The 56977-nt window shown below is 45.5% G+C and overlaps 4 protein-coding genes and 1 non-coding gene across 17 annotated transcripts; 2 read left to right on the forward strand and 3 right to left on the reverse strand.

Annotated features, from left to right (window-relative positions):
- The first annotated feature begins 9886 nt into the window (after positions 1–9886).
- On the forward strand, positions 9887–12982 carry Klhdc9 (kelch domain containing 9). Its single transcript, XM_038349711.1, has 4 exons — positions 9887–10547; positions 10788–10947; positions 11030–11228; positions 12610–12982. The coding sequence occupies exons 1-4, from the start codon at positions 10021–10023 to the stop codon at positions 12774–12776; spliced, it is 1053 nt and encodes a 350-aa protein (XP_038205639.1). The 5' UTR covers positions 9887–10020; the 3' UTR covers positions 12777–12982.
- Pfdn2 (prefoldin subunit 2) lies at positions 12912–26904 on the reverse strand. The gene is made up of 4 exons (XM_038349710.1): positions 26769–26904; positions 15509–15597; positions 15296–15419; positions 12912–13503 (listed from the first exon to the last, which is right to left on the reverse strand). The coding sequence occupies exons 1-4, from the start codon at positions 26841–26843 to the stop codon at positions 13327–13329; spliced, it is 465 nt and encodes a 154-aa protein (XP_038205638.1). The 5' UTR covers positions 26844–26904; the 3' UTR covers positions 12912–13326.
- Positions 26889–30301, forward strand: Nit1 (nitrilase 1). 8 transcript variants are annotated; one of them, XM_038349702.1, is made up of 7 exons: positions 26889–27018; positions 27559–27654; positions 28035–28292; positions 28397–28500; positions 28695–28828; positions 28960–29085; positions 29744–30301. In XM_038349702.1, the coding sequence occupies exons 3-7, from the start codon at positions 28045–28047 to the stop codon at positions 30008–30010; spliced, it is 879 nt and encodes a 292-aa protein (XP_038205630.1). In that variant the 5' UTR covers positions 26889–27018; positions 27559–27654; positions 28035–28044; the 3' UTR covers positions 30011–30301. The 8 variants fall into 8 exon arrangements, with proteins under 8 accessions (XP_038205630.1, XP_038205623.1, XP_038205625.1 ...); XM_038349695.1 differs by having other exon boundaries at positions 26901–26986; XM_038349698.1 differs by having other exon boundaries at positions 26928–27102.
- Positions 30302–30816: 515 nt separating this feature from the next.
- Dedd (death effector domain containing) lies at positions 30817–43099 on the reverse strand. 6 transcript variants are annotated; one of them, XM_038349709.1, is made up of 6 exons: positions 42943–43085; positions 41246–41278; positions 34035–34423; positions 33752–33859; positions 32169–32276; positions 30817–31717 (listed from the first exon to the last, which is right to left on the reverse strand). In XM_038349709.1, exons 3-6 carry the CDS (start codon positions 34357–34359, stop codon positions 31341–31343), a joined length of 918 nt encoding a protein of 305 aa, XP_038205637.1. In that variant the 5' UTR covers positions 34360–34423; positions 41246–41278; positions 42943–43085; the 3' UTR covers positions 30817–31340. The 6 variants fall into 6 exon arrangements, with proteins under 6 accessions (XP_038205637.1, XP_038205631.1, XP_038205632.1 ...); XM_038349703.1 differs by having other exon boundaries at positions 32169–32315; positions 42943–43073; XM_038349704.1 differs by lacking the exon at positions 42943–43085 and adding an exon at positions 42782–42862 and having other exon boundaries at positions 32169–32315.
- Positions 43100–49292: 6193 nt separating this feature from the next.
- LOC119799604 lies at positions 49293–49416 on the reverse strand. The gene has a single exon (XR_005282886.1). It is a non-coding gene; the product is annotated as a small nucleolar RNA SNORA40 (small nucleolar RNA).
- Positions 49417–56977: the final 7561 nt, after the last annotated feature.

The following is a 56977-nucleotide window of genomic DNA, read 5'->3' on the forward strand; positions in this document are numbered from 1 at the left end:
GGGAGCCCTGAGCTCCCCCAGAGCTGCTTCCCACGCCGTGGCCAACAACGAAGGCAGAAACCTGGGAACCTGCTAAGCAGGTCAGAACAGGTGCGTCTCCGGGGGCCGGGCCTGGCACAGAGAGGAGACTCCGCAGCCACCGCCCCCACGGCCTGGGCTAGCTAATGGGCGCCAAGGAGGGAGGGAAGAAGGGACGGTTCTGGGTGCGGGCAGTGGGATCTCATCAGCAACAGGGGCTTTACCTGTGAGGGTATGGACAGCAGCATGAGGGTGGTGGTGAGCCTCTAGCAGGGGGCGTGGAACAAGGAGGCCTGGGTGTCTTAAAGACGGAAGCACCAGATGTGTCTGAAAAAGAACCCAACCCTTTCATATGACAGCTAGGCCAGCTGTTTCCTGGGGTCCCTGACAAGTTCCTCAAACTCCTGAAGGATTCAACTTTTGGTGCCACAGAATCAGAGAACTGAGGAGGTCCTTGGCCTGCTGGCCCATCTACCTCATGTTTCAGAAGGCCTAAATTGGAGGATGGACTTGCTAGAGGACAGTCAAGTTAGCCTAGTGATTTTCTGGAAGCAGAAAGTTCAGAGAACCCTCTGAGAAAGAACTTCACTGCTTTCCTTTGGCCCATCCCTGCACAGGAGAGGTGGAGGGGCTGACCAGGGGATTAGTCCTGTGAATTCCTGCTTTTCCTCTCAGAACCTTCTCTCAACAACTTAACCCATGACAGGAGTTTTAAAAGTGCATCAGCGCAACCCAAAGAGGAGGGGGGGGGGGACTTTTCTCCTTCTCTACGGTGTGCCCCACCATGGTCATGGGGAGGACAACATGTCTGGACTTTGTGAGGATTTCACTCTATCCTTGTACCCCTGTAACTCTTATGCTCATCTGATCACATATTTCCAATTTGGGTGAATAATAGTAACCACGGGACAGCTTGAGAGCTGGAAGAAGGGGTACATATCTATCCCCTGAAAGAGGGAGGTGAGATCACTGGCAGACTGGAATTTCAAAGACAGGTAAAAGCCAGGCATGCTGGTGCATCTCTGCAGTCCCAGCCCTTGGGAGGTGAAGGCAGTTTTGGCTACATAGAGTTCTGGGCTATCCTGGGCTATATGACGCTCTACTTCAAATAATAATAAAAACTTTAAAAAGACACATACATGTGGAGATAAACCCAGGGAAAGAAAATAGAGAGGTTACACAGTTCTCATGTCCAGAAACATAGAAAAGAAGAAAGAAGTATCAATAATGGGGGAGGTTATTAATGTAGATTTTTCCCCAACTCTACCTGTTCTGGTTTTCTTGTTTGTTTGGTTTTTAGGTGGAGGCCTAGGATCAGCGCTTTGTGCATACAAGCTAAGCTCTCTACCACCAAGCCACTTCCTCAGTCCCCTTACCTGTCAATCTTGCTCATCTCTCAAAACTGACCTCAAAGGCCATATCTCCCTTGAAGCTTTCTCGGCTCCTCCCACCTTTCTTCTAGTCTTCCTTGGTCCTTGCCAGTCTCTTTATTATAGCTTGTGCACTCATAATTTGTGCACATCTTATCTCCTTAACTAAATTGTAAGCTTTAATTCAAGAGCCATTGATTGAGGCCTGTTGCATGCCCAAGATTTAACAGTAAACTTGTTAAACCGAGGGAAAGGATGGCAGCTGTCCTCTGTGAAGTACTTAAAAGTTGGGCTTGTTTTATAATTTTGCCCAGTCAACCATGCTAGGGCAGTTTACAACCCCAAAGGGAACTGAGTGCATTTTTTTTTTTTTGGAAGGCCTGCATTTCTAAATCAACCAGTGTCAGTCTGGAGAAGATGGTGAGGGAAGGTGAGCAGGCAGAGATCTCAAATGATCATGTTCCCATCTTGAACTGGGGTTGTAATCCAGGCTCCAACGCTGCTCCATAGAGTAGACCCCTCACTGGACCCTACCTCTCAGCAGTGATTATGATAGTGGCCTCTTCCTCAAGGGCTATTTCCTGCCGGTCAGAGGCAGATTTAAGGGTCAGGCTGGATGCCAAATCTCCTTAATTTCTCTCCACCTCCGCCTTGGCAAACCCCTTCCCCTCTTCAGGACCCAGGTCCCCACCTATGCCAGGGGAACAGCCCCACCCCGATGCTGCTTTGAGATCCAGTGTGGCAGGGGTGGGGTAGGGCCAGGGGGATGGGAGGGGGAGCATCCTGTGTTATAATTATAATTATCACACTTTGGATCCTATCACATGCTGTCAGAGGAGCTCTTTCCTTCCCACGGATTTATCCCTCTAGGTACAGGAAATCACGGGAGAAACTGAGGCATGGGGGGTGGGAAAGCAGCTAGACCACAAAGTGAGTATCCAGCCCGCTTGGGTAGCTCTATTCACAATATACTCTTCCCTCAGAGGACTGCCAGCCAGAATATCTCTGAGCCCCTGGAGGCTGGGACCCTAACTCACTCGCCCCAACTTTAGTCATAGGGATCACTAAAGGGGAACAGGACTTCTCTGAGGCAGTATTGAGGTAACGAACACCCCCACATCTTCGTGGATATGGTCAGGCCCTAGTAAACAACCTTAAACTGGGGCTGCAGGCGCCACAGCCAGAGAGATTAAGGTGCCTTTAGCTGAGGTAGGGATTTTTCTTTCCTCATCTAACAAATATTTATCTTCAAGTCCTCTCTACTCCCTCATTCCCTTAGTCCTATAATGTTTCACATGGACCATACTCCTGAGAAATATGCTTTATATTCAGGCCTTTTCTATCCTCTTCTGAGATAAATCCCAGGGAAGCCATATTTCAGGTCAGGTATACTAAAATAATGGTTATGAAAACCTTTCAGGACCAGCGCCTACGTTCAGAGCCCAATTCTTTCAACACTGACTCCCCATTCCCCTCATGCCTCACTACCTACCCTCCTCCCACCTACATTCTGAGCTCGAAGAATGGGGACAATTCAAGCCATGATAGACGGCATCTTTAGCCCATGCATTCATCTGAGCAGCATCACTGTGCATGGCTGCAAGTGCACATTCAATCAACAGATAGATGCTTAAGTGTCAGGCTCAAGGGAGGGGACAAAGACATAAGACACACAATCCCTGCCCTCAAGGGCCCCTCAGTCGGGAGAGGACAGACACATATATCTCTGTGACACATGACATCTCACCATCACGTTTCCCTTGCGTGTCTCTGTGTGTTGTGAATATACACAGGCCTGCCTCTGTCCATATCCATGTGTCCAAGAAGCTACTTCAACTGGTCTCAGTCCCCATGGAAGGCTGCACACCTAAGCCAAACCGGTTGGAGAGGCTTATGCTGAAATTTTTGTTTGTGACAATGGGACCTGAGGTGAGTGAGTCAGGGAGGGACAAGGCTGGGTGGAGGGGTGTGGGGGAAGAAGAGTGAGAGTGAGGGTCGGATGGAGTGATCAAGGGAGGGCGGGAGTGGGCCAGAGTGGGAAGGGATGGGGGTGGGGCGGGGTGTCAGGAGACTGGGCCTGGGGTAGGAGGAAGTAAGAGGGCTCCTCAGTGAGTGATGTCCTGTTTGTTTGCAGTGAGATTCCCAGTCAGAGAGCAGACATAAGCTTGAAGAGGAACTCTGGCTTTGGGAGAGAGGAGGGTGAATAATAAATCAGAATGCAAGTAGGTAGGAGCATGGGTGTGGACGAAATGTTGCTGCTCCATTTCTGCACAGCCTTGCTAAGCTGTCCCCCACTGGTTCATCCTCCGGCTTCCTGCACACTTTGCACAGAAAGCTGTGGGTGCTGACTGACATGGTGGAAGAGCACTGATAATTGGGACTTGATTCCATCCCCAGGACTGAGGCTGCAGCGGGTCACCTCTACTGTTCCTCCATAGGATGCCTCTCCACTTAAGGCGGTGTGGAGAGAGACTCCCCACATACACAACCCAGGGGGCTCCAGAAGCCCTTCCTACACCGGAAAAGGACTCAAAACCCCCATCTTAAAACCTCGCCACACCCAACATTGGGATGGTGGCATCTTGTTTTCCAAGCTATTCCATCTAAATGTTGATATGTGCCCTCTGCTCTTATCTGCCAATCATGCAGTCTCAATACCCAGCCCATCTCTTAATGACAACCACATTTCCTGGTTGCCTAACAACATCCCTTCGAGCTCAGGGGGCTGGGCGTGCTTGTTCCTCAAGGGTTCTAAAGCTGCAGTGAGCCACCCAGGAACAAGAGAGGGCAGAACACAGGCCTCGCTGGGTCCCGGTTCTCCGCAGAGGCGGCTGAATGCAGAGCCCCTCCTCTTCGCTCTCAGCCTCCGTCAACACACTTCCACAACACCAGTGACGAGAACATGGGTGAAGAGACAAAGCCTTTATTATTTTAATGTGTTTACGGATGGGCTGGCAGTTTTAGAAGGCTGTTGGAATAGGCCCCGGCTGGCACGGGATGAGGATAGGGACTCTCAGGGAAGTCAGTCTTCTGAGAGGTGACAGTAGCAACAGAAGATGTAGGGGGGGGGGCGGTTAAAGAAGTAGGAGCGAAGGTAAGGGGGAAGCCTGAGAAATTGGTGAGAAAATGGATTCTAGTGAGGACCTTGGCTGTGTTCTCCCTGTCCCCACTGTCAATCATAGTAAGACCTAGTTTCCTCCTGGGGGAGCCCACTGTATTTGGAGGCAGCTCCCAGAGCCGCCCCGCCTTCCAGCTTCACTTTGAAGTCTTCCTGATTGGTTTCTCCTTCAGTTCCAGAAGCAGCATTAAAGGCGAAAGGGTTAGGTGTCAAGAATGCCCACTGCCACTGATAGCTAGCAAGGTCAGGAGCCTAGTCTAAGAGCTATAAGGAAAGGGTAGAGGAATAAGGACGGTAACTAACCGATCAGCATTTAGGTTTCTACTCACTGTGGTCTTCTGGGCGGGGGGGTGAGAGGGGTGGGGATCATATGCCTGGAAAAGTCCTACAGGGTGCCCACTTAGGTCCTGATCATGAAGGTCTTACGAACTGTGCCAAGGGGTTCCACTTAGAACCACCGTGTGTGGTTCTAAGATGCAGCTGAAGGGAAGATGTCTAGCCATTCCTGGGTAAGTCAGGTGGCGGCTCCATTCGGCAGAGAGGAAAGGGAAGAATCCTAAAAGGAAAGCAAGGGAAAACAGCGACAGATCCAAACTGGCAGAAAGAAAGTTACACTGGGAAGAAAAAGGAAGGAAGCCGGCTCTGTGATCTAGCATACCTAGGAGGCTGAAGCATTTTTTTGGTGGAGGGAAGAAGCCTCCTGGAGTGCCTGTATTCTATATAGGAGTCCCAAACTCAAGGCTGTCCCAAAACATTGAGGGGGGGGGAGGGCTGACACAGTCTAGGAATGGTGGCATATGCTTGTAATCATAGCAAAGGCATGGGGAAATGTCTTAAGTTCAAGGCCACCCTGATCTACACAATGAGTTGCCAGCCAGCTAGAATATCTCTCTTTCTCTCTCTCTCTCTCTCTCTCTCTCTCTCTCTCTCTCTCTCTCTCTCTCTCTCTCGTGTGTGTGTGTGTGTGTGTGTGTGTGTGTGTGTGTGTGTCAGGGGTGTGGGGCGGGGGCAGCTCCTAGCAATGGAGCTCACGAGTCAGAGTGCTTGTCTAGGACCTAGAGTCCATTCCTAGGATTGGTTTTGGTTTTCTCAAGACAAAGTTTCTTTGGGTAACCTTGGCTGTCCTAGGTTTAGTGGCAGATCTCTTTATTTGATGAGCCAACTTGCCAGCTCCCCAAAAAAGAATTTTAAAAGCAAAAGATAGCGGGGTGTGGTGGCCACACCTTTAATCCCAACACCCCAGAGGAAGATGCCCGGGGATCTCTGACTTTGAGGCCAGCCTGGTTTATAAACCAAGTTCTAGGTCAGCTAGGGCTACACAGAGAAAGAAACCCTGTCTCAAAAAACAAAACAAAAACAAACAAAAAGCAAGATAGACAATCTCTAAAGAATGGAAACTACATTTATTCATTGTGAGGATGGTGTGGGGTGTGTGGGTGGGTGCATTACAATGGCCCTCGTGTGGAGGTCAGAGGACAACTTGCAGAAGTCAGTCCTTCCATCACATGGGGCTGGGGTATTGAACTCAGGTCATCAGACTTAGCTGCAAGCACCTTTCCCTACTGAGCTATCTTAGAGAGGAAATTCGGAGACAAAATCTGAACAAGAGAAATCTTTTAAGAGAAATTTCTGGATGCCTACTGCCCACTACTGGGAGGATTTCTTTCTCTCAGATACTTTCCTTAAAATTCTCTCTCTCTCTCATATATATACACATATATATGGTTTTTCGAGACAGGGTTTCTCTGTGCAGCCCTGACTGTCCTGGAACTAACTTTGTACACCAGGCTGACCTTAAACTCAGAGACTTACTTGCCTCTGCCTCCAGAGCACTGGGATTAAAGGCGCGCACCACCCCTGACTGGCTTCTCTCAGATACTTTCTAGCTCACGTCCAGTGAAGGTCACTCTCAAGCCCCTGGCCTCATGCAATTTATTTTGCTGGCCACTCCTCTGATCTTGTTTGCCCATGTCCCCTTCGAGCTAAGAGCACGGTCAGAATTTGTGTCAGGCTAACATAAGGTCATGGAAGTCAAGTGGCCAGAATGGGCTGTAGGAAAAATGTAGACAGGTCAGGGACACTAGAGAAAGAGTCAGAGAGAAGGCCTGACAGATGCGGCAGCTGGAGGAGACAGGAGGGCACTGTTGAAGTCCTGGGAGTGTGACAGAGACTCACTGGCAGAAGTGTTGGCTTTTTGTGTGCACTGAACAATTCTGAGGCCAAGAGACGATGCCAGGGTCAGCAAATGAGTCAGGGACAGACATGGTGGTACATGGCCTGTAACCCTAACAGTCAGTAGGCCAAGGCAAAATTGTTTAAGGTCTGCCTGGGGTACTTAGCAAGGCCTGTCTCAAAAAAGAAAATAACATGGAGGTAAGGCAGAAAGAAGATAAAGAACACTCTGAAGATTGAAGTCAAGGCTTAGGTTTGGGGCTGGGAGGGATATCTCAGCCTGGACAGCATAGACCACCTCAGGTGCCATTCTCAGGAACACGTCATGCAAATGCAGACTGGCAGTGGTGGCACACGCCTTTAATCCCAGCACTCAGGAGGCAGAGGCAGGCAGAACTGTGTGAGTTCAAGGCCAGCCTGATCTACAGAGCTAGTTCCAGGACGGTCAAGACTGTTTCACAGAGAAACCCTGCCTCGAAAAAACCAAAACCAAAACAAAATGCAGACTGGCTTGGGCCCACTTCCTCCTGCCAGCTCTCCCTTTTCTTGACTTTTTTCCTGCTTCCTTCAAGATATGGACTTGGTTTAGAACAATCAGGAGAAGAGGGAATCCTAGGCAATCCTCTCTCTGGAATTTCTCTCCAGGGTTATTGCTAGGTAGAACTGAAGGAAATACAGAACTGGAGTGTGTACAGCAAGAGTGTGTGAGACTCAGGCTGCATGTCCAGGTACGATGCAAGAGTCCAATGCTTGGCATTAGAGTCCGAGCTAGAGGGAAGAGAAACAAAGCTGGGAGAAACCACACAGGCTCCTGGGATGGGGAGTTTCTATTTCTCATGAGGAGAGGCAGAGAATAAGACTAACAACTCAAAGACAGGCAAGAACAAGAGCTGAAAATGTGTAGCAAGCCAATGAGGTTCAAGTAAAATGATCCCACCCCATCTAGCCAGCACCGTGTTGGCTCCAAGGAGTGAGTGTGTCAGATCTGTGTCCAGTTGCTGGAAAGTGAGTCAGTGAGAAGCCTTTGGGAGATTAGCTCTTAGCTACAGATACAAAAAGTTGGGGTGGGCGGGGGTCTTTGTTTTGGGGATATTATTATTTAGCTTTTTAAAAAAGTTAGGACCCTTTCATGTAGTCTTGGTTAGCTTAGTTCTGTGTAGCCTAGACCAACCATCCTCCTGCATCAGCTTCCCAACTGCTGAACTCAAAGGCACTGGTTATTCATGTTCATGTGTGTGCATGTGGAAGGACACACATGTGTGTGCATGTGGAAGCCAGGGACAATTTCAGGTGTTGTTTCTTGGATGCTGTCCACTAGTGTTTTGAGCCAGATTTTGAGCTCCATTGCCCTGGAGCTCACCTCATAGACTAGGGCTAGCCACCGAGCCCAGGGATCCACCGTCTCTGCCTTGCCAGCACTGGGATGCCATGCCCATTTATTTTATGTGGATTCTGGGGGGGTGGAACTCAGGTCCTGGGACTTGCATCATTGAGCTACCTCCCCGGCCTTGGATGTTTTTTGTAGAAGAGAATTTTACCATAACTTAGAAAACGGAGGATCTGTCTTGTCAAATGCAGGAAAAGATAATTGGATGGGCAAAGACACAAAGATATTGTTGAATCTCAGCTTAACACACAGGTGGGGACAGGCCTGGTGGGCGGACCTGCAATCTTAGCTAGTCAGGAGACTGAAGCAAAGACTGCCTGGGCTACAAAAATGAGTTGAAGGCCATCCTGGGAAACTTATCAAGACCCCAACTCAAAGTTTAAAACAACAACAACAACAACAACAACAAAAAAAACCAAAAAAAAAAAAAAAACCCATGGGTTGGAGAAACAGCGAAGTAGTGGAGTGTTGCCTAGCAATATCCAAGGTCAATCCTCAGTACCACAAATTTTCAGAAAGGGAGGGATGGAGAAAACGGCAATGGGTCCTGGTAATCACATAGTCTACAACTGTGCCTTCCCCTGCATGCCCTCCCCATGTAGCTTCCTCTCAAGATCTAATTGGGATCAAGAGGGGAAAGGCCCAGTGCACATGATCCCAGTCCCCTGAATAACATGGCCATTCCCACTGAAATCTTGGACACTCTCCGTGGCCTGGATTTCTCAAGCTAATGGGGAGCAAGTTCATGTTTAGAAACCAAAGGCCAAAGTCACAGTCACCCTTCCCACTTAAAGCCCAGCTTGGGGGACACAGATCCAATTCTGCCCCTCCGCAGCTGGGCTAGGAGGAGAAATCTGTCTCATTTCCTCCTACAGCCGAAACCAGTCAGCCTTGATCCGGGCCTCTCTATTCTGCACTGGGTCCTGTGGGGACAGCGTTAAGGCCTTCGGTAACCCGGCTTGAATCAAAGGAAGAGAGCAGGGAGGGGCAGGGGTGTTTTTCTCTCCTCCCCGTCTCACCCCCACCCACCTTCTAAGGCTGGGCACCTCTGCCCAGGATCCTATCGGAGAAACTCTCCACCCTTTCTTAATCCTGAGTTCCACAGTGCCATGTATTACATGATTCTAAAGAGGCAAGATGAAATAATTATTCTTCCCAGGACTCAGTAGTGAAAAATTGTCCGAGATATGCCTAAGCTAATTTTCCTCACACACTTTACCCACTCTAACGCATCTCTTCCCCATGTTGTCTCTTTTCCTATCTCTCGCCACCATCACCACCTTTCGCGCCTGTCTCTTCCCTTGGAGGCTAGACTCTACTGCCCTCTAGTGGCCAGAGGTGAAAAGACTCTCCACCCAATTAGTACTTTGAAGGACTTTACCACTAACGGTTACATAAATGGGAACGCTGGGGGAAGTCTACCCAAATCTCTGACTCCCAAGTCACTTAGCCCGCGTTCATTCCCTCTGACCTGTGACTTGTTTCTTTCATACCTCATCCCTAGAAAAAAATTCCAAGTTTGAAACCCTGCAGCGGGGGTTCCCCCAACCCCCAACCCCTGCGCCTCGAATGTCATAATCTAGCTAACTCGCCAGCAATGGGTTCTTCTAAGGACCTGTCAGCGCCCACCCTTTTTGAGCCCAAGTCTTTTAGGATATTTACTGACTTCCCCCACATCTCGTTGCCCTGGCGACATCACTGTATGATTGCGGTAGCTAACCAGGTCTCCCGTCTCCAAGGTAACAGGCGCTTTGCGACCTTCGGTTTGCAGCGGTAGCGCTGCAGTCCCTGCAGTGGTTGCTGGGCAACAGCAGTGGAGAGACGAGGTGTCTTGAGTACGGAAGGACTTGGGTTGGTCTTGAGGGGAAGCTAGCCTATGCCTGAAGGAAGTGCTGGGCCCCGCAAGAAGGGGTGTGATCTGAAGCGATCCAACGGCTCTCCCTTCTGCTGGGCCCATGGCTGGGGCGGAATCCTCCAGTCGAGCAAGGGGCTCGGCCTGGACCTGGAGGCCAGTGGCGCGGGATGCGCTTCTGGCTCGTGCCTTCCATTCATGCACCGAACTGCGAGGACGGTTCTATCTGGTAGGGGGTCTCTTAGAAGGTGGTGCAAGGGTGCCCAGCAGTGATACTGTGATCTTTGACCCAGCTGGGGGCCAAGCTGTACGACTGCCAGCCCGGGGCAGTCCCCTTCGCAGTCACCACGATGCGGCACTGGTGGGAGGACGTTGGCTCTGTGTGGTGGGAGGCTGGGACGGGTCACGTCGCTTAGCCACGGTGGCCGCTCTGGACACGGAGAGTGGAGTGTGGGAGGTATGGACTGCGAACCCTGGCAACAGCCCTCCTGCTGGCCTCAGCAGCCACACATGCACTCGCCTATCAGACCGAGAGCTGCGAGTGTCCGGCAGAGAGGGTGGTACCCGCACTCAGCGACGCTATGGAAGCATCTACACGTTAAAGTTGGACCACAGCACCCGCACTTATTGGTATAGCAACCTTTGCCCCAAACATCTATTCATTTTCTCTCTATCTAGAAAAACAAAACTTAACAAACTTACTGGTAATTAATTCCTGTCCTCACCCTAGCACCCTCCTTCTTGGATCTCCAATTTCCAAGATGGCTTAACTATCCGCTCCAAGCCTGATTTTCTCTTTCACAAGGGCACTCTGGCAAAGCAGTACAACACTAGAATCTTTTCAGAAAACCCGAATTTGTGTACCAACAGCTACAAGGAAGAAGGCTGCCACACGGTCTCACGGTCTGGTCACTGTGCTGCTCTGCTGCCAACTGCTGGACCCCACCCGGGTTATCAGCTTTTGCTCTTTGGGGGCTGCAACTCCGTTGAGCCAGAAGTAGCAGGGCAATGGAGCCACGGGAAAATTACGGTATTAGCTCCGCTCACATTTTAGAGTAGAAATGAGTAGAGATGAGCAAACCCTTCAGACAGTCCCTTTTTTCTCTCCAAAGGAGGAACCACCTGTTGCTCCTCGTTTGATGGAACAGCTTGCAAGGCTTGTGAGCAGTGGACATGGGGTGCAGCAGGGACCCCAGAGCCTGCGGCACCATTCCTGTTCAGTGGTGGGACCTTTCGCTGTACTCTTTGGTGGGGAAACTCTGACCAAAGCTAGGGACACGATCTGCAATGACCTCTACATCTATGATACCCGTGAGAGCCAAACTAATGTTTGGAGGAAGGGAGGAGGGAAAGACACATGAACCAGAAAACTACAAAAAGATGAAGTGATGGGAAAGAATGGAAGACAAATTAATTGACAAGAGTTAAAGGTGGGCTGGGTGCGGTGGTGCATGGATTTCTGAGTTCAAGGCCAGCCTGGTCTACACAGTAAATTCTAGGACAGTCAGAGCTACATAGAGACCCTGTCTTTTTTTCTAAAAAAAAAGGAAATTGCAGTAGAGGATCAGAAAGCTAGCTCAGGCTAAGGCTCACAACCAAGCCATCAATCGAAATATACTGAACCAGATATGGAGGTTCTCACCTTTCAACTCAGATGGGAGGTAGAAGGCAGGCAAATGCCTTCTATGTGAGTTCAAAACCAGCCTGGTCTATATTTCTTTAATTAGGCAAAGATGTGTTACATTTGTTTATGCTGCATTTGTTTAATTATGTAAAGATGTGTTGCTTTGCCTAAGTCACCTGATTGGCTAAAAAGCTGAATGGCCAATACATAGGCAGAGGAGGGACAGGTGGGGTTGGCAGGCAAAGAGAATAAGTAGGAGGAGTCTAAAGCTAGATGAGAAGAGAGTGAGGAACAAAGAGAGCGAGACACTCAGGGCCAGACAGACATGGAGCAGGACATACAGAATTAAAGAAAGGTAAAAAGCCCCGAGGCAAAATGTAGGTAAAGAGAAGTTAATAAGAGCTAGTGGGACAAGCATAAAATAAGACTGAGCATTCATAACTAATAAGATGTCTCTATGCCTTTACTTGGAAGCTGGTTGGTGGCCCAAAAGAAAGCCTGTTACAATGTAATGAGTTCCAGGTCAGTCAGCGCTACACATAAGACCCTATCTAATATATATATATATATATATATATATATATATATATATATATATATATATATACACACACACACATATATACACTTCTTAAAAATAGAGCCATAGCCAGGCTGTAATGGCACATGCCTTTCGTTTCAGCACTCATGAGACAGAGAATCTCTGTGAGTTTAAGGCCAGCCTGGTCTACAGAGCAAGTTCCATGTCAGCCAGGGCTACACAGAGAAACCCTGTCTCAAAATAACAAAAGAAAGAGCCAGGTATGGTGGTTCGCACCTTTAATCCCAGTCCCTGGAGGCAGACAGATCTCTGGAAGTTTGAGGCCAGCCAGCCTGGTCTACATAGAGTTTGAGACCAACCAGGATAGTGAGATCCTACTTCAAGAAACAAAACAAAATAGACAAGATACATAGAATATTTGAAAAGGCCAACAAATTAAATGGGGAGAAAATTAATAGGCAAGCATTGCTGAAGCAAAGACCGAGGTATCCCTCCTCAATAACCACCCTCTGCTCTCCACCCTACAGGCAAGTCTCCGCCTCTGTGGTTCCACTTCCCCTGCGCAGACCGTGGACTGAAGCGTGTGGGCCATCGCACTTGCCTTTGGAATGACCAGCTTTATTTGGTTGGGGGTTTTGGTGAGGATGGCAGGACAGCTAGCCCACAGGTTTGCATCCTGGAACTCTTTGTCTAAAGAGCAGCCGAAAGGCACATGGCCAGAGCCTCTGTGTCATGGCAGACACACACAGCACTCTCATCAGAGCTACTGCCCCACTTCAAATACTTATTAAACTTCAACCCGAGAATCAACACGTTGTCTCTGAGTCCATTTTAGAAGGGCACTAAACAAGCAGACACCTTTATTTGCAAGGGAAAGCCCAAAGCCTTTCTGATACTGGAAGCCGCTAACCTGGCAGAGACAAAAACTGTCTTTTTTTTTTTTTGTTGTTTGCATGTTTGAAACAGTCTCACTATATATAGCCTTGGATAGCCTTAACCTCAGAGACCTGCCTCCTGTTATATTCCAAGCACTAAAAGGCATGTGTGCCACCATGTCCAGCTGTATGCTGTCTTTTGCCCTTAATGAGAGAAACTTTCAGGCTACAGCTAAGCATTCTGACCAAAACATTTAATTAACAAAAAATATTACAATAGCAGAGAAAATAATAATAATAATAACAACAACAATAAAAAGAAATTAGTAGTGGGTATCAGGGTGAAAAAAAATGTAGAGGCCTTAGTTCCTAAGAGACCAGCACTCCTGCTGAGCTGGACTTCGCCCCAGCCCCTTCTGAGTTCTCCTTGGCTGTTGGCTTCTCGTCTTCCCCCATAAGACGAATGTTGTGCTTTTCCCGAAATTCATTGAGTTCTTTCCCCTTTGCCTGAAGTTGCTGAGACAGTGTCTCAATGATCTTCTGAATCTAGAAGTAAAGAAAAGAGGCTATAGAAAGGCTGCACGTCTCCCTTCCCCGACCTGGAGTGGACAGTGATTAGAGGAAGCAAAACAAGATCATACTCAACTTCACCTTTAGCCAGAATTAACCAAGCCCAGGCTCTCAAGTGACTTCTTTCTCAGACAGTGTCTTATACAAGGGAATCATCTGACCTTCTTACTTCTGTTAGTCTTTGAAAACTCCATAAATGTACAATGATGTGGGAGGTCCTTCTGTCTATGTGTTGCTTTTATTGGTTAACGAATAAAGAACTGCTTTGGACCTATAGTAGGGCAGAACTTAGCTAGGCAGGGAAGGGTGGAGTCGGAGAGAAGCCACAGATCCTCACCTGAGACAGACGCTGGGAACAGTAAGCCACTGCCATGTGGCTATACACCGATTAATAGAAATGGGTTAAATTAATATAAGAGTTAGCCAATAAAAAGCTAGAGCTAATGGGCCAAGCAGTGATTTAATTAATACAGTTTCTGTGTGATTATTTCAGGTCTAAGCTAGCCGGGCGGCCAGGAACCAATGAGCGGCTTCTTCCAATAGTATAATGTACATAATATATCCTGATCATACTTAGATACTTAGCCCCAGTTTTTTTTTTTTTTTTCTTTGTTTTTGAAACAAGAGTTTCTCTCTGTTGCTCTGGCTGTCCAGGAACTCACTTTGTATATCAGGCTAGCCTCAAACTCACAAGGATCCACCTGCCAGGATTAAAGGTATACACCACCACCACCTGGCCAGCCCCACTCCTTTATCCACCTCCCTGACAAATCTCCCATCTCATAATCATGTATCTCGGATTTGTTTTGTGGCCCACTGAGTATTACCAGGACCACCCTTCAGAGTCTGGAGCTGTTCACTGGAGGACGAGCAGCTCACCGGGGCTACATTACTGAAGACAATGGCCCACCCTCTCCTAGCAACCTTTAATTGCCAACAGCTTCCCAGGGAGGGTGGGTTGCTTGTTTTTAAAACAGCATTTATCGGGCTGGAGAGATGGCTCAGTGGTTAAGAGCACTGACTTCTCTTCTGGAGGTCCTGAGTTCAATTCCCAGCAACCACACGGTGGCTCACAATCATCTATCTGGAATGAGCTCTGGGGTCCCCTTCTGGCCTGCAGGCATACATGCAGACAGAACACAGTATATATAATAAACAAACAAAAAAAACCAGCATTTATCACTATCATTTCTTCTCTTTGGTCACATTCATATATTTTTTTTTTTACTTATTGACTTATAGTTTCCCCAGGATGGTTTCAAATCCAAGATTCCCCTGTCTCATCACAGCAAGTTAATCACCAGTATGTAGCACCCCAGTCAGTACTCTTTCTCCTTTTAAAATGTTACTTTTGGTATCTTTGAGGGTCTGGTTCAGTGGATTCAGAGAGAGAGCGTAAGAAGCTGCACTTTCAACGGATTCTTGGCTGGAGGTGTAGCTCTGTGGCAGACTTAGCCTGGAATGCATAAGGCCTGGATTTGATCCAGCGTTGTTAAACTAGTTCTTCAGGTGATTTTGATTCAGGTATCCATGGACTACACTGTGAGAAACACTGCTCTACCCATCCTCCTCCCAAATCAACCACATCAAAGAGCCTATGGAAAGGGCACGCAGCCAGCAACTCCCCACGTAAGGAGTTGGACTTCGCAATCATATTAAGGGCACAGACTAACAGGCTACATGCTATCTTCAACATGAATTTCTGCCTGGACTTTCTTCCCTCACATTCCCTATATCCCTGGTCTTCCCTACTTAACCCCTTGCTCACCTGCTCTTTGTTACCCTCCAAGGCAGGCAGCACTTCTTTGACAGTCCGCTCCACCAGCACACCGCCAACCATTCGGTAGCACTTGCGGGTTTCGTCCACTTCCTTCAGAGTATCAATCACTAGGCTAGGGTAGAGAACAAGCCCTCAAAATTCAGTCCCACTCTACTGTAGCCCTCCCTCAATTGTTCTATTGTTTCTCTGTGACTTTCTTACCTGTGCTCATTCAGTTCCATCTCCAGCTCAGCTGCTTTGGATGCCAAGCCTCTCTGCTCCTGCCGAAGGCGATTAAAGCCAGCAATTACCTAAGACATGAGACAAGATGAGAGATGAGACAGTGAAGATGCCAGAAAGTGAAGGCAGCCCACAGGACGGCGCGTTCCACAAAGAGGAGGAGTGGATACCCGTCTTGGGAAAGTAGAATACAAATCTGCAGTTTCTTAGTCTGTATAATTCCTTCCCAGTAGGCACTTAGTGCCTACATGTGTGAGGTATCTGCTAGGCACAAGGGGATTTAATAACAGATCTAAATGGGGGTGGGGTGGGGCTGCTGGAACACATACAGGAGACTTGCAGGTAAGGAAGGCTGTTAGCAGCCAGGTGGTGGTGGCACACGCCTTTAATCCCAGCACTTGGGAGGCAGAAGCAGGTAGATCTCTGTGAGTTCCAGAACAGCTAGGGCTGTTGCACAGAAAAACCCTGTCTCTAAAAATCAAAAGAAGGAGGGATGAGAGGGCTTTTTTGTCTCTCCCAATTTATTCATTTTTATTATATGTTTATGAGTGTTATGCCTGCAAGTATGTATGTATATGTACCATGTGTGTTCCTGGTGCTTAGAGGCCAGAGAAGGGCATCAGATCCCCTGAATCTGGAGTTAGAGATGGTCGTGAGCTACCGTGTAGGTGCTGGAAACTGAACCTGGGTTCTATGCAAAAGTAGTAAATTCTTTCAACCACTGAACTATCTCACCAGTCTCTACCCCCTACCCCTGCCTCAGCAAGATGTTTTATCTTTAATTATACGGATGTGTGTTTGTGCACACAGAGACCCGAAGAGGGTGTTGGATTCCCAGGAGCTGGAGTTGCAGGTCTGATATGGGAACCAGGAATCAGACCTGGGTCCTCTAGAAGAACAGTATTTACTCTTAACCAAGTCAGCATCTTTTCAGTCCTTGCCATTTTTAAAAAATATTTATTTATTATGTATACAATATATGCCTGCAGGCCAGAAGAGGGCACCAGACCTCATTACAGATGGTTGTGAGCCACCATGTGGTTGCTGGAAATTGAACTCAGGACCTTTGGAAGAGCAGGCAATGCTCTTAACCGCTGAGCCATCTCTCCAGCCCTGCTTTTTTTTAAGATTTAAAAATTTTTACTTTTGTGTGCACGTGGTGTGCTTGTGTGGAGGTCAGAAGAGAGTGTCAGATTCACCTGAGTTTCTGGGTGTGAGCACTGGGAAGTGACCTTCAGAAAGGACAACCCTGGGGTTCCAGTCTCTCCTTCAACTTTAGGGATCAGATCCCAGGCAAGGTTCATGCAGCAAGTGCTTCATCCACTAAGCCACATAAACTCTTTAACAACAGCTCAAGGCTGGAGATAAAGTCAGTGAGAGGCGCCTTAGCACGCAAGCGACGCTGGGGCTCAAGTCCCAGCAGCACTACCAACAACGTAACTTGTGCATGGTATGCTACCTTCCGCCCACGTGGACCTTCCTCCTTAGCTTGTGGGCTTCTGTGGGGTCATGAATCACAAAACCCTTGCCCCCGGCCCTAGACGTTAGTACCTATGCCAGTCCTTTATTCAGATACTGAGTTGTGGGTAGAAGCAAAGGTCTAATAAAAGCAGCTGAAGCTGCAGTGCCTGTGGTTACAAAGAGGTGACCTTCCTGGATTCCTTAAAGCGGCCCCAGTTCTTGAACTTTAGTCTAATTAGCCCTTTTGGGCTAATTTTGCAAACTACCTGCTATTCTTCAAAAACACTCATTAAAACAGGTACGGTCGTGTTAAGTTTCAGGCTAGTCAGGCTATGTTGATAAACTGTCTTGAAAACTAATGAGAAAAAGATAAACGAGTTGTTTGTTTTGTTTAGTTTAAAAAGGAGTTTGGCCTGAGGAGGCTGAGGCAGGAGGATCATGAGTTCAAAGCAACCTGGGACAGAGGCCCTGTCTTCTAAAAGGAGGAGAAGGAAAGGAGATGAGAAGTAGAGAGGGCAAGAGGGGAGGGAAGATGCGGAAAGAAAAACATGGAAGAGGAGAGGGCGAAGTAAGTAAGGAAATCCTCCGACTAAAGCAGACTCTAAATGTTCTCCCAGCATTATGGCGCGCTCTTCTGGACATATGTGTTATCACACTCCTGGCCAGCATCTTACCAACAGCCACCTCTCAACCCCTTTCACTGTAGTGTTAGATCAGGCCTAGGGCTTGTGAGTGTGTGTGTGGGGGGGGGATGATGCTAAGAAGGCATCTACCAGGGAGCTATCCCAGCCACCTACCCTATTTCTTTATGTTGGTGTAATATAAACTATCTGTCGTTGTCTTTCAGGATATGAACTAAATCTACTGAAATGAGTGAATTATCCCCAACTGTAGAAAGATTCGGCCATAAGTGTAGTAAAAGTAAATGCACTGTCAGCAGCAAACTGCAACATAACTCAGCCAACAATTTTAAGCGGCCATCGCTGGGGTCTTAAAAACCATCTAGCTCCATTCCCACTTCTCATGTGTGTGTGTGTGTTTCAAAACAGAGTTTCTCTGTAGCTTTTCAGCCTGTCCGTCCTGGAACCTGCTCTGTAGACCAGGCTGGCATTGAACTCACAGAGATCCTCCTGCCTCTGCCTCCTGAGTGCACCACCACTGCAACCACCTGGCTCCATTGTTCCTTTTAAAATACAAATATTCTAGTGGTCTTCTCCGCTATGGCTATATCTAATTCTTCTTTTCCTTCTTCCCTATTGTTCTTTTTATGTCAGAGGAGGGCATGAGATCCCACTATAGACAGCCGTGAGGAAGAGTAGCCAGTACTCTCAATCTCTGTAGACCAAGCTCGCCTTGAACTCAGAGATCCACCTGCCTCTGCCTCCTGAGTGCTGGAATTAAAGGTATACGGCACCACCAACCCAGTATTTCCCCCTTTTTAAACACAAAATCTTTTTTTTTTAAAGATTTATTTATTATTTATTAAATATACACTGTTCTGCCTGCATGCCAGAAGAGGGTGCCAGATCTCATTACAGATGTTGTGAGCCACATGTAGTTGCTGGGAACTGAACTCAGGACCTCTGAAAGGACAGCCATCTCTCCAGCCCCCAGAAAAAAAACTTTTCTACTTTTTCTTTTCTTTTTTAGCCCATATAGCCCAAGATGACCTCAAATTTGCCATGTAGCCAAGATGACTTGAACTTCTGATCCTCTTGCCTCCACCTCCAAGTCCTGCTAGGAATACAAGAGTGCTCTTCACACCCAGTACATTCAATGCTAGGCATCCAACCCAAGGCCTCATGCAGAGAAGACAAGCACTCAACCCAACCCCCAACCCTAAATCTTTTTTATTTATATTTGTCTTATTTGCCACTATACACTGTGCCTTCTTTTCTATTATCTCTCGGAAAAATTAACATGCAAATATAAACCATTTTTAAACACTTAACTCTTTCATGAACCTACAACTGCTTTCCCCAGTATGGAAAGTAAAGAACATCTACTATGTGCCAAGCTCTATGATAGCTTAGATGCTGTGTCTTGTTTACTTCTGAAACATGAAAACAAATTAAGATCTAGCTCAGTGATAGAGTACTTGACCTTTGTGTATAAGGGTTCAATTTACAGCTGGGGGAGGGGGCTTTATATAGATCCTGGGAATGAAGCAAAACATCATGCCTATGCCCCTGAATCATCCTGCTGAGCTTGTGAAAGAACTCTTTATTTTTCCATTTTGTGTGTGTACATGTATGCGGGCACACCTGTGTGCAGGCGCCCATGTGTGGGAGCCTGAAGTGGAACAATCCTACTGTACACCGTGAAACGTTGCTCTCATTGTTAACAAAAAGCTTATTGGGGGGGGGGGGCTGGAGAGATAGCTCAGAGGTTAAGAGCATTGCCTGCTCTTCCAAAGGTCCTGAGTTCAATTCCCAGTCAAGCCCATGGTGGCTCACAACCATCTGTAATGAGGTCTGGTGCCCTCTTCTGGCCTGCAAACATACAGACAGAATATTGTATACATAATAAACAAACAAACAAACAAATAAATGAATAAATAAATAAATATTAAAAGGGGGGCTGGAGAGATGGCTCAGAGGTTAAGAGCATTGCCTGCTCTTCCAAAGGTCCTGAGTTCAACTCCCAGCAACCACATGGTGGCTCACAACCATATGTAATGGGGTCTGGTATCCTCTTCTGGCCTGCAGAAATACATACAGACAGAATATTGTACACATAATAAATAAATATTTAAAAATAAATAAATATTTTTTAAAAAGCTTATTGGCTGATAGCTACGTGGGATTTTCAGAGCAGAGAGAATGCTGGGAAGAAAAAAGGCAGAGTCTGTTGTAGAGTGGAGCTGTAGGCTGTGTCCCGCCACCCGGCTAGCTTTACCCAAATTAATTACACGGAAACTGTATTCTTTTAAACACTGCCTGGCCCATTATCTGTAGCCTCTTATTGGTTAATTCTCACATCTTCCTTTAACCCATATTTAGTAATCCGTGTAGCACCACGAGGTGTGGCTTATCAGACCTGCGTCCATCTCGGAGAGAAGCATGGCGACTCACTATGGCGACTTCCTGAAGCATCTCCCCAACTCTGCTTCCTTTCTCCCAGAATTCTGTTCTGTCTACTCCGCCTACCTAATTTTCTGTTCTCTTAAAGGGCCAAGGCAGTTTCTTTATTAATAATGAAAGTAACATATAGACATTCCTCCATCATTTCCCCTTTTTCTGTTTAAACAAAAAGGCTTTAACTTTAACATAGCAAAATTACATATAACAAAACAGTTATCAAACACGAATTACAGTTACAATATGTAGATCTATTTTATCTTTTATCATAACTAAGGAAAGCTATAATTATCTATGTATTCTTCATCTCCATCAAAGACTCCAGAAGGATATAATACTACCTAAGTAAACAAGAAATATGCAACTTTCAAACTCTAGAAATGACAGAGACAACTCGCTGCCTGGACAGTCACCCAAAGTTCCTCTGTACCGTTGGGGCATCCATCTTCGGCCTTCAGGCCCATAGTATCCAGCAGACATTTCCATGAAGCAGGAAAGTCCAAAGACAGTTCAGTCACTTTCTGCTGTGTCTAGCAGAATGTCTCACAGACTCTTTCATGAATCAGGAACCCTGAAAGACCATCTCACCTTTAGGCAAGTTCAGCAGTCCTCTTTCTGTGGGTTCTTTGTGTCCAGTCTATGCAACAGTCCAGGCAAGAGCAGCTTCTTGCCCAAATGGCTATCAAACTCCATAAGGAGCCTCTTCGATGCCCATCTTCCTCTTGAAGTAGATTGGTGCTGCCAGGAGCAGACGTGTCTCATTGTCATGAAAAGCCCTAAGTTATTAAAACATTTAAAATGCCATATTCTGTAGCCTTTGAAAGATATGAAGAATGCCTATCTAACTGAAATATGTCTCTATATATCTAGAAAATCTAACTAACATGACTACGAGCTTGACTATTATTGATGATTATCCATTAACAACCTATATTTCCTAATTATATATTACATTCTTTAAAATGAACTACAATCACAATAGCTTAATCAAGATCAGAAATACATAAAAATATAACAAAATTGACCTTAAATCCATACCAATGCAAATTATTCATCTCTATATCATATCCCCCTTTAAATGTAAAAGAACATTTATAAACAATATTTGGGAAAATGGGCGCAGTTTTTTCTCTCCAAACTGCTTCCTGCTGAATGGGGGCGCTGTTATTTAGGTCTTTCATGGTATAACCTGTCTGCTAGGTTCATCTCAGTTGGCAGTTGAGTGAAGTAATTTTTTGAAGATGTTCATAGCAACCTTTCAGGAGGGCGTGGTCTATCATACCATATTGGGATAAAAGCAATCCACAGGGTGTTATCCTCTGTGAAAACAAAAGAAGACCCTCTTTTCCAAAGCATCATGTTCTTAGATCTAAATTCTGAAGTCATACCGTTAAGATGTCCATTCTGTTCTAGCCTGGCAGCCCACATAATGAAATGTCTCTCTGTATTTAGCTCCTTTACAGTCAAAAATTTCAAAGAAAACACAATAAAATACATAATCCAGACTCTGTGAATTTTCCATTTTTACGTGGCTTATTTTCACTCTATCACTTTACTTTATTCTCTCTTTAAATAAAGGCTTTACCCTTTTTTTAAAATGCATTAACTTTATTCTCTATATTCTTTTTCTCTCTCTCAAGCCTACGTACATTCATCCAACATTGTGACCCATATGGGGGTCTTCTATGTCTGAATCTGTCCTATTGTGAATCTGTAATTTTTTTACTATCCAGGAGCACTTCTTAAAAGGTTAAGCACTTCTTAAAAACTTAAGTTGTGCCACGTAGAGGTAATACAGTACTGCCTGTTTCCAGCCAAGTCTAAACCTTAACTGCGCTGTTATCATGGTAATTACAATAGATCCTGCCTGAGATCAGCACAGTTCAGCATGGCGGAGCAGAGCCAGAGCCGTTCCTGCCTCAGTCATTTGGTGCCCCTGAGCTGCACACAGTTCCAGGCACACAGCAGTCCACATTGGAGCCGCACTCAGCAGTTTAATTCTGAGACTGAGCATGCAGCACAGAAACTCTTTTCATCCAAGTTACAGCCGAATCTGACGCACAGAGCACTGCGCAGCCTGGAAACATCTCTCTGTATGGCGGCAGAAATCCGCCATGTTCTCCGGCTCGCCTAAGCCTGATTCCGCCATCTGCCCAGGTGCAGGCAGGGAGCAGTGAGCCATTGGCCTGGTCTCAGAGTACTTTCTTTCCGATTCTGAGCGGACACACAAACATCCAGTCCCATAAAAGCCACTGAAATGCTTTAAAGCCAGAGTTTGCATTGGCAGCACAGCCCCAGGAAGCCGCGATTTAAACTGACTCAGCTTTTTCTCTGCCACTATTGCCGAAACAGGAAATCTCTCTACGGCACGTCCTAGCAAACAGCAAAAGGCTGTGTTAAACTCTCTCTCCTTTATTTAAAGCCCTCTCAGGTTTTTAAGTGGATTTAGTCCATCATGTTGGAGCGCCAATCTGTAGAAGGAACGGTGGGGCTGTGTCCCGCCACCTGGCTAGCTTTACCCAAAATAATTACACGGAAACTGTATTCTTTTAAACACTGCCTGGCCCATTATCTGTAGCCTCTTATTGGTTAATTCTCAGTCTGTGGGGTCAAGATGAGACAAAGAGGAGCAGGATGAGGCACCGAGTCACGTGGTAGAAACAGAAGTATGGGTTAATTAAAATCGTAAGAGCTAGTAACAAACCTAAGCTATTGGCTGATCATTTATAATTCATATTAAGTCTCTGCATGGTTAGTTGAGGTCCCGATGAAAATCTCTACCTACAGGAGGCTGGTTCCAGGAAAGCAGGTTTTTATAGAGTTAGACTGCTTCTCGAGTTTTTCCCTTTCTGCAAGCACTCACTCACCCTTCCCCTGTCTACCTCTTGCCAATGCTGCTGCTATGGCCATGAAATTGTCAGCTTCTAGAACCCCAAGGCAAAATAAACGTTTCACTTGTAAATTTCCCAGGCTTCCCTAGGCTGCAGTAGCATGGACTAGGGCATCTTCCTTTTTAACCCATCCATAAACACACATAAAAGAATAAAGGGTGAGACAAGCAAAAGACATAATTCAAATGTAAGTTGGTCTAGTACTGGTTAATCTAGATTATCTCCCATCTGTACCTGTCCCCATGCTTTCTACACTTCCCACAATAAAATGCATTGTTTTATAGAGTAAAACTAATTGTAAAATGTTTCTGGGATTTCCTCACAGCTTACATTAAAAAGCCTCAAACTTGGAGAGCTAGAGAGATGGCTCGGCAGTTAAAAGCACTTGTTGCACTTGCAAAGGGCCTGGGTTCAGTTCCCAACTGAACTCCAGTTCCAGGGGATCTGATGCTCTGCCCTCCACAGTCCAAGGACACCAGGTACAAATATGGCACACACACACACACACACACACACACACACACAGAGGCAGACAAACACTCTGTTGCCAAGTGCTTTGGTGCACCCGGGAGGCGGGAACGGGAAGAATGTCCCCACAAGTCCTAGACCAGCATTGTCTACATAGCAAGTTCCAGGCTAGCCAGGGCTAACAGAGAGATCCCATCTCAAACAAACAAAAAACCCCAATAAATGATAAAGAACAGAAAATAAAACAAGTGACAATAAAACAATAAAACAAGTCAGTATTACTGACTCCTATCTTCCTTATAAAAGACATATTTGGCTTGAATTAACATCAGTGATAAACACTTAAATTGAGCTGGGGAGGAAGTCCCACAGGTAAAAAGCCCAAGAACTTGAATTTGATCTCTGCAACACACATTTAAAAAGAAAGAAAGAAGGGGTCTGAAGAGATGGCTCAGCGGTTAAGAGCATTGCCTGCTCTTCCAAAGGTCCTGAGTTCATTTCCCAGCAACCACATGGTGGCCCACAACCATCTGTAATGAGGTCTGGTGCCCTCTTCTGGCTAACTGTATACATAATAAATAAATATATAAAAGTTATTTCAAATTATTTTTTAAAAAAAGGAAGGAAGGAAGAAAAAGGCCTGCAGGCGCGAACTGCCTGCAAAGAAATGTTAGAGGGTTGGTGAACTTAAACCCGAGGCACATTTGCTCTGCCAGTGCTGGGGAGAGGACCTAGGCCTTCCTGGCTAGCCACCCCAGCTAGTTTGGTGAGTTCTAGGCTAAAAGAAAGAAGCTGTCTCCAACAACAAAGGAAATGACACTTATGACAGCTGATGTCTTCTGGCCTGCAACCCGCAGACAAGAATGCACACACACTTCAGTCTCCTCTGGAGACTCTTCCCTATCACCCTCGAATAACAGCAGGAGCATCTCCTTTCCACTTTTTCTTCCTCATCTAAAGTGCCATTGTCCATCAGACACAGAAACCCTGTAGCCCCCTTTAAACTTTCCACTACATAGCTTTCAAGTCCACTAGACTTTCCAATGCCAGGCAGTTCATGCCTCAACGCTTTCGAATTATTACTTCTAACTAAAACTCTTGACCAACTTTTCTCATCCTTTATATAATGAAGCTGCAGAATTTTATCCTCCAGAAAATAAAAGAGAATTACCATATATACAAATTGTTTAGGCTAGGCAGTGGTGGTGCATGCCTTTAATCCCAGACCTCAATAGGCACAGGCAGGCACATCTCTGTGAGTTCAAGGCCAGCCTGGTCTACAGTGCTAGTTCCAGGACAGCCAGGGCTGAACAAAGAAACCCCGTCTTGAAACAAAACAACAAAAACAAATGAAAAATTGTTCGGATTATGTGCGTGTATGTGTGTCTGTGTGAGAGCATGTACACTCTAGTGTAGCTGCCTTGGAGGGCAGAACAGGGCATTGGACTCCCTTGAGCTGAGGTGACAGGGAACTGTGAGCCAACCAACATGGGTGCTAGGAACCAAGCTTGGGGCCCTGCAAAAGCCATCTCTCGAGCCCCTTATGAACATTTCTTTATTTGTTTATTCTTCAAGACAGTCTTTCTCTGGGTAGCCTTGGCTGTCCTGAAACTAAACTAGCTCTGTAGAGCGGTCTGGCCTTGAACTCACAGAGATCCTCCTGCCTCTGCTTCTTCTCAAGTGCTGGGATCAGAGCTGTGCACCACCACCGCCAAGCCCATAAAATATATATATTTTTTTTTGAGACAGGGTTTCTCTGTAGCTTTGGAGCCTGTCCTGGAACTAGCTCTTGTAGATCAGGCCGGCCTCGAACCCACAGAGATCCACCTGCCTCTGCCTCCCATGCTGGGATTAAAGGCGTGCACCACCACCGCCTGGCTCATAAAATATTTTTTTAAAGCCTCATTGTTTTATTTGTTTTTCTGCCTGTCTTGTTTGTTTGTGTGTTTGTTTTGAGACTGCGCTTCACTCTATAGCCCAGGCTAGCTTGGAGAGGGGTGTGGTAATCCAGCAAGAGCCACCACTCTTGGCCATCCCGTCTTTCTAACTAGTCTTCGACGAAGCTGAAGACAAGGTCTGTTTCATTTACCTATTTCTCTGTGTTCAGTGGAGCTTAACACAAGACAGACCCTCCAAGACCATTATTTTTTGTTGTTTCTTCCATCCTCAGAATTTCACTGCAGTTTACTTCTCTTCGAATACTTTCTGTCTCACAGTAGAATTATGAAAATCCCCCCCCCCACTTTTGTGGCTCCAATAGATTGTGCTCTTTGATAGGATCGGTTTTAAACTCTATGCTGATACCCTTTACCTGCTTGTACTGATTTTTCAACAATTAACTAACAAATGCACCTATGATTAACACAACTGTTCAACACACACACACACATACACCCCAACCTGAACACCCTCTCATATCCTACACTTCAGGACTTTCCTACTTAACCCACTTAGCTACACCGCTAGTTACAATTCAATTGTGTGATTTTTTTCTTCTAATAGGAATTAATCACTTAACAAGGCACAGTTCCCATACCACAAAGGACTTTCTGATTAGTCAGACGTATCCCAATGTTATATAGGAGAAGCAAACTTGGATCAGAAAAGGGTTTCTGGTCCCTTCTGAAAAGTCAGTCTACATTCCGAGAACACAGTCAGCGACTTCGAGGCCAGCCTGGGCTACTTGGTGAGACCATGTCTCAAAAGACTAAACAACACTGGCCCAACATAGTGGAGCACGCTTTTTAATCCCAGAATTTGAGACGCAGGGGCAGGGACAAGCAGATCTCTGCGTTTCAGGCCAGCTTGATCTACATAGTGAATTTCAGAAAAGCCAAAGCTACATAGAGCGACCCTGTCGCAACCTCCACCCCACTCCAAGACCAAACCATAAAGCCTATCTACTAACTACTCCTCGGTTAAAATAGTTACAGAAGACTAAACTGGTCGAGTCCGAGGCACGTGGTTCTGCAGAGTGTCGGCGATGGTGAACGCGGGGTTTGGAGTCACAGACTAAACAACTCATTGACTAATAGCCCTCTGGGATTCGTTACTAGATGCCATGCCAAACCATACCCTCTTCATGGTACCTCGGAGACGGGGCAAAGGACGACCCACACCCTAGGGACCTGGACCTCCCACCCCGCGACGTGGCTCTCAGCTACATACCCACCTACCCATGCCCTAGGAGGGCTCGTGACCACCTCCAAAACACCCCTTCCCCTGTGTGCGACCACGGCGAGCGTGGAGGGGGCTAAGGGCACGTCCAAGTCACAGAGCGCATTTCTTGCAGGAACTCGACAGCGACCCAGTAACCCTCGGCGCTCGCGATCCGATCCTCACCTGTTCCGCCGACACCGCTCCCTTCCCCGTGCTGTTCCCGCTGCTCTTGCTCACACGACTGCCGCTGTCCGCCATCTTCGCCACCTGCAAGCTTTCCGGCCTGCGCACTCCCAGTGCGTCACATCCGGTCTGGTAGTTACCACCCACTTGCCCCAGCGCTTCTGGTTCCAGGAAGCTCCTCAGATCGACCCTGCGAATGGTTTTGGCGGTGTCTTCATGTAGGACCTACTCCCCAACCCTGCCCGCTGCGGTGAATTCCACCTGCGATGCTTTAACTTGTGCAACAGAGATTCTTGTCCCAGGGAGAGGCGGGGAAGGACGAGCTAATCACAGGGTGGGGTCTAGGGTTGGGATCCGGTCCTGTGCCCCCTACCCACCACGAGATGGTGGGGATCTAGGGAGAGTGAACGTTCCTTCCGAGATACTGGTGTAAGGGGAAAGATATGTTTAGTCTATAAAGCTGTGCAGGTGGCACAGCCGAGAAGAGAGAATAGGGGAAACGAGGAAGGTTCCATGAGATGACTTGAGCTGCGGAAACGTTTGGCAGAGGAAAAGGGCTTCAGTTTTAAATGTGAGATCACTGGAAGTTGAGGTATTGAGGCACGGATTATAGTCTCCTCTCTCATTTTCCCATTTTATGATCTCCTTCTATAGCTACTAATAGTTTTTTTTAAAGTGTTTTTGAAGCCTTGGGGGAGGGGAATACTGTCCGGGCCTGAAAATGGCAGAGAATTGTAGAAACTTAATGCTTGAAGGAGGGTTAGGTGTCCTGATTTCTCACCTTCTTCAGGCTGGGCTTCATCACCAGGCCTCCTCGCCAACTCCTGTCCCTTCTGTGTATCGGATACCGATTACCTCGAAGCTCAGTATTTTGTACTCAGCCCAGGTAACATGTTTTTTGTTTTTTGTTTTTATGTTCTCTGCCTGGCACGTTGCTGCTCAATCCATGTTAATAACTGCATAGTGGGAGACAAAGGCGTCTGCCACCCACCAAGCATTTAATAAGTGAACTCCGGTAGCTCTGGGGTTCTGCTCCGTAAGAATGGTGAGACACACCGCCATGTCATCTCAGCATTTGGGAAACAGGCAGGAGGAGGATCAGTCAGGAGTTTAAGGTCATCCACAGCTACATAACAAGGCCTGCTTGGGCTACAAAACACCCTGTCTCAAAAGAGAAAAACATTGATGTTTCTGGCCCAGCCCCCTTGGAGCCTCTGGGTTTCTCCGTGCTATCAAATCTGAGAACACTGCCTGTGCCCTTCACAGGCCCAGAGCCATGGCGGTGTCCTCATCAACTTCCTGGGAACTGCCCCTGGTGGCTGTGTGCCAGGTAACATCAACCCCAAACAAGCAAGAGAACTTTAAGACATGTGCTGAGCTGGTTCTCGAGGCGGCCAGACTGGGTGCTTGCCTGGCTTTTCTGCCTGAGGCCTTTGACTTCATTGCACGAAATCCTGCCGAGACATTACAACTGTCTGAGCCACTGGATGGGGACCTTATGGAACGATATAGCCAGCTTGCCAGGTACAGGGGTGGGAGGGAAATAGAATCATGACTGGGCAGTGTTCCTGGATTGCCACATAGAGGGGGTAGAGCCTTGAATAGTTGTCAGTGTCCCCTCCCCCCAGGGAATGTGGAATCTGGCTGTCCTTGGGTGGATTCCACGAACGTGGCCAAGACTGGGAGCAGACTCAGAAAATCTACAATTGTCATGTGCTTCTGAACAACAAGGGTGAGACTCAACATTTTAACTCGCCTCTTTCTAGGCTTTTCTCCCTTCAGCCCAGGTCCTTCAGCATTATTTTCTCAACTACTTGGCTTTAGTGCGTTTTGTACTTCTGTTCTTAGCTTTATTACTCTTTGGGAGAAGAGCGTAGCTGGGCTTCTCACTTCCCTGCACCGAGTATTTTCTGTCTCTTCCTCTAGGGCTAGTAGTGGCCCATTACAGGAAGACACATCTGTGCGATGTGGAGATCCCAGGTCAGGGGCCTATGCGGGAAAGCAACTCTACTATGCCTGGACACACTCTTGAGCCACCCATCAGCACACCAGCAGGCAAGGTGGGAGTTTGAAAAGGAAACAGGAATACATTGAAAAAGTGGTAACATTCCCCTTTGGAGTAGGATAATGAAGGTGCTGGATGTTATGATGAACGGGACAGGGAAGATGAGTGGGTTGTTTTTAATTTCAGGTGGGTCTAGCAATCTGTTATGACATGCGGTTCCCTGAACTTTCTCTGAAATTGGCTCAAGCTGGGGCAGAAATACTTACTTATCCTTCAGCCTTTGGATCTGTTACCGGACCCGCCCACTGGGAGGTAAGAGAATGCCTCTTCAAACCATAAGGACTCCTTTTCATCTTACTCTTAGTAGAGTGGTACAGAGCTAAACTCCAGGCACTCTAGGATTTGCCACAGGTTCAAGGCCAATATGTTCTACATAGAGAAACCTTGACTCAAACAAAATAGAAGCCAGGTAGTGGTGGCACACACCTAGAGGCAGAGGCAGGTGGATCTCTGAGTTCGAGACTAGTGTGGTCTACAAAGCAAGTTCCAGGACAGCCAAGGTTACACAGAGAGGCCCCGTCTTGAAAAACAAAACAGAAAACAGTGGCGCCTGCCTTTTATTCCAACACTTGTGAGGCAGAGGCAGGCAGATCTCTGTGGGTTCCAGGCCAGCCAGGGTTACACAGTGAGACCTTACCTCAAAAAATAGAAAATACAAAAAAGCAAAAACAAAACAAAAAAACAGCCAAATCTTACTCTCCTTCGCTTTCTACTTGAAAGGATTATCTTCCTTCCCCATCTAGGGGGAAATTCATTTCTTAGACACTGAGTTGTATTAGAGTTATTACAGTCACTAATTCTGGTTGATTAGCAGAATGGTCAATGAGTAGATTGGCCTGGAATGTCCACTTCTTGCCACTTGCTTATTAATTGCTGTATGTGCTTGAGTGAACACACTTCTCCTTCTCAGGTGTTGCTGCGGGCCCGTGCCATTGAATCTCAGTGCTATGTAATAGCAGCAGCACAGTGTGGACGCCACCATGAGACAAGAGCAAGTTATGGCCACAGCATGGTGGTGGACCCCTGGGGTACAGTGGTGGCCCGCTGCTCCGAGGGACCAGGCCTCTGCCTTGCCAGAATTGATCTCAACTTTCTGCGACAGATGCGCCGACACCTGCCTGTGTTCCAGCATCGCAGACCTGACCTGTATGGCAGTCTGGGTGAACCGCTGTCATAAGCCTTGTGACTTCTGCTGGGGCTGAGACACACACAGACATACTCAGCTGTGAAGTGGGGCCACTGTGACTTGCAGGCAGGACCCAAGCACAGTTCTCTCACTTGCAGAACCTTAAACTCTTAATGGAACACAGGTTCAGGTTCATGGGAAAGAAGAAACTTTGACCTGATCTCAGATTTCAGTTTCAGAAAAGTAAAATTTTATATAGTCAGTGTTTATTTCATGAAAACTGAAGTTACGCTGAAGGCTGAGCAGCACTGGCATTGAAAAAAATATAATAATCATAATGTCTGTCTGGGCTTCTCCTTTGGGGGCTGGAAGGGGAGGTGGTATGGCACCTGCTCGAATAGGCTCCACTTGTAGGCCTCCTGGCTTAAACATGCCTCCCTACCTAAGAAAGTGCAACAAGGCTCAGTGCATGTCCTAGCCCCATTCTCCAGGAGGAAAGGTAGAGGGCAGGAGGAGGAGTTGATACTGAATACTCACTTTCTCTCAAGCCAGAAGGAAGCAAGGGCAAAGGGGCTCAGGATGAGGGAAGAGTTCATTTGTTATTTCACTAGAAATGGAAGGGACATGCCACACACCCCCTCCTTTTCAGAGAAACTTTAACCAGCACCCTGTCCTCCGTCCATCCTGTGTATTGGTGTCACACATACATCACAGCTGGGAGGGGTTATGAGGCTGCCCCAATCATTAACTGTTGGAGAGGATCTGACAAAAGGGGAAAAGGAGGGAGCCACACGAGGCAGCAGTTTCAAGCCATGGAATGAAGGAACGGCAGAGAGGAGCAGCACCAGAGGCCAGGAGAGAGTGGAAAGGGCCACAGCTTCTTTGTTTTTAAAAAATTCTATAATTTGGAAGAAGGTGGTAATTAATTTCCAAAATACACTTCCGAGTCCCACCTTCCACAGCTCCTTTACTCACAGCCCTTTGGTTTTCAGACAAAGTCTAAGAGCCCTCATAAAGCCATAAGTATCGATTACCCCTTGGTGCACCTGAAAGCAATGTTCAGTCCCTTACAAAGGCTATGTTCCATAGACTCTGTCCCTATACACTTGTCTTACGGCTCAGTGGTAAGGTGGCTGTAGAGACACACATTACAGGGTAAGTGGCAACAGGAAACACAGGAAGCCCAGGCACATGGGTGCAGGGAGGGGTAGGGAACACCACTTCCACTTTCCTTTGTCTTTTCCTTTAAAAATTAAAAAAAAAAAAAAAAAAAAAAAAAGGCGGTGTGATTGGCTGAAGGGCAGAGAACAAACCCTGGAATAGTATGTAAGCTCCGGAGGTGGTGGAGCGAACAATCCCCAGAGGTGAGAAGGGGGAAAGGTCAGGGCAATGCTTGCAGCATCAAGTTCCTCAGGAGTTTCTGTCGGCCCAGCTCATAGTCCTCCTCATCCACGTTCACCAGAAGCTTGATGGCTTCGTGGCCCACAGCTTGCTTGAGAGAGTCTGTGATGAAGACACCTTTCAGTGCTTCTAATAACGAGCCATTGATGTAGTCGCGCCAGAATGCGTCGAGGTAGGTGAGCTCAGAGAACTTGATGTCACAGATGATGGAGCCCAGGTCCCGGGACTTGAGGATAGTGTTGGCCTGGTTAAAGCGCTCAAACTGGCGCTCAAGTGGGTCCTGCTTATTGGAGAAGACGTTGCCTTGCAGAGCAGTCTCATGCTGGCAGTATTCCGCCCGGACTCGAAGCCTGATGTCTGGGAGAATTTAAGGAGAATGGTTTATAGGAAGGACTGGGTTTACATCCAAAGATAGAAAAGCAAGCAAGACCAGCAGAGTAGAAACCCTCCCCAAAGGCAGTTCTCCGCTGTCTCTGAAGTCCTGCCTCAGTGCTGGAGCTTCCCTACAGTGAATATGCTCAGGTCACTCACAAACAGCACCTTGTTTGTAACAGCTGTTTTATTAAAAAGGTGCAGAAATGTATTTTAATTGTCTTGACTTTGTTCATCCTGTAATAAAGAAGTCATATTGGCATTCCTTTGACTTAACTAAAAAGAATTGTAACATAACACTGCCAAAGGATAATCTCATAAAAAACACACCCGACCTGACAAAAGCAACCAAAGCCTGCCTTGCACTGTACAACACACTGCCCATTATCCCAGGAGTTCTTTGTATTTTTCCTCTAGAATCCTTGAATTTCCTTACCACATGTCTGCTTTTCCTTGGGATCTGGTGTCACCGACTTCCGGCGTTTTCGCTGGTTCCCAAGTGTGGCTCTCCCTCGGGCTGGTCGCTTACTACACATCTGAGAACCTGAAGTGGGGCAGCACACCACAGGATAGTGAGGAGGCACTGGCAGGAAAGGAAACGGAAAACACAGGTTTTAAGAGCAGAACTTCAAATACTTCACTTGGAATATGCACAGGAATCATTTATACTTAATAATAAAAGCAGTACTGATGAATCTGATGGCTGAGCTGATCAATGTCTGCCTAGTATTAATGAAGATCTGGGCTCAACCCCAGCATGGGGGTGGGTACTAAGTGTGGTGGAAGAAATTTGTTATCCTAGCACTCGAGTGAAAGAAGAAAGCTGGGCAGCAATGCACACCTATGATCACAGCGTTTGGGAGGCAAAGGCAGGCAGATCTCTGAGTCTGAGACCAGTCTGGTCTATAGAGTGAGTTTTAGAACTCTGTCTCAAAAAACAGCAACAAGAAAAAAAGTGAAGGAAGATGAAGTCAAAGGCCAGCCTGGACTACACAGAGTTCTACATTACCTGGGCTAAATAGAAATCTTAAGAAAAAAAAAAAAAAGTTGGGAGAAGGTCAGAGAGTGGTGTTGCACCCTTTAATCCCAGCACTTGGAAGGCAGAGGCATGTGGACCTCTGTTGAGTTCCAGGCCAGCCTGGTCTACAGAGTGAGTTCTAGGACAGCCAGGACTGTTACACAGAGAAACCCTGTCTCAAATTAAATAAATAAGTAAATAAATAAGTAAGTAAATAAATGAACAAACAAACAAATAGAAGTTGGGAGAGATGGCTCAGTGGTTAAGAGCCCTTGTAGCTTTTGGAGAGGACCCAGGCTCAGTTTCCAACACCTATAGTGGCTTATAATTATCTGTAACTCCAGTTTGAGGGGATCTGACACCCTTCTTCACCTCCACAGGATCCAGGCAGATGCTCATATACATAAAAATAAATTTAAAAAACACAAAACTGCCCTAGAGGCTGGAGAGAAGGCTAACAGGCATGCAGACAAAGTAGTCATTTGCATAAAATTGATTTTTTTTTCCAAAAAATGACTTAAAGAAAGATCTGAGTGAGAGCAAACACTGGACTAGACAAAGCGCATCTCATCTGATTTGTGTGCACATGTTCATAGGATGCAGTCACACGGGCATGCCTGATTCGAAGGCCAAAGGTCCACAGTGGGCATCTTCCTCAGTTCTCTGCCTACTACTTTCTAGACAGGGCCTTTCACTGCACCTCGAGTCCACGAATGTGCTGGTTGACGGGGAGCTCCAGAGATTTGCCTCTCTCTGCCTCTACAACAACTGAGGTTACAGCCACTCTTTTGATTGCCCAGCTTTTATATGCAGGTGCTGGGATGCTGAACTTGAATCTTCATGCTTAGGCAACAAGCACGTTACAGACTGAGCATCTCCCCAGTCTCTGACTTTTTTAATGGGGTAGATGAAGAGGACAACATCCTTTCATTATGTTGGCCCAGCCAGGCATGTGATGGAGTCAATATTCTTGCTTATGAAAAATACAAGTAAAATCTCACCTGTTTTAGAGGGCTGGGGAGGCCTCGGTTCTGGATCACTGAGGGCTCTGGGGGTCACATAGCGAACTGATGTTTCCTCCAGATACTTGTCTACAAGGTCAGGGCACACTGTAGGAGGAGAACAAGGCACTGAGAAAAAAATACACATCTGCCTCCTCCCAAGGGTCTCAGTTTATTTTCTGGGTACTTCCTAGGTCAAGACCACCTCCCTTTTAGACTCCTATGCTCCGAACTCCCACGAGCCTTCCCGCACTCAAGTGCTCCCAGGCCCCATAAGCCTCACCAGCCCGTCTCTTCTTGAGAGTAACGTAGGGCAGCAAGTCATGGCGAGTGATGATGCGCAGCAGCTGCAGCACCTGGCGAAAGTTACTCTCATCACAGCGGCCCTGGCGCTCCAGTGCCAGTAAGAAGTCACGGCCATTTCGAATGAGTCCACGCTCATGGTCGTCAATAACATCAACAAAGAGAAAAGAAAGCACACGAACATCCCTGTGCGTCAGGTGGGTGCCCACGATGTCAAACATACGGTGGAGGCTGTAGAGCCCATGTTCCTGCTCACCATGCTCTTCAGGCCACACCTGGCTTGCCCGCCGCTTCAGGCCCGCCATGGTAGAGGCTCAGGGACAGAGTGCCTTCCAGAACCCCTGCTCAGTAGCTGCAATCTCCAGTGTCCTGTAAGACAGGCCAAGAACCCATGAGCCACACAATGGTAGCAACTAATTTTATTTATCTATATTGTCTCAACATGCTACTAACAGTATACTGCTTAGTACATTTATTAAATATCACAAAGTATTTACTAAAAATAAGTAAACAAATAGACCCATTCTGGGTGTGGTGGTTCATGCCTTTCATCTCAGCATCCAGGAGGCAAACACAAGTAGATCACAGAGTTCTTGGACAGTCAAGGCTACATAGAGACCCAGACTCAAAAAACAAACAAATAAAAGCCATCCTAAGGCTCTTCATACTGAACAGATGACACCCTAAGTCCAGATCCTACGGAGGGATACAGTCACTTCCTTGAGTGAGAATTTTTGTGCGATTTTAGTATGGTATAGTTCAGAAGTTTCTATTGTAGCTAAGCATGAGTGTACACACCTGTACTTACAAAATACTCAAGAGCCAAAGAAAGGCAGGAGGACTGTCCTAAGTTTGAAGCCATTCTGGTCTGCACAGCAAGTTGCAGTCCAGTCAGGGGTACATAGGTAGACCACTTCTCAGACAAAACAAGCCAGTGTGATAAAGCATGCCTGTAATCCTAGCACTCAAACCGGAAGTTCAAAGCCATCCTCAACCACAGAGCAAGATCTAGGCCAGTATGGACCACAAGAAACTATCTCAAATTTTGTTTGTTTATTTCATGCTATCCAGATTGTTCAACACCACAACACCTCTTGCCTTCAGAACACTGCTTTTGGTCCCTTGAAAACAATGGTCATGGAGCCACATGCCTATAACCAGCAGTGATGAGGGAGAGACACTAGGCTCTGATTCCAGACCGACCTGGTCTATTTATTGAAACCCCATCTTATACAAACAAACAAAAAAATACAGTAAGAATAACATCTGGGCGTGTACCCCTTTGACCCTAGAACTCAGAAGGATCTCTGTGAGTTTGAGACCAATCTAATGGTCTACAGAGAGAGCCCCAGGCCACTATGTAAACCTGGCTGTCCTAAAACCATGTACACTAGGCTGGCCTCAAACTCAGAGATCTGTCTGCTTCTGTCTCCTGAGTGCTGGGATAAGGCAGGCAATACTATGCCTGGCCTCATCCATTCACTCATTTAATCTATTTTTCTCTCTTTCAAGACTGGGTTTCTCTGTGTAGCCCTGGCTGTTCTGAAACTCACTCTGTAGACTAGGCCAGCCTCGAACTCACAGAGATCCACCTGTGTGCACCACCACCATCTGCCCCATTTCTTAAATATAGGCAAAACCGAAAAGTAGAGAATACAATCTTTGATATAGACACTGAATCAGACACTAGCTAGAGCTAGTTTAAATTCTGACAGTGTCGTTACAAACTCTAGTTGTGTGACTTTGAGCATGTCCCTTAACTTCAAAGTCTCAGTGGCCAACGTGAATATAGTGGCACACTCCATAATCCCAGCACACTGAGAGCCTCACACAACAGGATTGGGAGTATGAATCCACTCTGGGCCACTGGTTTCAAAAACAGAATACAAAAACAAACAAAAACTAACCCTTCCTCACAGATGGCATGTAACAAACCCTTGCAAAGGAGCAATCACAGTCCTGTATTTCATTCACAAACTTACCCTAGGTAATATCATCAACCAATCATCTAGTCTTAACAGTTTTTACCTCCACTTTATAGTTATTCATACTTACTGTCTTGAGATAGTTCTACTGAGTATTGTTCTATCCTGATCAAGACCACCAACCACAGCCAGTACAATGCAAAATATTTCTTTTTTGGTCTCTGCCTCCCCAGTGCTGGGATTAAAGGCGTATGCTACCACCAACCGGCTGCAAAATATTTCTTAAGTGTGCTCTCCCTTTCACTGCTACTGCCATTGCCATGGTTCAGATTCCGATCATCGTGTGAACTATACTACTGCAGCTGGCTCTATTTTAATTTGTATTCCATTTATTAATTTTTGTGAGCATGTGTATGTGTATGTGGGCATACGGCCACAGTGCACATGTGGAGGAGAGGACAACATTCAGGGGCCAGTTAGTTCTCTCTTTCCACCAAGTGGGTCCCAGAGATGGAAGACAGATTGTCAGGCTTGGTAGCGCATGCCTTAACCTGCCGAGCCATCTCACCAGCTTCTACAACTGACTCTTTCAAGGAGTCTCTGTTCTCTAAATCAAAGTCTCAACATGTAGCCCAGACTAGCCTTGAACTTGCTAAGTAACCTAGGTAAGCAATGGACTTTCTTTTTTGTTTGTTTTTCAAGACAGGGTTTCTCTGTAGCTTTGAAGCCTGTCCTGGAACTAGCTCTTGTAGACCAAGCTGTCCTCGAACTCACAGAGATCCACCAGCCTCTGCCTCACAAGTGCTGGAATTATAGATGTGTGCCACCATCACCCGGCTGGCAATGGACTTTCAATCATCCTTCCTGAGCCTTCTGAATGCTGGATTACAGGCAGATTCTAACACCATCAATATTTGCGGAGGAAGTGCTGGTTTTTTGAGACAAAGTCTCTCTATGTATCCCTGGCGATCCTGGAACTCTATGTAGACCAGACTGACCTTCAACTTGAAGATTTATCTGCCTCTACCTTCTGAGTACTAGGATTAAAGAAAGGTATGTGCCAGCACATCTAACCTGCCACCATTAATTTTTTTTGGTGGGGGCGGGGAGGGGGTTCAAGACAGGGTTTCTCTGTGTAACAGCCCTAGCTGTTCTGGAACTTGATTTGTAAACCAGGTTGTCCTCAAACTCACAGAGATCCTCCAGCCTCTGCCTCCTGAGTGCTGAGGTTAAAGGCGAGCGCCACCACCACCCAGCTCATCTCTATAGTCCTAACCCTAATAGCAGACATCTGTCAGAGCAGCCTGTTCCTGGGACTTGAAATGAATTTCTAAGAGGTCAACAACACGAGCAATACCAACTGAACAACCAAACTCAACCCTATCAAAGTCCAAGACTGAGAGAGGACCCCACCAAAAAGACATGCAAACCAGGCATGGCAGTACGTATGCACGCCTATAATCCCAGAATTAGGGGGGCTGAGGTGGATAACAAATTCAAGGCCAGGTTGAGTTATACAGTGGGACCTGACTTGGAATGGGGAGGGTGGGAGTGTGCACATGAGTACATTCCGTATTTCAGTAACCAAGTACATAAATCTAGCTAGTTGTCTCCATACCATAAAAAACCACCCACACCAAACCACCCTATTCAACAAGATGATGTTCTGACCATTTCACACACAAGGATACTGGCTATGCTACAAGACAGAAACTGAGAAGCTTTGGCTATCACTCAGTGGTAGAGTGATGCTCAGCCCTCATGAGGCCTTGGAGTCCATTTCTAGCACCAAAAAGAAAAGAAGAACAGAGTGCTAAGCTACTTCAGAAGGAACATCATAAGAGCTGATAGAACCTTTCTCCCTCAGTGACCCAACAAGGAAAGAGCAGAGAGACTCCTTCCCTTTAAAAGAAAAAAAAATAAGCCAGTTGATGCACGCCTTTAATCCCAGCACTCCAGAGGCAGGCAGGCCAGCCTGGTCTACAAGGCAAGTTCCAGGACAGTCAGGCTACAAACAGAAACCCTGTCTCAAAAAAACAAAACAAAACAAACAAACAAACAAATTTTAAAAAGAAAAAGGAGAAATCCAAGAAAAAAAAAGGAAATATAAGCCACATATAGTTTTGATAGCCCAGGTATCCCACCCATAGTATGGGAAACAGCTGAGGAAACCATCATTCAACTACACACTGGCTTTCCCCATCTCTCCCGTTTCACCTGTTGTCACCAAGTACAAATGGGGCTGCTGAGGAAAAATAGCTTCTTACTCAAGTAGGCAGCAGGAGAAAACTGAGCTTCCTTGGAGTCCCTGCAACTTTTCCATGGTCCCTATCCCACCTGTTCTCTTGGCCAGCTGCTGATTATAATAAGCATCCCAAAGAAAACAGATGGGCAGGTTTCACGTCCAACCAATCAGAAGAGCAGGTTGTTCTTTGGTTCTCTAATTCAAAGTGTCCTGAAACCCTAAGCAATTAAGAAAAACCACCCCCACAACACTCTGTCCCTGGAAAATGAGGCAAAATAAAGGAAAACACTATAGTCCTAATTCCACAATCAATGTAATTCTACAATAGGTCTCGATCCTCTGGGATCAACACCCTTCACTTGGGAGGGAGGGGGAAAGGATCACCTTTAAGTTCTAGATCATCTATGGTACTAGGATTCATCAGGGCAATTTGTCCAACCAGGGGACATTTGGCAATGAGACAAAACTGGAGACAGTTTTGATTGTCAAGCTTTGTGAAGAGCCTACTACCAGCATCCAGTAATGCTAGGGCACTGCTACATCCTATAGCGCAGGAGACAAGCACTATTAACAAAAGTTTATCTGCACGACATCAGGCAGTGGTGGTGCACACCTTTAATCCCAGCACTCAGGAGGCAGAGGCAGGTGGATCTGTGAGTTCGAGGCCAGCCTGGTCTACAGAGTGAGTTCCAGGACAGGCTCCAAAACTATACAGAGAAACCTTGTCTTGAAAAACCAAAATAATAATAATCTGGATAAAAATGTCTATAGTACTAAGTTTGAGAAATTCTATTTTACATGAAAGATGGTTTTAAAAGGATGCATGTCACTTTCCTTATTAGATCCGGAGAAGAAGCTATTAGGTCTCTTCAACCCAAAACAATTCTATCATATTCTACAAGAAAAGTAAGGCCAGTCAGACACAGCTCATTTAACTCATAAATCCATCTATCACAAAGGAGTTTCATTTCACCCCAGCAATGCCTCCTCTGTCGCCTGCTGTTGCCATTCAGGTGAACAGCAGGTGGTAGAGACATACTCCCTTCTGGTCCATCCCAGGAGGTCTACTTTGACCTAGTTATATCTGAAATTGTGTGGGACTAAGAAAATGCCATCTTCTTCAAGACCAACACAAATGATCCAGACTCTTCCTTGTTGGGCCACTGATCAGACTAACACTATTCAATGAAGCAAAACACAGAAACAAGCATTTCCCAAGGCATGTCTTCCAGCATAATATCAAGACGCTGGCATGCAGGCAGCTCTCCCCACTTAATTATCATCTAGGATTGTGAGTTAACTCAGCAACCCAGCCAAGGTGTCTAAGAATCTAACTTCAGGATGAAAAGAATGTTACCAACTTCCTCTTAATCCAAATTATATTCAGCTTTCAGTGGCAAGAGAACTCAGCCTAGACACAGAGCCCCTAGATGGAAGATAGCACCGTGGCCAGAACACACTCCTCCAAACAGATTTCTTAGAAAGAACGTTTGTGTTGGTATCTAAGATACAGTAACTACTGAGAAACAGAAAGCAGCAGGCAGCCAAGCACAGTGGCACACCTTTAATCACAGCACCTGGGAGGCAGAGGCAGGTGGATCTCTGAGTTCAAAGCTGCCTGATCTACAATAGTGAGACTCTATAAAAAAACAAACAGATACACAACCATAAACAAGTATACTGATCCACTGAATGATCTTGCTATATTTCGGATATTAACATGCAAATTTTTTTGGACTAGAGATAAAACCTAGGGGCCTTGGGCATGAGTAGGTAAGCGCTCTCCCACTGAGCTACATACATCCTAGCACAGAATAATCCTAGATTCTGATGAACTGCCGAATTTCCTGGAGTCCTGGTTTGTTTTCCTTTAGGGAGGACTGAAATAACCAAGAACCTCTAAGAGGCTGTATGTGCCTAGACAGTTTCTTCCTGACAGATTATTCTCTATTGGGTTTCCATGCCCAAGCAGTCTAGACTCTCCCATCCAGAAATGATAACTCTAACTTTTTAAAGTGCTTTGATTATCAGAAACAATATGTGAAGAATATCTTGGGATGAAAATGTAGCTTATTTCTAACAGGAATAACAGCTATATTTTCACAAAAGAAAAATATTTGACTCTTTTGGAAGCCTTTACAAGACTAAGTCATGTGGAAGAACTTTTTAAAAAAGTGACAATAGCCAGGTGTTGTGGCACACCCTTTGATCCCCACACTTGGGAGGCAGAGGCAGATGGATCTCTGTGAGATTGAGGCCAGCCTAGTCTACATAGCAAATTATGGGCCAGCCAGAACTACATAGTGAGAACCTGTCTAAAAAAAAAAAGAATGACTTGCCAGGCGGTGGTAGCGCATGCCTTTAATCCCAGCACTTGGGAGGCGGAGGCAAAGGCAGGCGGATCTCTGTGAGTTCGAGGCCAGCCTGTTCTACAATGAGTTGTTACACAAAGAAACTCTGTCTTGGAGGGGGTGGGGTGAGGACAGTGGCTTGAACCTTGAAGCAACTACTACATGAAAACTCTTCGAGGCAGTTAAGAGTACATGAAGCGCTTTCCTGCTGGTGGGACTAGGAAAACATAACCAATTATATCTGGAAGGCAGAATTACACAGTATGTTTAAAAAAAAAATCCCAAGAACTCTAACAGCTGGGAGAGACAGCAAACTAGAAGAAAAGCCTTCCTGCTGATGTGTCTCAGCCACCCTCCAAGAGAAATATTTCGCAGCTAGTGTACAAGAGCACAGCTTTCCATATGCTAAACACGCTTCACTCAGAGCTGACCAAAAGGTTAGACAATAGCAAACCAAAGCTAGGACCTTGTCCCAAGACACCCAAGATCCATTTTTCTCTCCTCCTGCCTAACTCCAGTTCCCTGAGGAGTGACTGTGACAAACCTTAACGACCTCAGAAGAGTGAGTGAACCTCAGATTCCCTAGCATCTATCTACCTCACCCCAACGCTTGCCATACCCTTCCCAGTCCCTTCAACTGTTGGAAAACAACAAAAAGTTCCAGACTTACCTTTGCAAGAAATTTAATTTCCCAGGTCTCTTCCTAGCACAAGTTTCAAAGCCAGCAGAAAAACAAAAACAAAAACAAGTAAGGAGGGAAAGAGCAAAATTTCAAGCTTTATTTTGAAACTTCAAAGGTCCACAGTTAGTCAAAAAGTCATTGGAGCCTAAAGTCACCTCACTGAACAAACTACTCCAAGCTAAAGAAGAGAACCCAAAGTCCCCTCTCTGATTGTCAATTCACAATGTAGTATCAACCCCAAGAATTTCCAGGCTCAATGGCTCATAGCAAGATGAGCCCCAACTCAACCACCTCTGGTAAAAAAAAACATTCGGCTGACACCATCTCCCTTTTCTCCTCAGATCCTTAGTCCATCTATTTTCTTACAACGTGGGCGCTCAGGGGGAACTGGAAGGGGAAAAGTTGCAGCCCAAGAAAGCACTTCCTTCGCTGGACTTCACTCAGCAGGCCAGAATCAATTTCGAACTTCACCTTTTCCTTTAGCACACAATGAGAACAAAATAGCCACTAAAGCAGCATCCAGTCACGCCTACGCTTCAGTAAGAACCAGGCCTCGAAATATGCATATGGACCCCCCTTCCCTCCAAGAGCCAAAGGAGGGTCGCAAAGGAAGGCATATTTAATTAGCCTGATTACCTAAATGCCAGCCTGCCTCTTCCATAGCCTCCTCAGGCTCCCAGCGCCTCCAACTTGGTATATAAGGTTCCAATCACGATCCCCTCCCCATTCTTGTACAGCTAATTGCAAAAAAACTAGACGAGCGCTTTACTCATCTCCCTATTTGTAACCAGGAAAAACAAGGAAGCAGTAAGCAAGAGTCTGTTTTGGAAAGCAAATCCGGTTGAACCCTCATTCAACCCCAATTCTCCAAACCCACATGACCATTCCTTTCTGCCCTTCCCACCCTATTAAAAGCTAAGCGCCTGGCAATTAAAATTGGCTGCAACTGATACTGCTTAACTCTGCTGTCTTTCCACAGGGGAGAGGGAAACCCCCAAACCTCTCTTATCCGTGCAGCTCCACTGCCCTATCTTCCCCTTCCTTCCAAACTTTCCTCCGGGTGTCTCACTTTCTACACCGCCTCGGCACATCTCCACTCTCCCCATTCCCCAAACCCTCCTTCTCTCCTTTTCCACCCGAATTCTCCCCAAGGCCCTTCCGCTTCCACTTCCAATTTTAACACTTTGAAAGCCTCCCTTCACGAAACGTCTCAAGTCCAATTCTTCCCCCCTTCTCCCACGTCCTCACAACAGCGCTCCCAGGAGTCCGGTCCCTCCTGCCACCGCATGCCACAAGCCCCTGCCCCTTCGCACCCTCAGCCTCTCCCTCCTGCTCCTACCCTTCTCGAGGCGCTGGATCCCAGCCCCGCTCCCCACCTCGGCCTCTTTAATACCCCTGGCCTGGCCCGGCCTGGGCCCTTGTTTACGCCCCTCCCCATGCTCGCACTCGTGCGCCCCGACCCCTGCCCTCTCCCACAGTTGCCACCTCCCCTGCACGCCCCCCTCGGCCGCTCCCCTCCCCCACCTGGCAGCGTCCCGTCACCTCCCTCCCCGGAGGTTCTCCGGCTGGACGTCGCCACCGCCTCCCCCTTCACTTTCCTTCCCCCAAGCCCTCGGCGGCCCCGCCCGGCCCCGCCCCGTCCCACTCGACTCCCCCTCCCCACTCCGGCCGCCCCGCCGCCTCACTCTCGGCTCAGGTTCGGCGCCGCCATGTTGGATCCATCCGCGCGGCTCTCCCGGGCCTGTCTCCCGGCGCCGCATCCGGGCTCCAGCCGCCGCGGCCTCCGCCTCCGCCTCCGCCGCCGCCGCCGCCGCGGGCGTGGGGAAGGGGAGGGACGGGCGGGGGTGGCTGCATCCTGCACAGCGCCTCCCGGAACCTGGCCGGTTAGTGTCGGCTTCGAGACCATAACGAGGCATGAGCGGAGGAGCCATACTAGGTGAGGGCAGCCTGGCAGCGGCATTAAGCGGGGAATGGCTAGCTTCACGTTGGGAAGAGAGAATGGAGACGGGCAGCCATCTTGCTTTGGGGCAAGCTGGCAACGCAGGGTTTTCTTAGCGGCAGTTTCGGGGCGGTTCTAAGAAGCGGAGACAGTAACGCGCTTGGCTGTGGAAGACTTGGTGGCGCCAGAGCTGGCTGGTATCGTACTCCGAGGCCCATTGGGAGAGTTGGGCTGGCAGCCATGACACGTAAGGGCGGAATAGCACGGGAGCTGTACTGCCTGGTGAACTTGGGTGAAAGTTCAAGATCTGGCTTTAACCTTTGCTTTGAACTTCCTGTCACCCGGACGTTCTGAAACCCGGACCTTGCAGCGCTTCTCAGAGTCGCTCTCGGAATTCATCCCTTCAGTGTTTTCTTTTTGCTCTCTCACTTCCTGTCGAACGTCTCTCCTGAGCTGACTCGAGAAGGACTGTCGGGAATTGAATAGGGGGGTGCGGTGGGGTGGGGCTCACGTTTGTTCTGGAGCTGCCAACAGCCTAACGTGGCTAAAGGAAAAGGTAATGCGTAAGGTCTATGAGATAGGGAGGGATCTGGTGTCGCGGCCTTGTAGATTTACTTTATCCTAAGGGCAATGAAAAGGCTTTGAAGGGTCTAAGCAGAGGTGTGAGCAATTATGTTTGTATTGTAGAAAGATCACTGCCTGCCAACCTGGGCATGTTAGTGCCCGTCTGGAGCCCGAGGCAGGAGGATTGTTTGAACTCTGAAGGTGGAGACCAGTTTGGGCTTCATCTAAGCGAGGAAGACCACTATAACGTTAGTTCAGTGATAGAATGTGTTCTTAGCACAGTTAAGCCTGGTATTCAGTCCTCAGGGAGCGGGGCTGGGTAGAGAGAGATTACTGGTTGCCTTGTAAAGAATGTTTGGAAAGTAGAAGAGAGAACAATTAGGAAGATAAGGAAGAGATGGTGGTGGTGTGTAGGTAGGAAGGCATGCGTTGGATAAGGTGGTATGAATGTTCTGACTTGAAGAACTGGGTTATATTATTTTAACTCTAAGGGAGATCGTGTGAGTTGGAAACCAAGAAACTTTATGAAGTGCGCTTCTGTGCATATGGATAGTTCTTGGCGCCGTAAAAGAGGATAATGGCCTAGAGAGGAAGAAATATGTATTTGAGGGATTAGACGAGGGGAGGAAGCTGAGAAGAGGACAGTAAGAAGGAGCAAACAGGAAGAAAGAAAGGAGAAAGTCATCAAGGAAATTTGTTTAAAGTGTTACATGTAACAGGTCAGGTAAGATATGGATTAAAATGTGTCCTTTGGATTATGGAAGAAGAAAGGACACTAGGTACATTTGAAGAAAGCTGTTGTAAGAACCGGATTGAAATGGAAAGATATTATGTACAAAACATTTTTGTGGCCAGGGATGGCAACTCAGACTTATGATCCCAGCACTCAAAAAGCTGAAGGATATGATTTGAGCGAAAGCTGGACCTATGTAACAGACCAGACATATGTTACAGGATATTGGATCACACTGTGAAACCCAAGATAGAATTATGTTGCTTTTCCATATCACATTATATTATATTTCCAATATTGCATTATGTTGTTTTTCTCCTTACTTCATCAAACAATTTTTCAAAGGTATCTACATCTGAATCAGTCAGTAAGATATCCATAGATTTTAGATTGAGGAAACTATTTACGAATCCTTCCTTCCTGACTGCCTGCCTGCCTTCTTTCTTTTCAAGATTTATTTGTTTTATACAGTGTTCTGTTGGAATGTATACTCACCCGAAGAGGTCACCAGATCTCATTCTAGGTGGTTGTGAGCCACCATGTGCTTGCTAGGAATTGAACTCAAGACCTGGAAGAGCAGCAAGTGCTCTTAACCTCTGAGACATTGCTCCAGCACCTATGAATTATTTCTAATAGCTATTGTTCAAAATATTTACACAAGATGGAGCTGTTTAACATTCCTTTTGGAAAAATTTTCTAGTGGAACCTTTTAACAGGCTGGGAATTATTAAAAGTAGGCATTGTGAAGAGAAGTTTTTCTCTGTCCAGTTCTTGTAAAGGTATAGTTAAAAAGTAGCAAGCTTTCTTGGCAAACTATCTTTAGTCCTCCAGCCTGCAAATAATGACCCGGAGACTTATTACTAATTCTTAGCCTTAGCTTAGGTTTTTATCCAACTAACTCTTATAACTTAGCCCATAATTTTTAATCTGCCTTCTACCACATGGCTCAGTTACCTCTTTTTGATATGGCACATCCAACTTGCTCTGAGTCTGGTGGTGAAATTGCTCACCTAGATTCCTCCTCCCAGTTTCTCTCTCTCTACCTGGAAGTTATACCTATTCTCTCCTGCCTAGCTATTGGCCATTTAGCTCTTTCTTAAACCAATCAGAAAGTGCCTTAGGCAGAGACACAATACACTGCAGCACACTATAATAGACCATCCCTTAGGTAATAAAGAAGGCAAGGAAATTCCAGGCCGCAGAGACCTCATTGGCTGAATTGCCTTACTTATAGCTCTCAGCTCTGTTACCATTCTCCATTTTCCAGGTTTCTTTTTAATAACAAATATAGGAGAATTCCAAGGACTGATCAATTCTTCAATATGTTGAGCATTTAACTGCTGCTCTACCACCTGTTCTAGTGATGTAACAAATTCCATCACAACAAATTCATTGCTATGCTAGCTGTCAGTAGACTTTTCTTTCCTGCCTGCCAGTTCCCAACTAACCAATTCAGGGACTCAATAAATATTTATAAATGCTTGACTGATAGCTCAGGCTTATTATTAACTAGCTCTTACAACTTAGTCCAGTTTTTTTTTTAAATCTTAGTTCTACTACTTGACTCATGGCCTGTTATCTCATTTTGTACATGTCTTGCTTCCTCTATGTCTGGTTGGTTACTCAAAACTCCACCATTCTTCCCTACTTCCTTCTAGTCTGGCTTTCCCACCCAGTCTCTTCCTGCCCAGCTATAGGCCAGTGAGCTCTTTATTAGCCAATAAGAGTAATACATATTTACAATGTACAAAGATTGTTCCACAGCAGTTAGCCACATATAGTTTTAATTTCCCTACCTGTCCTTTTGGCCCTGTACATTCAGTCCACCTTGTACTTTGTTTTATCTGAGAAAAAGTTTCATTCCCTAGAGCTGAATATTTACCTCCTAAAGAGGCCAATCTGGGTGCCAAGATTTAGGTGAAATGTTGTGGAATATTTCTTTACAGTATGTGAGGATGTGTCACTGTGATTGGTTTAATAAAGAGCTGAATGTCCAATAGCTAGGCAGGAGAGTTAGGCATGGTTGTGGAGGGAGGAAGAGAAAGACTGTAGGTGCAGGAATTATGCTAAGGAGATGCCAGGAGACACAGAGAGGAAACAGTGCAAGATAGAAGAGAGGTAATGGCATGCGATATATGGTTAATTTTCTTAAAAGAGCTAGTTGAGACAAACCTAACCTAAAAACCAAGATTTCATAATTAATAAGTCTCCAGGTACTGCAATGATATTACTGTTATTTCTGCTCCTGTATCTATTAAACTTTCAATTTCAATGCCATTTATCTGTACCATTTGTACCAGTTTGCCAAAATACTTGTTTGATCTCTTCTGACCTTTTTGTTTTATGTACTGATACTGTTCTATCCTTCATCACATCCAGAGCTGTGTTGTTTTTAATAACAGGTAATAAGTCTTTTAATTGTTCTGTGGATGAGTTTCTCCAGTGCTGACAGGGAATAATTGAACCAAATTTGGTTTTGAAGCCTGCAGTCGGTCCCCTGAGGCATTTGCTGAAGACATAGGGATACTTTGCTTGTCCCTCATTGATCTGCATTCATTAGTCCAATGCTGGCTTTTGCCACATCTTCTGTATATTTCAGAAGCCTGGGATGTGTCAGTGTGCCATGTAGTCAAGCCACGTGTTAGAGAGCCAATGTTGCTTTTAACAAAATCTCAATTGTTTGATTTTTACCAATAAAGACTCAGGTGCCAGATGCTGGGGTGAAAGCCTACTATCTCAGGAGAAGCAGAGAAAGCACCAGCTGACCTTCTTCCACAGCCGATGTCCCAGAAGCCTCACCTTGTCCGTCTCAAACAGGAGTCCCCCAACTCATTGTCCCTCCCTTCTACTTCCTGTGCATCTCTCTACCCATCCTTCTGATTCCTTCTTGCTCCCTATGGTTTTTCTTAATAATCTTATGTTCTCTTCCTGCCACCTAGTTGTTTGCTACCCCTTTTGGTTGACTTTTTTTTAGTCCTGTTTACAAAATGCAAGCAGAAAGTTCTTGAATTAAATATGTGTGCTAGGGCTGAGCCACACCACAACTAGAAACAGGTTTTTCTAGTAAATAATGCAGTCTAGGGTTCATGTTATGATCAAATATCCCACAACAATATATAGCCCTGGCTGACCTTGAATTCACTGTTTAGTCCAGGCTGGCTTGTAGAAGGACAGCGGGCCGCTTCCCGCCACCCAGCTAGCTTTACCCAAAATAATTACACAGAAATTGTATTCTTTTAAACACTGCCTGGCCCATTAGTTTCAGCCTCTTATTTAATTCTCTCATCTTGCTTTAACCCATATTTAGTAATCTGTGTAGCACCATGAGGGGTGGCTTACCAGGAGAGATCTTAACCTGCGTCCTGCTCAGAGAGGAGAGGCATGGCGACTGCCTATAGCAACTGCCTGAAGCGTCTCCCTCACTGCCTTCTACCCAGCATTCTGTTCTGTTTACTCAGCCTACCTAATTTTCTGTCCTATTAAAGGGCCGAGGCAGTTTCTTTATTAACCAATGAAATTAACACATAGACACTCCTCCATCACTGGCTCATTGCCTGCCTTTAGCTGAGTTCTAGAAATGAAGGTCTATGATAGCCATGCCCAACTTAAAAGTAATTTTTTAAGTTAATAATTTTTTAAAAAATATTTATTTATTATGTATACAGTATTCTGTTCTGTGTGTATGTCTGCAGGCCAGAAGAGGGCACCAGACCTCTTTACAGATGGTTGTGAGCCACCATGTGGTTGCCGGGAATTGAACTCAGGACCTTTGGAAGAGCAGGCAATGCTCTTAACCACTGAGCCATCTCTCCAACCCCCAGTTAATAATTTTTTTTTTTTTTTTTTGTTTTTCGAGACAGGGTTTCTCTGTGGCTTTGGAGCCTGTCCTGGAACTAGCTCTTGTAGACCAGGCTGGTCTCGAACTCACAGAGATCTGCCTGCCTCTGCCTCCCGAGTACTGGGATTAAAGGCATGCGCCACCACCGCCCGGCATAATTTTTTATTTAAGGAATTTTACATGTGATTCCTTTGCTTTCTATCAGGATCACTCAAGTTTAGGATTCCTAGAAATAAACAAGGTGGTGGTGGCACACACCTTTAATCTCAGCACTCAGGAGGCACAGGCAGGCGGATCTCTGTGAATCCAACCATACTGGTCTGCATAGTGAGCCAGAGTTGTTACACAGAGAAATACTGCGGGGGCATGAGTGTTGGAATCTGAAAATAGCCCTTTCTCAAAGAAATATGCTTAATCCAGTTGTCCTGTCCTATCATTTTATCACTCCTCAAATTAAAGACATATACTCACGACAGTTTCAAAGTTCTGCACTGGAGAATCTCTAGCATTTTAATTTACTTTAGAAAGCATTTTAAGGTAGGTCTGTCTGCCTCTCAGTTGCTGACAACCCACACTTCTTACGAGTTAGTTCCTAGCTGGGCGGTGGTGATACACACCTTTAAAGAGTTCAGTTCATGACAGGTAGTGGTGGCCTACATCTTTAATCCCAGCACTTGGGAGGCAGAGGCAGGAGGATGGATCTCTGTGAGTTTAAGGCCAGCCTGGTTTACAGAGTTCCAGGACAGGCTCCCAAGCTACAGAGAAACCCTGTCTCAGTCCCCCGCCCCCCAAAGAAAAGTTCAGTTCGTATTCTTTCCTAATTTACTCAGAATACCAATCTGTAGGTAGGAAATGCCAGTCCTACACTGAAACAGAATTCCATTTATAGACATCTTCAGCTGAGACCTCATGTTCAATACAAGCTTCATCAGCACAGTCAACCCTTTAGGCTATCTTGTATCATTTTCCTTTTCGTATGTATCAAAATTTATACCAAACAATGAGTATTGAGTTGCAAAAGAGGTGTTATTTTTGCATCTGTCTTCCCTGCCTTTGTCCACCAGTGGAACAAAAACACAAGTGCTATAACCGTATTTGTTTTTAAACAGGATATATGTTAAAATTTGTATTCTAGCTTTATCACATTTATCTTAGAAATATTTCTCTTTCTTATATAAGTCATATTCCATAAAATTAGCTGGATGTGGTGGCAAACACCTTTATTCCCAGCCCTTGAGAGGCAGAGGCAGGCATTGAAGTCAGCCAACCTGGTCCAAATTGTGGCATCAAGGATAGCCAGGACTACATAATGGAGAGACCCTGTCTGAAACAAACAAACATAATATGCTGCTGGGGAATCTCAAAATAGTCCTCAGTGGTGGGTGATTCTTTGTCATTCTGAGAGGTTTTATGATCTTCCACAGAGTTAAAGTCCCTTTGACCTCTTGTTCTGTTTTGAATACAAAGAGGCTTTCTATAAGATTCCTTATCTACCTAACAATCCAGGGAGGTGGAAGACAAGTGCCTTCCATCTTACTGAGACTTCCCCCGTGAACTATGTGGAAGGAATATTGACATCTGTCTGCACACACAGCTTCTGACACTCATCATTGTCCTTTGCTTTGGCCCCATGGAGAATCACTTACAAACCCATTTTCTGTTGTGCCTTGGACACATTTTGTCGTAGGGTAGTATATGTTTAAGGAGGCTAAGTTTCCCCAATAATATTTCACTATCTTACATTCCTTATTAGCTCTCTTCCCTATTAAAAAAAAAGACAAAAACATACGTAAGTAATGTTGGACCATCACTACTGTGGTCACACACCCCCACTCACAAGTTGTGACTTTTTCTTCTTTGGAACATTAATAAAAATACATGTTTTTTTTCCTGCCTAGTCTGTTTATTATTAGATCATTCCTTCAACCCTTCAGAGGATGCAAGGAAAATTTTTTGTGTTCTTACAATGAAGATTTATTTGTAACAAGTCTTTCTCTGTTCCTCCAGCATCCAGATAATGACATGGGAAGCTCAGCTTAGATCTTAGACTTGTTACTTGCTCACTCTTATAACCTAAATTAACCCATGTATATTAATTTACATTCCGCAACAGGTCTTGTAGCTGTTAGCTCACTTTCTGCACATCTTGTTTGCTCTGCATCTCCTGGTGACACTGCCTTTCTTCTTCTCAGAGTCCTCTCTATCTCCCAAGGGTCTGCCTAACCTCTTCCTGTCTAGCTATTGGCCATTCAGCTCTTTATTAAATCAATCAGAAGGTGCTTTGACAATGACACATCTTTACAAATAATTCAACACTTTCCCATTTTTTGTCTAAATATAAAGGAAAGTAATGTTTTGAAATGTGTAACACCCGATTCTGTGTTACCCCCTCAGTACAGGTACAGTTGCCACTGTACTGTACGCGAGCCGGGCAAGGGCCTGGAGGTTGAAAGAACACAAAAAGAGAACTGGGTCATTCGAAAGGAGATCAGCTGAATGCCGTTTATTTAACTTTGGGGAAATCCTTATAAACCTTGCTGCTGTTCAAGGATTTCTGCCCAGGTAGGTGGGAAATTACCACACCAAAGATGGAGTCAACAGTGCCCTACCGCTAATCACCAGGTGGGGCAGAGGGAGCACAGAAACAAACACAATATTTTAGCTGTCTGACCAGAAACTGTCCTCAAGATGAACCCCAGGAACAAGGGTAGACCCGGGCCCTACAGGAATGATCTTTTTGTACACTGTGAATATGTGTCACTCTTACTGGTTTAATAAAAAGGAATGGCCAACATCTAGGCAGGACTTTTTGGGCAGAGAGAATGCTGGGAAGGAAAAGGCAGAGATGCTAGGAGTAAGCAGGATGGGCAGCATAGAGGAGATAAAAGTCATGAGTCACGTGGCAACATGTAGACGATTAGAAGTGGGTTAATTTTGGTTATAAGAGCTAGTGGAGCCAGGCGGTGGTGACGCATGCCTTTAATCCCAGCCCTTGGGAGGCAGAGGCAGGTGGATCTCCAAGAGTTCAAGGCCAGCCTGGTCTACAGGAGCTAGTTTCAGGACAGCTAGGTCTGTTACACAGAGAAACCCTGTCTTTAAAAACAAAACACACAAAAAAGCGCTAGTGGGACAAACCTAAGCTATAATAAGTCTCCATGTCATTTTTTTTGTGAGCTGGTGTCTCAAAGGAAATTCCATTTACACTCTAACACAGTAAAACTGTATATAATAAGAATAATCACCAGGTAAGAATTACGTTTACAATATCCAATTCATTTGTATTTGGGAATTTCAGAGAATATTCTATTGTCTTACCTATGTTAATACCAGACGTGGCGGGAGCAATGTAGGTGATGGGTGGTATGGAGAGATGAAGTAAGGATTTATGCAACAGAATGTAGGTTAAAATAAATGGGTTAATTTATAAGAGCTAGTGGGACAAGCCTAAGCTAAGGCCAAGCTTTCATAATGTCTCCATGTCATTATTTGTAAGCTGGTGGCCCAAAGAAAAATTCAGCTACATATGTGTGTGTGATATTTATATCTGTATGCATGGTCTATATGTATATATGCCTGTAATATGTATGTATGTATGTGTGTGATGTGTGACTATGTAATATGTGTATTTGTGTGATATATATGTGATAGATATATATGTGATATGTATAGCTCTGTACATGATGTGTGTTGTGTGTGATGTGAATGCAGCCATGCAGATACCATGACGAATGTACGGAGGTCTGCAGTCCTTGCCTTCTACCTCATTTGAGACAAGATTTCTTTTTATCATTCACCACTGCAGACAGGATAGCTGACCTGTGAGCGTCCAAGGATTCTCCTGTCTGTGCCTCCCATCTCCCCTTAGCAACACTGAGATTAGGATTCAGACTTCCACATCTGGCTTTGGTAGGTTCTGAAGATTCAGATCCAGGGCTTTGTACTTTTCCAGTAACCTCTTTATCTTCTGATCCATGTCCCTAGCCTTGGTCATTTTTTTTTGATACAGAATATTGTTACATAATGTAGGCTGGTCTGGTACTCACTGTATAACCCAGAGTGGCCTCAAACTCATGATGTTCCTACTTCCGCCTGTGAGTTCTGGGTTTATACATGTGTACCACCATGCACAGAGCTCTTGAATTTCTTTTCTTTTTTTTTATTTTTGTGTTTTTTTTTTTGTTTTTTGTTTTTTGTTTTTTTTTTTTTTTTTGTTACTCAAGAAAGGATTTCTCTGTATAGTCCTGGCTGGCCTGGAACTTAGTCTGTAGACTAGGCTGGCTTCGAACTCACAGATATCCACCTTCCACAGCCTCCTGAGTGCTGGAATCAAAGGTATGCATCACCACTGACCAGCTGAATTTCTTTTTTTATGATACTTTCATATCAGCTCTTTCCTCCCCAAAGAGTGTCTACGTCTTTGTAAACCAAATGCTCTGACACCCTAAACAGATTGTAGTAGGCTTTCTTTTGGGCTACCACTAGCTCCCAAATAAGACATGTAAACTTACTATCAATTATGAATGCTTGGCTATATTTTGTGCATGTCCTACTAGCTCTTACAACTTAATTTAATCTGTTTCTCTTTATCTATGTTTTGTTCAGGGCTTTTTGCCTTTCATTCTGTATGTCCTACTTTTCCTACTTCCTCCACATCTGGCTGGCTTGCCCTGGGCATCTCCCACTCTTTCTCCCTTGTTGTGTTTCTTCTCTCGAGCTTAGAGTCATCCTCCTGTTTATTCTGTCTACCCACCAACCCTGCCTATCAAGCATAAACTAATGTAACACATCTTTACATAGTTAAAGCAATATTCTGTAATATAACAAATGTGACACATCTTTTCATAGTTAAAGCAATATAGTACAACACCAGATGTCACTAGCTGCTGGGTAAAGGTGAAGTCACGGTGAAGGTTAAATTCTTCCAGGTTTGTAGCATGTTAATGAATGGATTATTCATTTTTTGGCTGAGCTACCTAGACTGCCACCATTCCCAACCCTTTTGGCCCTTGCTGCTAATTAGGTCTGGAGGTGGTAGAAAAAGCTCATGAATTGATTAAGGATGTGAATTCTGGAGGCAGTCTGTTGTGGAATATTATTTTAGCTTAGAAGAGATGTCATATTTGTTTATGCTGTGGAATATTACTTTTAACTGTGTAAAGCTGTTATGTTTGTTTATGCTACACTTGTTTTATGTAAAGATATGTTGCATTTGTTTCATTTTGCCTGCCTAAAGCACCTGATTGGCCTTATAAAAACCTTAATGGCCAATAGCTAGGCAGGAGGATAGGTGGGATTGCCCAACAGAAAGAATAAATAGGAGGGGGAATCTAGACTGGAGAGGAGGAGGAGAAAATGAGGGCCAAAAAGAGGGAGATGCCCGGGCCAAGCATCAGCTGCCAGCCAGCAGATACAGAGTGGGGCATACGGAAAGAACGGTAAAAAGACCGAGGCAAAACATAGATGAAGAGAAACAGATTAAAATAAGAGCTAAGTAAGACCTAGCATTGAAAACTAGTAATAAGTGTCTGTGTCATGATTTGGGAACTGGTTGGTAGCACCAAAGAAAAAGCCTGGTACACCAGGCTGTGCTTGGGACTGAATAGCAGATCTGTCATTCAGTTGATGTTTCAATATGTGAGGTTCATCGAATCTACTGTGCTTCTGTTTTTGTTTGTTTTGTTGTTGGTTGGTTAGTTTTTGTTTTTTCCAGACAGGTTTCTTGTGTAACCTTGGCTTTCTCTGGAACTAGCTCTGTAGACCAGGCTGAACTCAAACTCACAGAGATCCTCCTGCCTCTGCCTCTTGAGTAATGAGATGCCCAGCCTATTTCTTTATATGTAATTGAAAATTATAAAATTACCTAAGAAGAGCTGTTGTTAGTATTCAAGGAGTTAACATACATAAAATATTTAGGACCATACCTAGCAAACAATAAACATCCTGTGAATTTTACTGTTTTCTTATCAAGTGATTATATGCATCAATCTAATAGGTTTATAGCAATAATAAAGATCAAACTATAATTTACAATAATTCTTATTGATGTCCCCAGGATAATTAAAGAAACCAGCCTACAAATCACAATCCCGGAGAACCTAGACAACAATGAAGATCCTAAGAGACATATATAGACCTAATCTACATGGGAAGTAGAAAAAGACAAGATCTACTGAGTAAATTGGGAGCATGGGGACCTTGGGAGAGGGTTGAAGGGGAGGGGAGGGGAACAGAGAAAAATGTAGTGATAGAGGAGTGTCTATGTGTTAATTTCATTGGTTAATAAAGAAACTGCCTCGGCCCTTTAATAGGACAGAAAATTAGGTAGGCGGAGTAAACAGAACAGAATGCTGGGTAGAACACAGTGAGGCAGATGCTTCAGGCAGTCGCCAAAGGCAGTCGCCATGCCTCTCCTCTCCCAGACAGACGCAGGTTAAGATCTCTCCTGCTAAGCGACCACCTCGTGGTGCTACACAGATTACTAAATATGGGTTAAAGCAAGATGTGAGAATTAGATAATAAGAGGCTGAAACAAATGGGCCAGGCAGTGTTTAAAAGAATACAGTTTCCATGTAATTATTTCGGGTGTAAAGCTAGCCGGGTGGCAGGACGCAGCCCCGCCGCTCCTTCTACAATGTAGAGCTCAATAAAAAAAATCAATAAAATTTAAAAAAAAGAAATTACAAACTGGCTACTTGTGTATACTGATATTCTACATCCCTACAATATAAGGAGCATTTCTCTAACCATCTTAAAGAATCTTCCAGAGGGCTGGAGAGATGGCTCAGTGGTTAAGAGCATTGCCTGCTCTTCCAAAGGTCCTGAGTTCAATTCCCAGCAACCACATGGTGGCTCACAACCATCTGTAATGAGATCTGGTGCCCTCTTCTGGCCTTCAGGCATACATGCAGAAAGAATATTGTAAACATAATAAATAAATATTTTTTTAAAAAGAATCTTCCAGAGCAGAGGCTGGAAAGATGGCTCAACAGCACCCACGTGGCAGCTCACAACTGTCTGTAACTCTAAAAGGGTCCAGACCAATGCCTTAAAGTTCACAAAGAACTCTTTGTCTTTGTTTTATTTTTGTTTTCCCCAATCCAATATTTATTTCCCTGATAGAACAGTCATCTCTCCTCCTGTCCCACAAACTTGCTTGCCCTGTGATTACTGATAATGGCCCTGCCAGAAACTCTCCGGAGCTTCCCCACGCACCAGATGCACTCTTCAGCCAAACAGTAGTCTTCCATCAGTGCGGTTTTTAGACTGAGTTATTCAACCAGACCTGCTCTGCCACTTTGCTTAGCTGTGTTAGAATCATTTCCATGAAACAGGGACAGGGACTCTGAGTCCCTTGTGCACTACCTTGTCTCCAACACCTATAGTAGAGTAGGGGTTTGTTTGTTTGTTTGTTTTAAGGTACCTTTCCTGGAACTCGCTCTGTAGAAGAAATTGGCCTCAAGCTCACAGAGATCCACCTATCTATGCCTCCCAAGTGTTGGGTTTAAAGGTGTGCGCCACCACCTCCCAGCTAAGAAGGAATTCTTTAAACATAGTTTATAAATGAGTTCTTCCTCAAAAATAGGTGAACTTGAGGCCCTCCTTTAATCTTTTAGAATTTAGTTTCTAATAAATATTCTATAAGAATTACTTAAAACAAGTATAAGCTAGCTGGGTGGTGGTAGTTCATGCCTTTAATACCATCACTTGGGAGGCAGAGGCAGCTATAGATCTCTGTGAGTTTGTGATCTATAGAGTGAGTTTCAGGGCAGTCAGAGTTTAACAGCGAAACTCTGTCTCAAATAAACAAAAACCCAAAAGAATAAATTCATAAGAGACCATTTGAAGCCGAGCAATGGTGGTGCACACATTTAATTCCAGCACTTGAGAGGAGAGGTAGGTGGATCTTTGTGAGTTCGAGACCAGCCTGGTCTACAAGAACTCATTCAAGGACAGCTAGGACTGTTACACAGAGAAACCCTGTCTCGGAAAAACCAGAGAGAGGGGGTTGGGGGAGAGAGAGAGAGAGAGAGAGAGAGAGAGAGAGAGAGAGAGAGAGAGAGAGAGAGAGAGAGAGACTACCTGAAAAGAATAAATTTAAATAAGATAGTCCCCCCTCCTGTTTTACCCTGGTTTGCACTCTGAAGCAATGAAGATCTTTGTCCTGCTAAGAGGGCTCTTTGTACCTTGTGTACTGATTAATGGTCTTGATTATTTGTCTACAAAGTGATCTGAATTCTGGCTCCAGGTCAGAACATCTTATGTGGATGAGCCACTACCCCAGGTTTATTGGTTGTATTCAGGGACAGGCTTTTGCTATGAACAGAATGCTGCCTGAATTCTCTGAATGTGGCTTTAGGAAATATTTCTTCAAACCTGGGTATGCACATTGAAAGTTTAATCTCACATGGATCAGTGGTTTTTTTATTATTATTTTTGTGTGATGCATGTGCATAACTCAGCATTATATGTGAAACTGGAGTCAGTCCTGCTGTGGAAGAACCCTTCTGTACACTGTGAAAATGTGTTGCTGTGATTGTTAATAAAAAGCTGATTGAACGATTGCTAGGCAGGGTTTTTGGGGCAGAGAGGATACTGGGAAGAAGTTGGAGGAATCAGGAGAGATGCAGAGAGAAGCAAGAGAGATGA

Source organism: Arvicola amphibius, chromosome 12 (assembly GCF_903992535.2).
Source record: "Arvicola amphibius chromosome 12, mArvAmp1.2, whole genome shotgun sequence".
NCBI classification, from domain to species: Eukaryota; Metazoa; Chordata; class Mammalia; order Rodentia; family Cricetidae; genus Arvicola; species Arvicola amphibius.

Bases quoted from the DNA above. Each gene is read 5' to 3' on its own strand.
- Klhdc9 (XM_038349711.1), top strand. From the start codon at position 10,021: ATGGCTGGGGCGGAATCCTCCAGTCGAGCAAGGGGCTCGGCCTGGACC. The intron at 10,948-11,029 runs GTATTAGCTCCG...TTCTCTCCAAAG, and splicing joins GGAGCCACGGGAAAATTACG to GAGGAACCACCTGTTGCTCC. The intron at 11,229-12,609 runs GTGAGAGCCAAA...TCCACCCTACAG, and splicing joins CCTCTACATCTATGATACCC to GCAAGTCTCCGCCTCTGTGG.
- Pfdn2 (XM_038349710.1), bottom strand. From the start codon at position 26,843: ATGGCGGACAGCGGCAGTCGTGTGAGCAAGAGCAGCGGGAACAGCACG. The intron at 15,598-26,768 runs GTGAGGATCGGA...CTCATGTCTTAG, and splicing joins GAGCGGTGTCGGCGGAACAG to GTAATTGCTGGCTTTAATCG. The intron at 15,420-15,508 runs GTAAGAAAGTCA...TCTCTACCCTAG, and splicing joins ATGGAACTGAATGAGCACAG to CCTAGTGATTGATACTCTGA.
- Nit1 (XM_038349695.1), top strand. The intron at 27,655-28,034 runs GTAACATGTTTT...TGCCCTTCACAG, and splicing joins GTATTTTGTACTCAGCCCAG to GCCCAGAGCCATGGCGGTGT. The intron at 28,293-28,396 runs GTACAGGGGTGG...CCCTCCCCCCAG, and splicing joins CGATATAGCCAGCTTGCCAG to GGAATGTGGAATCTGGCTGT.
- Dedd (XM_038349706.1), bottom strand. From the start codon at position 34,359: ATGGCGGGCCTGAAGCGGCGGGCAAGCCAGGTGTGGCCTGAAGAGCAT. The intron at 32,316-33,751 runs GTGAGATTTTAC...CTTTCCTGCCAG, and splicing joins TCCCCAGCCCTCTAAAACAG to TGCCTCCTCACTATCCTGTG. The intron at 31,718-32,168 runs GTAAGGAAATTC...AAATTCTCCCAG, and splicing joins CAAGGAAAAGCAGACATGTG to ACATCAGGCTTCGAGTCCGG.